Source organism: Dendropsophus ebraccatus, chromosome 1, assembly GCF_027789765.1.
Source record: "Dendropsophus ebraccatus isolate aDenEbr1 chromosome 1, aDenEbr1.pat, whole genome shotgun sequence".
Classification (NCBI taxonomy): domain Eukaryota; kingdom Metazoa; phylum Chordata; class Amphibia; order Anura; family Hylidae; genus Dendropsophus; species Dendropsophus ebraccatus.
The window spans coordinates 172,263,372-172,335,460 of record NC_091454.1 but is presented as its reverse complement, the minus strand read 5'-3'; the positions used below and the strand labels follow the sequence as shown (position 1 = coordinate 172,335,460).

At 42.2% G+C, this 72,089-nt stretch overlaps 2 protein-coding genes across 3 annotated transcripts; one reads left to right on the top strand and one right to left on the bottom strand.

Moving 5' to 3' along the window:
- Positions 1 to 24,023: 24,023 nt before the first annotated feature.
- Positions 24,024 to 30,922, bottom strand: MRPL46 (mitochondrial ribosomal protein L46). 2 transcript variants are annotated; one of them, XM_069956675.1, is made up of 4 exons: positions 30,524 to 30,922; positions 29,159 to 29,354; positions 25,765 to 25,938; positions 24,024 to 24,347 (listed from the first exon to the last, which is right to left on the bottom strand). In XM_069956675.1, the coding sequence occupies exons 1-4, from the start codon at positions 30,731 to 30,733 to the stop codon at positions 24,100 to 24,102; spliced, it is 828 nt and encodes a 275-aa protein (XP_069812776.1). In that variant the 5' UTR covers positions 30,734 to 30,922; the 3' UTR covers positions 24,024 to 24,099. The 2 variants fall into 2 exon arrangements, with proteins under 2 accessions (XP_069812776.1, XP_069812775.1); XM_069956674.1 differs by having other exon boundaries at positions 24,024 to 24,350; positions 30,524 to 30,917.
- Positions 30,923 to 31,205: 283 nt separating this feature from the next.
- Positions 31,206 to 63,373, top strand: MRPS11 (mitochondrial ribosomal protein S11). The gene is made up of 6 exons (XM_069956673.1): positions 31,206 to 31,322; positions 44,855 to 44,956; positions 48,954 to 49,052; positions 52,236 to 52,365; positions 60,863 to 60,928; positions 62,976 to 63,373. The coding sequence occupies exons 1-6, from the start codon at positions 31,258 to 31,260 to the stop codon at positions 63,081 to 63,083; spliced, it is 570 nt and encodes a 189-aa protein (XP_069812774.1). The 5' UTR covers positions 31,206 to 31,257; the 3' UTR covers positions 63,084 to 63,373.
- The last annotated feature ends 8,716 nt before the right edge of the window (positions 63,374 to 72,089 follow it).

Below are 72,089 nucleotides of genomic sequence, written 5' to 3'. Positions count from 1 at the left end.
TTAATATGCTCTGGTTCTGCATTGGGAGATCCCAGTACACTGCCATCCGCATTACCAAACTGGTTCTTCACATCACGAGATACAAAAAAAACACTTTAAAACTAGCTGAACAAACAGCCTGGATGTTGTTCTTGAAGAGATTGTGTTCTTCACATCTGCGGACCCAACCCACACTGTATATTAGTGTCCATAAAACTTGATTTATTAGAACCGGAGGAGCCCCTTTCATTCAGCCACCAGTTACCATTTTTCACGCTATTTGATCAACATAATGGATTATGCTACAATGTATCTCACTAGGATTAAGCAGGATGGATTGTGCAGCCATAGGCAGTAGACTGTTTTTGTAGGTTCATTTATAATTTTGTTAATTTATGCGCGGTAAATTTGCTACTTTATCACACATAATTAATTTCTAAGGAGATGAAGCATGGCTTTGTTTGTGTGTTTCAAGCCATATGCTGTAGCATTGTTTTGTTGGGGATATACCATAGATTGTTTACTATTACTGTGTTCACTTTTCACATGTGTACAGTATTCATAAGATTTTCAGGGTGAGTGGCCCTTGTGGGTGTCCATTCAAGAATTCATATAGGATGTATGTGCTCATCAAATTGCTGACCCATCTGCATTCTCTAGCTGTTCCTCCTGTTAGAGGCATCCACACGGTTGACCTATGAAATTTAAATCGGCACTATCAGCAGATTCTGCCGAGAGAACCTGCTGATATACCACAGAAGCCCTTTACCTTAGGAGTTGATTGATGTTAGAAATGCTCTTCTGTGCCTCTGCATTCTTCATAAATTCGCTAATTGCCCCAATGCAAATGTGGGGCTTAAGAGCATTTGGGGCGTTGCCTGGGTCCCGGACATTACTTTGTCCCACCCAGTCCATCCCCATCTGTCCCGCCCCCCCCCCCCCCTACCATCCAGCTCGCCCAGCCAGCCTCCACCCGTCCCGCTCAGCGTGCCCTCTCCCATGCCGCTGGTATGACACAGCCGATCAGGACTCCAGGACAGTATGCTGCTCCCTGCCATAGTTTTCAGCTGGCAGGAGTGTGATCGGCGCTGGGAGCCTGGGTTGAGATGGATGGTAATGCTCAGCCCAGGCTCCCAGCACCAATCGCGTTCTTGCCATTTGCAAACTGTGGCAGTGAGCAGCATACTGTCCTAGGCTTCTGATCGGCATTCGAGCCCCAGAAGAGTGTACCCCACACTGTCCCGGGCTGGGTCCTGGTATGACACAATGGGAGCAGGCTGTCAGCTCAGTGGCATGGGAAAGGGGTGGGCTGAGCTGTTGGGACAGTGTGGGGGACACTCTTCTGGGGCTTGAATGCCGATCAGGAGCAGTTTGCAAATGGCACAGTTTGCAAATAGCAAGAATGCGATCGGTGCTGGGAGCCTGGGCTGAGCTTTACCATCGAGCTTAACCAAGGCTCCCAGCGCCAATCACACTCAGCTCACAGCTGCAAACTGTGTCAGGGAGCAGCATACTGTCCTGGGGTCCTGATCGACTGTAATACCAGCGGCATGGGAGAAGGCAGGCTGGGCGGGACGGGAGGAGGCTGGCTGGGCGAGCTGGACAGGAGGGGAGGGGAGTAGGCGGGACAGATGGGGTGGGGTGGGGTGGACTGGGCTGGACAAAGTAATGCTCCAGGACCAAGGCGACGCACCAAATGCTCTTAAGCCCCACATTTGCATAGGGGCAATTAGCAAATTTATGAAGAATGAAGAGGCGCAGAGGAGCATTTCTAACATCAATCAACTCCTAAGGTAAAGAGCTTCTGTGGCATTTCAGCAGGTTCTCTTGGCAGAACCTGCTGATAGTGCCGCTTTAAATTTCCTAGACCCCAGTGACATAGCTACCATGAAGGCAGATGCCACTGCTAGGGAGCCTGTACACTAAGGGGGCCCGCAGCCAAGGACTGGCATCTGGCCCTTTAATTGTAAGCATTCCTGATTAAAGGGGTAGTGCGGCGGTAAACAATTATTCACAGAACAACACACATTACAAAGGTATTCAACTTTGTAATGTATGTTATGTCTGTGAATGGCCCCCTTCCCCGTGTCCCACCACCCCCACCCGTGTACCCGGAAGTGTGGTGCGCTATACATACCTGTCATGTGCCGACTCGTCTCCGATCTTCAGTCTGCGATGTTGTCTTCAAACGGCCCGGCCGAATCCCTCCGAGCATCCTGAGTGCCGGCCGCCCTCTTCAGCGTCATCAGATGCTCAGCCGCGATTGGCTGAGCACAGTTTGGCTCAGCCAATCGCGGCTGAGCAGTTGATGACGCGGCCGCGTCATCGGCTCCTCAGCCGCGATTGGCTGAGCACAGTTATGCTCAGCCAATCGCGGCTGAGCAGCCGATGACGCAGCAGAGGGCGGCCGGCACTCAGGACGCTCGGAGGGATTCGGTCGAAGACGACATCGCTGACTGAAGATCGGAGACGAGTCGGCACGTGACAGGTATGTATAGCGCACCACACTTCCGGGTACACGGGTGGGGGTGGTGGGACACGGGGAAGAGGGCCATTCACAGACATAACATACATTACAAAGTTGTATAACTTTGTAATGTGTGTTATTCTGTGAATAATTGTTTACCGCCGCACTACCCCTTTAAGGCTCACAGTTAAATGCTGCAGGGCTCTGACTGATAGAGCAAGAAGCCATTGGCTTTGCACCTTCGGCCACAAGAGGCCACTCTCTGTCCCAGCTCCCCAGCACTTCACAGCTAGGAGAAAAAAGGAACACCGGGGGACTGTGGCAGGCCAGGTGAGTATCTGTATGGGGGGGGGGGTCATGGGGCCCCATAGCAAAAACAGTATGGGGGACGGGACAGTTTTTTGCTATGGGGCCCCATGAATCCTAGCTATGCCCCTGCTAAATTTCAATGTAAAATATGTAATAGACTTGAAAGGAACCACTACCTCTTAACTCCTTTTAGCTGGATCTCTGGCCTTGAAGGATGGTTAGCCAGATGTCATAGCCTAGAAAGGCCCCCTATTTATTTGAAGGTGGGATGCTGGTCCTTGACCTTTGCATGAAGGGTTCTACATCTTTTCTAGAGGGCTTGCAATAGACTATATCCAATATCCCTACGCACTTAATCTTTCACATGTCACACTTTTTATGTGCCACGCTTTCTGCTTTGTGAACACACAGAAGTATATGGAAGATGTATTTCAGCCATAATCATTGTGAATAATACAGTACACAACATTAGGCTCTATGATGTCTATAAAACCTCAGATGTGCTGCAAATCTGTAAAGATTGGAATTGTCACTTTTGCTGCATTAATGACAGGTTTAAAAGAAGCCTGCAGCGGAAAGCGGTCTTTCTTCCATGAAAAAGTTTACATTTGCAGAGCACGAATGGTGGACTATCTGTAGCTATAGTGGAAGATGCCAAATCTTTTATACTGATCCCCATGGGCAAATTGCTTTGAAATATGAATGTGGCATATGCTTCACATCCACAGGGAGTCTATTCATATAACCTAATGATGAAAAAAGAAACTGTACACATAGTGAAACAGAGACGTTCTCTCTCTTACGCTCCCATGGCCTTCTTTAGAAATGAGCTGATTTTTCCTGGCATTAATATTGGCTTTACTGGATGAGTTTAATTTGCAGTATTGTTTAAATACAAATGATAAGTAAAGATATGCAACCATGGCAACTATATATCACAGAAAATAGTTATATTAGATTTTACTTTATGCTTCTTGGGTATGATGGTTAAGGTATTAAAGTCAACCTCTGCTTTTAAAGGAGAATTTTTATTAAAGTATTGTACTGCCCCCCAAAAGTTATACAAATCACCAATATACACTTATTACGGGAAATGCTTATAAAGTGCTTTTGTGACTCCCAGAGCTGTGCGGGCTGTGGCTGCTGGAGAGGATGATGGCAGAGGGCTGCTCAGTGTCCTTCCAGTGCCCTGTGTCCCTCTGCCATCATCCTCTCCAGCAGCCACAGCCTGCACAGCCCTAGGAGTCGGGTCGTGACATCACCATGTTATCCAGGAAGTGAAGCCTTGGTGCAGTAGTAAGTGCAGGGAAAAAAGCACTTTATAGCATTTCCTGTAATAAGTGTATATTGGTGATTTGTATAACTTTTGGGGGGCGATACAATACTTTAATATAAATTTTCACCAGACTTAATAAATGGACTGTCAACATGCATTTTTAGGACCCTATTCCATGGGACGATAATCGTTAAAAAAATTGTCAGATCGTTCGTAATTGAACGGTAATCGTTTCGTGTAATAGCAGACAACGATTAAAAGCGCGATTAAATCGCTTGATAAAATTTGGACCTATTTTAATCGTTAATCAGTCACATTGTTCGGTGTTCGGACGTTCCCTGGTCATTACTTAAATAAAGAGGGAGTGTTCAACAATGATCTGTTGCGATCGGTTAGTGTAATAGCTCTGAAATGAACGCAGTAGCGATGACAGGACGACCACACAAACAAACAAGTAACTATCATCGTTCTGTGTAATTAGGTGAACGATTTCAGGTCGTTCACCATTGCAGTCGTTTGAGATCGTTCATCGTTAGTCATCGAAAAATCACTTTGTGGAATAGGACCCTTACTCTGTTATCTATTTAAAGGGGTATTCCCAGTATTAGAAAATGATGGTATATCGTAGATCATCTCTTTTAATTGGAGGTCTAATTGATCAGTGGGTCCCCTGTACATCAACATGAGATAATAGAATGTAGAAAAAAAAGATATATGGCCCATGTTAAAAATTAATTCAACATCTGCTATGATCAGTCATAGGGTTCCCCCAAAATTTGTTACCTTATGTGGAAGTTTCCATTGAGTGGCATTACTAAATATAGGCTAATGCTACTAGACAGGACAAGGTAGGATCTTTAATGCTCATCACTACTGCTTTACTGCAGCTGACATAGCATTCTATTTGATTTTTGTTACAGTGAGAAGGCGAGGAGTCACTGCAGCAGAAGAGCTATATATTTGCTCCGCAGTGTGGACTTCTAAATATTGTCTGTATAAAGCAAACTATACTATGTGTAAGTACCAAGTAAATTTTCTTTTTATAAAGATATAGCTCTAATGATATTTCTGCAAGCCTATACCAAAGAATGGAACAAATACAAGTAAATGGCAAAGAGAAGGCATAAGAAATTAGCTGCATGTTTATGTATTATTTGGAGCTTGCAGACACAATTGCTTATTGCTGAGATCATTGTGTGCCATCTAGTGGTCAATATATTTATGACAGCTTTTTGGTTCATTTATTCATTCTAGAATCTGCAAGACACAGTGATCCTGAAATATCAGTCAGATTTTTTTTTTCTCAGACGAATAGCAACCAATTACAGCTCATTCTGAGAAACAGAGACAGATTGATAAATATGGGCCATTAAGTGTTCACATCATATAAGACCATATACATTAATTGCTCATTAAATTTCCATCTCATGACACATTTAGGCATGACACTTTGGATAGTAAAATGCCCCAAAATAACACGCCTTCTGATGGTATTGTTCTATTTAATTATAACATGGAAACCAGACAGCGTCACTGTCAAAAACCCAATGCTATGGGAGAAAGGGAACAGAGACGTGATCTGTGTTATTACCAAAAGCTTCATTCACAATTATGGAGCTAAAATCTCTCAATACTTTTTGCAGGGTCAGTATCCCCACTGAAAATTACCCAATGGTTATTTGCATTCTGAGTATAGAATTTCCACCAGCCATACAGTAATCTGACACTCCCGCTATATAGTAGGAGCTCAGCTATATTTCCACTGTTTTTAATAGTATTCAGCAGATTTATAGATGCAGCTCTAGAATATGATCCAGTGCAAAGAGAACATTGTAATTACTGTAAAAGGTTTCTCAATATCTATGTAGATCATATATATCTGTATAGGTCTATATATAAATTGTAAAATGGTGTTCAAGAGTTAAAATGGCCATTACCAAACTTGATTACTCCTTGTTTTTTTTTTTCTAGAATAACACTTCAAACTTTTAAATATCAGAAAAGTTCAAAAAAATTCTTCTAAAAATTATAGTCAAATAATTTTGAATTTCAAGATGTATTACTTACGTAATGCTGTTAAACTGCATTCCACAAGTGATAAAGGGGGTGTCCGACCATTAAAGGGGCATTCCCGTTTGGGACCTTTATGACATATTCAGGGCATATGCAATAAATGTCTGATAGATAAGCAAGTTTGCAATATACATGCAGATATATGCATTTTTTTTTGTTATCATACAAAACACGGCACTTTCTGTTTTCTGACTCTTTTTTTTCTCAAAGAGTCAGAAAACAGGAAGTCCTGTGTATCCGAGGCCATCTGAGCGCTCACAGAGAAGGCAGTTATGTGATTGATGGATACATTGAGCCATGACTCTTTGTACTGGCTTGAATTCCTGTGTTTAGTTTTTTTCAACCAGTACATGTCAAAAAATCTGCCTTCAGGAGACTGGACCTGGATTTCTGGTAAGTTTAGCTTTGTTTGATTTTGATATATATATATATATATATATATATATATATATATATATACTGTATTAATTATAAAGAAGTTAATAAGTGACAAGCCGGAAATTTCTTTATGATTTCTCAATTTTCACACATTTTCTTTTTACAAAATTATTTTTTCATCAATTATCAGTAGTAGACACACGTGTCATGTGTATAAGAGGGCCATAGAGTCTTAACAGGGCCATAGAGTCTAAACATAGTTGTAGGGAACCAAAATTGACAGAGATGCTTATGGAGCACAGCTGATGAAGGCTATATGCCGAAACGTGTCCTCCTGTATTTTATGATGTTTTGCACATAATAAAACAAGCATAACTTCATTAGGTGAGTGCCGGGATTTCTTATCCAATGCCACAGAGACATGTCAAAAGTTTTGATCGGTCCAGGACTGAGTGCCCAAACCGTACCTATCGGGGGATTGAGCCGGGAGAAGACCACAACAGCAGTGCATCCACTGTCTGCTCTTTTTTTGTTGGCTGTTTTTTTTTTTAATTTAGAGCGGAGAGTGGACATGCTGCAGTGTATCTTCTCCCCACTCTATCTCCCGATCGGTACAGGTTTGAGCACTCAGACCCCGACCGATCAAAACTTTTGACATGTCTATGTTACAACAGGTACACTGTAAGCTAACTAAAAGTTGGTCTAAACAGACTAGATAGTCTAAGGGCCATTTCACACAGACAGATTATCACTAAAGAGCATTCCTAGCAACCCTCATTCACCCAATAATCAGCATGTATAAAAGTGTCAGGGATCAGCCAACGGGCGGGCAAACATAAGCTTGTCGTCTGTTTTGATCTTTTCTATAGCCGAGATGTGCAGCCGATAGCAATGTATTTCAATGGCCACTTGAACATGCAGCGACAATGCAGCCCGGCCATGTGACTTATACCTTTTAAAGGCACTGCACTTGTCGTGCCTTCGATCATCGGCATCTTGCTGATCAGCGCTCATTTGCGTTCTTACATGGCCAAATATTGGGCCATGTAAAAGGACCCTAAGAATGGGACAGATTTATCAAACAGCCTGAAACACCCTAGTAACTCTGGCACTCTGTCTAGTCTATTTCAGTAAGTCTGGGCCATAATTTTTTTTCTCAGACAATGAAGGTAGAAAACAAGTTTCTACAATATTTGTAAGTCAAAGGGGTAGTGAGAGCCCGTCATAAAGAGGTGTGGAGACTTACAGACCATTGCTGTTCCACTGAGAATTCTTGGAGGAAAGGATTTGCAAAATAGCTCTCACCCCTCTTCAGCAAAGAGATGTCCCTTCAAGTCAAGTCTCGCTTAGTCAAGGAGCCTTAGAACATTGACTGGGGATTTTATGCCAAGCCAAACAATCTTCTTTACAACATTTGTAGTAAAAGAACTGTGAAAGGGTCAGCCAAGCCCAAAGTAGATTTGAGGACAAGAGGGAACTGTCTGATATATGAAAAGGTTGGAGAACTTTGTTGGGGTTTAGGGACTGTATGTAATAATACATTGGAGGTGGTGTTATAGCAAAATAGGCCATTTTAAGCTCTTTCTTTTTTTTTAATATGTAAGGTTGAGAGATTATTTCAAATAGAATTTTGTAATACAGAAAAAAAGGCAAATTTGGTCAGCTCTCCTAAAACACCATTCACACTAGGCAGGAGCACGTTGCTATGGCTGAAGTCTAGGGATGGTCCGAAACCTGGTTCGGACGGGGTTCGGACGAACCCAAACCCTCCGCAATGATTACCGATGTCTGCCCGCTCCGTGTAGCGGGCAGATCCAGTGGGAGGAACACCTGGAAAACTGGGATACAGCCATAGCCATAGGCTGTATACCAGTTTTCCAGGTGGTCCTCCCGCTGTATCCGCCCGCTGCATGGAGCGGGAAGACAGCGGGAATCCGATGCCGAGCGTTCGGGTTCAGCCGAACCCGAACCTCGGCGGGTTCGGACCATCCCTGCTGAAGTTGCAAACATAAAAAAAGTTAAAAGCAGCCCCCCAACTGCCAAAAAAACTTCCACAAAAATAATGAGGCTCTTGGTTACCATTTGAAAATGGTGTAAACTACCTCACCACGTTACGGTGGCCTCATACACGGGGCAGACCTACATTGTACTATGGCCTCTCCATGGCATGAAATACGTCTATGCTCTGGGCATGCATGATCTGTCTTATACCAGCAAGAGTAATTACACCACCTGGGTGGGATACGTGGAGTGCACGACCAAGTAGAGGCAGCCACTCCCCCCATCTGGAACACAGAAAAAAAAAAAGACAAATTTGGTCAGCTCTCCTAGAACACCATTCACACTAGGCAGGAGCAGTTGCTATGGCTGAAGTTGCAAACACACAAAAACACAAAAAAATGCAACAGCTCACCGCAATGGCAAGATACAGACCCACTACAGACATGAAAATAGTTAAAAGCAGCCCCCCCCCCCAACTGCAAAAAAAAACTTCCACAAAAATAATGAGGCTCTTGGTTACCATTGCTGAGAGGAGAGGTTGAATTTCATCCATCCAGAAACAGACAAGCTATGGAAGTATAAAGGAACAGAAAGCCCTGACATAAATGGCTATGATCTTAAAGGCTGAGAAGGAAGTTTTGGGTTAATGCTGAATTCCTAAGGGCTGTATAGAGGGTGTGAAGGAAAGTTAACAGGGACAGTATCCCACTAAAAGACCAAGTTTGGTTGCAAAAGCCAGTACAAAAATTAAGTACACAAATCAGAAATTGGGCTGGACATCTTCAACAACGCAATGCTAAATGAAATACAATGCTATGCAATCGGCCACTAGATTTCTCACTTACTGGAAAACATTTGAGGTTCCGTCACTAAGTTTATTATGTCTTTAATAACAGCAAAAAAAAAAAAAAAAAAGACCAAATGTAGGAAGTGATGTCAGTTGTCCAGTGAAAATGAATTGATTGGCTAGCAGCCACACACGCCCCTCTCCACTGCTGCAAATGAGAACACTAACTGATGAAAAGGGACAACCCACCAGGTTCAGGCTCAGAGTGAAATGCAGAAGCATGAGCAGCATAATGGGGCACATTCACACATACCTAATTCACTGCATATTTAATGGTGAGGATTTGACAAATACAAATAAATAGCTGAAATCTGCACCATCAATGATATCCCCAGCAGATAAAGATTATTGTTTAACTGTTTTGAGTGTTTATTAAGGTAGTTTCCCACATACCTACCTTATCTTTCATTTCAGTGATAATAGGAGCTGTTTCAGAATAAGCGATTACGTAATAATAGTAATAGAAAAAAAAAATTATAAAGACAACGACAACATACAAAAACCAGCAGCATTTAGGTTTAGTGTCTGTAATGTATGATTTCTTAGCAGTAACTGAGTTTTTTCTGCATGCAAAGCCTGTGTATTCTAGCAATCTTTGCAAATATCCTACAGCTATGATCACAATGCCACCAGACTGTAGAATAATGTAATAAAAGAGCTCCCATACAGATTCCTTTATAACCCATCCCGGCATACAGAAAATGTTTCCATTTACAATGTGGCAATACTATTAGATGCAATCTGTTTAAATTCCTGTATACAATGTTTGTTGTTCCAGGGAACAAAGCAGCAACAAATTGAATGTGTCCTTAGACCTATCTGTGGTTGAAGGTGGCTATTGTGAGGGCCAACGTGTAAAATGGGGATGTTTTCTTGTCACATCGGGAAAAAAAAAAAAAATTATGTACTGTATGTAGTTACTACTGGAACATAATGATACAAGTGCACGATAATTCATGAGTTTAACCCAAGAGGATATCATTACAGAGCGCAAGCTATATCAGAGCAGGATCAGAAAATACAATGAAGGATTTTTTTTTTCCCTTATGTAATTTATACAGTAGCATCGAGTCAAGGACACCCAATATATCCAGCTGTGCATTCAGTAACAAGCTACAACCATAGACGTAAGTAGGAACTGATTAAACTTGAGGGGATTTCTTGTAGATATTCCACAACATTAACAACAGTAGCACTAAAGTGGGTTCTCAGCCCATGAGTTCCCACATCCCTCTATGTGATTTCATGAGTGGAGGGGGAGGGAAACAATCCTAATGAAACAAGCATAGAGCTGAGGCTGTCAACCTGGTGTGACAACCGTAAATATTTAATTTTTTTGCAAAATGAGCCTCAAAGGGGGAGATTTATCAAGCTTAAAAGTGTCAATTTTTGTTGTAAAATGGGCTGTTGCAAATAAATTTATTTATTTATTTTTTGCGAATAAAATTTTCACATCGGCCCAGTTTACGACGGTTGCGCAAGGGGGACGGGGAGGGGGTGTTGAGGGGGCGTAATGGGGGGATGCAGACTCTGGGTCCGCTAAACTGATAATTTTTCCATCGGAAAACCGATGCGAACAGAATTTATGCAATGAGCCTCTACATGGCCTGCATGGAAAAGGGGGCCCATTATAGGATTTAGGTAACATATCCCTGATCCCTGAACAAGCACAGATTTGAACTGTCCATCAGTCACTAAGATGCAATGGGAGCTCATAGAGAATAAGCTGTGGGGAATGATGGGAGAGGTGAGTGATTTTTTTCATGGTTCATATACTATGTAAGGGCGGTATGGTGTTCTAAACAATATGCTGTTAGTGCGGGGACCTAATATACTGGGGCAAAATGGGGGCCTTAGGCAATGCGGGTGCAGTATGGAGTCTTAATACTATATGGGGGCAGTATGAGGTCCTAATACTAAATTGAGGCCTAATACTATATAGGAGCCTAATACTACATGGGCGCAATATGGTGAACTAACAGTCTATGGAGGCAGTATAAAGATTTGTATAAAGATTTGTATAAGCCTAAAATGTTTGTCTGGCAAATTCTGTGAAGACAAGTCTTGCCCAGAAATTGTCTTCATTACGGCCTGGGCTGGGCGGAGAAGAAAAGGGAAAATGATCAGAGAAGACATCACCTGAAAATAACTAGATGTAACTGTACTGTAGTTAACTATATGGTTCTCAGAATGCTCCCTTACAGCTGACAAATGAAAGTGTTAGGAGATATTAATATGATATTATGAAAAAATTCCAAGTTAAATAGGAAGATGGTAACAGTGGATGATAAAAATATTAGGGCCAGCTTGAGACTTATAGGATCTTTTGAAGGAATAGAAGAAAAGACTGTACTGCATGTATGCAAAAATAGATCTTACATAATATTGGCAAAGAGACTGTCTCATCTGTTCTGTATTGCACAAGCATTTCAGATGCCATCAAGACGCCAAATTTCGAGAGAATTCCCACGTACCAGCATTGCAAAGCTGTTTAAGAACAAGAAACTGATGACAGGGGAAAATGAGAACAAAGCCCCTTTAGAAATTAGCAAGTCTAAAGTCTTACATTTCTCTATTCGGTGGCAAAGTAAGAGAATCATACTCAACTCAGATACTCGGTTAAAGGAAAGTTCACGGGGCTAATATTAAATATTCAGTAATCTGTCCAGCAAAGATCGACCAACTGCAAATGATTTTTCAGTCACCAAGGGATTGATTCTAGAAGAATTCTATTATAGCAGAAGGGAGGTTTTTGTTTTTTTGTTCAGCCCCTTCATGTTTTCTCTTTCTTATATTCTTCCATTTCTGTGCTCACTTTGACATCTGTTCCAAAAGTTGAATTGATATTTAACTTGCTATATTGTGACATATAGTGACATATGGCAACCAACTGAATAAATGTATGTGCTAATATGTTGGTGAAGGTGGGAGGAGTCCAGCTGTGGACATAGGAGGTGTGGTTGATGTTATTTGTATATATTTTTTCTTTTTTACCATCTCCTTTTCTTTTTCTGTTCATTATGAAGGAGACATTATTTAAAGCGACTCTGTACCCACAATCTGACCTCCCCAAACCACTTGTACCTTAGGATAGCTGCTTTTATTCCAAGATCTGTCCTGGGGTCCGTTCAGCAGGTGATGCAGTTATTGTCCTAAAAAACAACTTTTAAACTTTCACAGTAGTACCGGGGTAGCAGTCACAAGCGAAAACTGCAGGGGGCAGGAACAACGAGCAGGAATAACGGGCAGGAACAATGGAGAGCTGGGATCACAGGGGCAGCAGAGGAGAACGCTGAACAGCCGCGGACAGGGGTGACAGCCCGGCCACGGCGGGAGGTGAGAGGGTACCAGGGGCCAGTAGCTACAGCATGGCTGCAGGCTTTTTGGGGTCAGAACCACACAGAACCTGTGTTCAGAAGGCGACTTGGAGCATCTGTGCCACAGCTGTGGGGGACAGTAGGAGGTGAGTATAACTTGTTTATTATTTTTACACTTTTTCAGCCATGGAGCATATTCATCTTTTTCCCAGACAATGGGAATGATGTAGAAGCCTGAACAATTAGCCCACGAGAAACTAACTGCTGATCCTAAATATTATGGGGATTTTATTATTATACCAATAATTAATAAAAATGAGTTTATTTACAATCGAAAATGTGTCAAGTTTTTAACTCGCTAAGAAAAAACAAGGAGGTTTAGCTGTACCTGATATATTTCTCTGTGTTCTTGCAGTGCATTTGTCACAGCTGGTAAAATGAAAGGTAAATGGCGTTCTGGAAGAAGTTCTTTAAAAGCAAGGAGGTGTGGGAATTGCGTTTGAGTTGTTAGAACTTGCCTTCTGATATAGCGAAGAAAATACTTTTGCTGGGGCCATTAATGCTTGGGGTGTTAAAGGAGGTTAGGAAGCTGGTGGAGGAGGAAAGTTCCTTTCATTTTAACCCAATATTTTCTAACTTTTGCTGGGGTAAATGGGGAAAAATCCAAATACTATACTGCGACTAAAAAACTTCAGTAAAGAGTCATACTTTTTTGAGGAGGACCATGGAGATTTATGAGATTTTACATCAATAGATTTCGAGATGTCTACAAATGAAAAGTGCCTTTGTGGAGTTTATGGTACATGAGTTAAATACTGCTGCACAGATTATGGATATCTCTGTGAACACGAAGGGAACATTGCCTCTTTTTTATTGAATTGTGATGCTTGAAATTAATAAAACAAAGATTAGTACTAAAAAAAACATGTTCCCGTATCTGGATCTAATCAGTAAAAACAAGTCCTGGCGATACATTCCCCTAAAGAGGGTTGGGCTCATATAATATTAGTGCTTTTATGTCCATGCTTAAACAACATCCCTTTACCAGATGAACAGAAATGGAGCGGGATGCCTAAAGTTTGCATCAGACTAGTCAAGTGTTTGGATATTCATCAGGTAATTTAATGTACGGGCATAGACGTACTTGACATACACTTGTTCATTACCGACTCTGAAACAAAAATTTATGGTGAAACTCATTCCATTTCTAGAGCTGATTTTGATAAATTCCCATAGACTTAATGCACCGATCTATGAAATTGTAGCAGGTGCCAGATGTTCTGCATTAACATTAATGTGATTCTTCTGCTGGGGATTTTCAGCCTTATAGACAGAAATGATTTGGATAGGTGAATAATTTTTCTTTATAACTGTATGTAGCGGTTGAAAACACTAAAGCATTACTTAAATATAGAAAGAAATCCGCTTTGTCTTCTACTAGATGCATCACGCAATGGAATGTTTGGAGTTCTCAATGGCACAGGCAGTCTCAACTCACCAACTCTGCCATAAAGCAAACGACAAATAAATGATGGTAATTGCGCAAATCTTGCTTCGGCTGCACTTTATACTCAGAATATGCCTCATTGCGTGCCAGAAAAAATTAAATAAGGGAGGCGGTAAAATAATTGATGAGTATGGGTTTTGTGTAGAAGTTACTTCCATAGAGCAAGGATGTAATAAAGGGCAGATTTACTACACAAAATGTGCCAGAATTCTAGAACAGGTTGCACCAACAAACTAGCGTACGTGCCTTGCATCTAATTTATGTGTTTTCCATACTTTTTATGCCCTGCTTATCGAGGTGGCTTTACTTAGAAGCAAGGGGTTGTGGCTTAGAGGGAAGATCATGACTGAAACACCAAGGGGGAGATTTATGAAGACCGGCTTATTCTTAGAAAAGGCCCCGCCCCCTTTTCTCTGGCCAGATTCATTAAGAGGCGCATGCCTCTTAGTGAATCCAGGCGACCGGGTGTCCGAACATGCGCCCAACTTACCAAATCTACACCCGCTTCCAGCAGGTGTAGATTTGGATCATGATTTATGCCTGTAAAAGAGGCATAAATCATAATAAATGTAGCGTGTGAGGAGGCCCTGCCTCCTTCCTGCTTTGCCCCCCCCCAGATCCCCTGCCCGCCCATTGAGCGAGCAGGGCATAGAGCAGGATCCTTCTCCCTGGCATACGCCCCCTCAATGTATTACATTTTCAGTGTATGTACATGGGGAGCAGCACATTTTCAGTGTATGTACATGGGGAGCAGCACATTTTCAGTGTATGTACATGGGGAGCAGCACTATATGTGCCCATTATTTATCCTAAGTATAGTATGGCATATTTCTGGTCTCCACAACGTCTTCGGCATATGTGTGTTCACAGACACTCCCCCTCCCATCTCTCTCCTCCCTCTCTAAAGACTTGCATTGCTTGTAATCTGATCCCTTAGCTGGCTACAAAATTAGGAAAGTTTAGAAAAGCTGAGCTATAAGCTTTAGAAGTTTATGCAAATTAGGAGATCGATCCCACAGGACGTTCCTCTGGGCCGCAGGAAGCCCAGCAAAATTCAGCCCCATCTCTGTTAAATACCACTTCTACGACTGCATGTAAACACCCATTCTACGAACGGTGCCGGGCTTCTGCAGTCCAAGGGAACACACTGTGGACTTTATCTCTCAATTGGCAAAAAAAATTCTAAAGCTCTGAAATGAAATACAGTATCGAAGTAAGAGTTATATATTCAGATTCAGGGTAGGGTCAAAGAGATACTAGTTCTCCCCAAGAAGAGTCTGTCATAAAGATGGGTGGAGACATAAAGGTTGTTCCTGCTCCACTGGGAATTCTGGGAAGAAAGGATATGCAAAAAGCTATCACACCACTTAGGAAAAGTGATGTCCCTTCAAGTCAGTGATTCACTCCATCTAGGAGTCATAGAAAATAGACTGGGGATGTACGCAAAGCCACATAATCTCTCCAAAAGGAAAGACTGCAGGCAGCTGTTTAGGGGTTTGTTGCCCCTCTTCAGTGCAGAGCAGGGTGTTGGCTGGCCAGTCAGGGGCTTATCGATATGGGTCTAAGCTATACTAGTTCTCCATAAGAAGAGTCCGTCATAAAGACATGGGGAAACGTTAAGACCGTTCCTGCCACAATGGGAGCTGATTTAGGGTAAGAACACCTATTGTACACTGACTTTACTTTAGTCTTATAATTCACAAGAGGCAGGAGTAAGGGGAATACTTGGAGGTGGGGAGGATCTGCTAATGACAATTATCTACTTTGTGATTCCAGGCTTTATGTCTTGACTAAACTTTGTTGGTGCTTGTGAATGGCTTGTAGATCACTATTCTATTTAGCCATTCCAATGTAGTTCCAATGAATATTGGTTCTGCTGCAGCAGCACAGTGTACTTCTTATTAAGGCTATTAATTGTATTACTGAAGGTATCAATCATTTATATATGTGTACATTTGCTATGCCTAGATGATTCCTTCTCTCTCTCTCTTAATCCTATTACTATATCTATCATATATACAGTAAAATCAAAATCAAAGCTAACAACATCTGTACAGGAAATATATACATCTTAAATCTAAATCTTATCTAGTTCTGGTGATTACTCTTCCAATTTTGTACAGATGTACTCCATGTCCTTATCTTACATACAATCACAATAATATAAAACAGGACTCATAAAATCTATTTTTTTCTTGGCTAAAAAATTGAATCTGAAAGTCAGATCCTGAGCTTACGGGTCAGTCTGAAACTTTACTGAAATTCTTAATTATTTGAGGGATGGCAACAGATGAATTGCAGATGATGCAAGAACCATGTACTTTCCTTTCCCATTTCCTTTCCCTTGCTCACCCTGCATTAGTTTATCTAAAGAATTATTGATTAAGGAATTAATTTGCAGAAACTCGCACAATGTCAATAGGTGAATGTCACCAACATCTAAATGAAATAAAATAATATGTCCCTATAAATACATAAAATGAATCCAAAAACCTTTTTATGCTGCACAAATTCCACTCAATGTACATTAAGAAGATTGTGATGAGAAAATCAGGAAGGAACCACCTTTGATGGGTAATTTTAGTGCAATGTAAAGGCTATAGAACGTTGTTATTGCCTGTGCCGCACATTAACAGAAAAATGTGGGAAGAGGGTTACTTTGACAGGATACATAGGAAAGAGTGGAGGTCTCACCAATAATAGACTTATAGAAACATATAGTAGCAGTAGCAATAATTACAGAAACAACATAGGAAATGATCACAATATTACTTTAGAAGCTGTTAGAAAAAATAAAATAAGCAATGATTTGCAGAAACAAAGTTCTTAAGGGGTACCCTGGGTAAGGGCCTTTTTTGAGATATGTTCGGTAATGTGTTGTTTGAAAATAAAAAAGCAGACTTACCTCCCTGGCTCCCATGCTGCTGCCAGTATCTCCATCCCACAGTGCGGACGCTTTCGGGTTCTAGGGCTGTGACTTTGTTTAATCTGTCATCCACTCATCGAGCTGCCAGCCTTTCAGTGCTGCTCCGCTCCCTGCCGCTCCACCCTGGGTGCCAGGAAAAGCTGGACACAGCACTCCCTGTGATTTTTTTTTTCCAAAGAGTCTAAAAACAGGAAGTCATGTGTTTTTTAGGTCTACGTACTCACAGAGACGGCAGTCATTTGACTGATGGATGCATTGTGTATTTAGTCTCTTTTTTTTTAACCAGCACAACACTAAAAAGCTGTGTTCAGGAGACTGGACCAGAATTTCTGGTAAGTTCTGCTTTGTTTTACAGAATGAGAACAAAAAAGAAATAAGGAATGTATATTGCAAACTTGCTTTGGGTGGAAAGGGAATTGCAGCTCACAGATTCCCTTTAAGATAGTATTAATATCTATCTATTTCAGTGTTCACAGAGCTGGTGCAAAGATGCTGCCTCTAATACTCCTAATAAATTCCTATTGGATGGCCATTACAATAGTAAAAATTGTTTGTTGCCATGTACAAGAGGACTGAGATAGTCTGACTGCACTACTGAGCATGTGTGGCCACGGTCACTGGATACATTAGGAGGACATTCAGAGAAGCAATCAAAAGAACACAAGGGACAACATAAAAAGTACATAACATCATTTCACAGAGAAGCATTTTTAATTATTCCATTGTAAAAACAGTTGGATTACGCCTTTAAAAGGGTTATCCAGCGCTACAAAACATGGCCACTTTCTGCCAAAGACAGCACCACTCTTGTGTCCAGTTTGAGTGGGTTTTGTAGTTCCATTGAAGTGAATGGAGCTTTATTGCAAACCACAACTGAACTGGAGAAAAGAGTGTGCTGTGTCGGGAAGAAATCGGCCATGTTTTTGTAGCACTGGATAACCCCCTTTAATATAGGCTTTACACAAGCATATGAAAAACCTAAAGAGAACAATGAACAGGAACTATTGTCCCCTTTTCACAAAGCTAACAGAAGTAATTAGCTCGTGTGAAGGAGACCTGGATTGTTCCATGTACACGTGTCTTCCTTGTTGTAACCTTTCTCCTATCTGTTCAGTATAAAATGATAATTTGCTTTAGAATACATTCCATCTTGTAACAATTGTAACAAATGCGTTCCTGAGTGAGCGAGCGACCAAGTTCTACTGTCACAATGCCAATTAGATGCGATGCATTATTGATACTTCTATCCTGCTGCTGCATAACACAAGTTTTATTCTATTACCCTGTCAGGGAGAAGAAAAAGATGACAATTCAATTGCTTATTAAAGCCATAATGTAATGTATGATACAATCAGTATGCACATTAGAACTTCTAATTGTTTAATTTTGGAAGGATATGAGTTTTTCTTTTTTTTCCAGCACACCAGCATATTTGACTAATGCATGTATTATTTATCAGGAATCTACATGACTCCCACCAATGCCTGAGATGTACTTAACAATAAAAGGGAGACAAACAAATCATTATCATCGTGCTGCAGCCAATCCCAAGGCATTGTCAAACCGACATCTTTATACCTATGGCCCTCCAATAATGTCGGGGCAGAAGGATCAGGCATCTTAGATTTTAATGGCCAATCCTGTTTTCCTATAAGCAGCCGCCAAATAATCTGGCAGTGGTTTTCTCTCCTTTACCCATTGAAAATGCATGAATGCTCAGCTGATCTCGGTATATTTGTGTATGGGGAGATTGAAATAGCTGCCTCAGATGTGTATGACCACAACACAAGAGTGCACCACACAAACCTGACAAGCCCAATTCCTATTAAAGAGAAGCACCATATTGGTGCCACTTCTGATAATGCATTAAAAGAATTTTCTGCGGTTCCAAAATAACCATTCCAGACACTAGGAAGGCAGTTTGGGTAAGGGTACAAGCACACACACACCGTATATGCAGCAGATACGCAGCAGATTTGATCGTGCAGATTTGATGCTGTGTTCAGTTATTTAGATCTAATCTGCTGCGTATTTGCTGCGTATACGGTGTGTGTTTATACCCTAAGAAAGAGTTCAAATGACTACTAGTGCTACCCCGTCTCTCTGAAAATGTGTATAAATTTTTGCTCCAAAAGATGCACTAGGTCTTATTTTCAGGGGATGTCTTAATTTTTCATGAAGAAGAGTTCACATTTACTGTTGAAAAAAAAAAGAACATTTATTATATAGTCTGGAGACTGTTACAATCTCCCACAGCAGTTCCTGGACCACTTGTACAGCAGGAACGGTCTTGCATCTTCAGGCCACCAAGGAGAGCTCATCACAGCACACTCGTACAGCACAGCAGGGACAGTGTACTGTATGGCAGCAGGCAATGGGATAACGGCAGACTGTGCAGCTCTACATATAGCAGTAGGGGACAATGGGGGGGTGGCTGGCAACAGGCCTCTTGATGCCTTGCCTGCACATTTTTAAGTGACGGCCGCGAAAGGGAACTTCGGGGTTGGCGGCAGGTGACTGTCTTCATATCCTGCATGAAACTGCTCTGCAATGGACGGTGAAGGTAGAGGACAACGGTGGAGGGCTAAGAAGAATCCCAGCTGCACATCCTGGTGCTCTGTTCGGCAGGCATAGTTCCAAACAAAAACTTTGCTACGTCTTACTTTCGGGGGCAGGCCTTATATTTAGCAATTCAGCAAAACCTCTACTAGGTCTTATTTTTGGGGAAACCGGGTATTTCTGGCAACTGTTTGATTAGTTGAACTAGTAAAAAGGCTCCTATAATCCATATCAGCACACTGACATCCTTCCTCCATCAAGAGAATAGACAAGATGTAAACTTAAATCTAAACTCAAATTTATTAAGACCCGCCCCAACACACTTGTCTTAAAGGACAACTCCCGCGGGACCCCCCCCCCCCCCCAAAAAAAAAAAAAACACAGACACCATACTCACCATCCCTCCGGTGACGATCGCCACTCCATTCGCCCGCCATCCGCCTCATCGTCACCGCAGTCCAGCGATGTCTCTGACTTCCGGGTCCTGGGGATGGATAAGGCTGCCAGTGCGCTTGCGCACCGGCAGCCTTTTCATTGGCTGGAGCGCATCACATGGCTTCCAGTAACCTCAGCCAATGAGGGCTGAGCAAGCTGGAAGCCATGTGATGCGCTCCAGCCAATGAAAAGGCTGCTGGTGCGCATGTGCACCAGCAGCCTTTTCCGTTCCATTCACTCTCTATGAAGACGCAGAGGAGGAAGAAGACCCGGACCGCCCCCCGGCTCTGACGTCCTTTAAAGGGGTTGTCCAGGTTTACAAAAACATTGCTTTTTTTCTCCCAGAAAAGAATCACTATTGTCCTTTGTTTGAGTGTGGTTTTGCAGCTCAGTTTCATTGAAGTAGATGGAACCTGTGGACAGGGGTGATGCTGTGCATGCAAGAAAGTAGTTGTGTTTTTCTAATCCTGAATAACGTAAATTCTGCTGGTGCAAGATGCACTAGATCATAGGTGTCAAAATTAACAACTCCAATTCCCATCATGCCTGGACAGCCAAAGCTTTGGCTATCCAGGCTTGGTGGGAGTTGTAGTTTTGCAACAGCTGGAGGGCTACCAGTTTGACACCCTGCACTAGATGTATTAGGAAGCACAAGCCTCTTAACCCTTTGAGCCACCATGACATACCTGATGTGCCATTTATGGCTGGCTCAGAGCTATTGCAATTGCCAGCTATTATATGCCACTGTCAAGGCTGGAAGGTAGTTAAAAAGTAACAGTGTGCATGGGGATATAAAGTGGCAGATTGGTTGTCAAATCTATAGAAGGCAATTGATTCAATTTGCTATGGTAGTCGAGGCCTGTAAAAGGCCTCCAAAACTGCAATTGATTTAACTATATAGTGCTGCGTTTAGTGCTGCGTGAAAATTCGCCTAATCAATCGTTTAGCGATTCTGAAGCAACGATTTGGTTTTTATAACGATCAGCGTTTACACGATTAAATGGTTAGAAAATTTTTTAGAAAATTTGTAAGAAAAATCATTATTGCAATTGTTTTAAGACTGCTTAATCCCATCTTTTACATAGGGGGAATCTTTGACTGTTACACAAAGCGATCTGCGATATTTTAGCGAACGACTATTTGAGAACATGTTGAACGATCAAAATAAAAATTTTTTGCTCGTCGCTTAATCGTTTGCTGTGTCGCTCAAATTCGAACGATAATCGTTGTGTAAACGCAGCATAAGCCATCAAATTATTGCTGACAAATCCCCTAGGGGGACCAAAAAAGTTGACAGTTTTTAAAAAATATTTGGGAAAAAAAATTCACTCTTAATCCATCAGGTGTGCCGCTAATTTTTCTGAAAAATAGCAAAGGTAGTATCAAACTTCTTTCCTAATGGGGCTTGCCAAAAAAAAAATAGAATACTTTTAGGGAACACTAAAACCCAAAGCATATACTTGATATTAGGGCTAGTTCACACAAAGCAAAAGCAGCTAAATTTCTGCGCTGAAATTTCAGCCGTTAAAATAGGTGCAGAGCTAATTTCCATTGTGTTGAATGGAAATTTTGCTCTGCAGTTCACATGGGGGAAATTCCCGCACTGAACTAATCCGCTTTCCGCCAGAAGAATGAACATATTCATTCTTCCGCTAGCGGAAGCCTATACAAACCAATAGGGCTCTGATTTACTGTTTCAGCGCTGAATACAAGCAGAAATTACGCGCTGAATCAGTGCGGAAATGGGGAAAATAGGGGGGAGGAGGATTCTAGTATATAGTCTGGTATAGTCTAGTTTACTCGCCAAATACTCGCTGAATTTCAGCGCTGAATGCATGCGGATTCAGCACGGATTCCTCGAGTATTCCGCGCTGAATTTGTCAAGAGCTGATTACGAGCTAAACACTTTCCTAGCGGAATACGCAGGGATTCTGCTTACATTCTGCTTATATTCTGCTCGGAATTCAGCGTCAGTTGATATCAGGTGGAAATATTTCCTCGCGTAATCCGCCCCTTTTGCTCTGTGTGAACGTAGCCTAAGCAGGGGAAGCGCTCTCCTAGCACACTTTTTTACCTGCAGCAGTAGGCTTCCCACTAGGTAAAAACAAATCACCACTTTTCCTGGACAGCCATCATTTCACGGCAAATAACAGCCTTTATTGGCCATTAAATTTGCCATTTTGACAGTCTGTGAAAATACCCTATAGATGATGGGTGGGGTCCACTGAAGCTGTAGTTGCTGTCTCCTCTGGCTAACTAGGAAGGTTCTGAGCTTGAGATGCTTTCTACAATATTTAGTAACTTTATGTTACTATGTGGCAGTAGCAGCAGTAGATAAGATTTTAACCATATTTGAGTATTCTAATCAAGAGATTGCAAGTTCTAGCAGTGAATGGTCGTTCATTAGTATTTGGGAAATTTGCTAGAAATGTTGATGTAACAACAAAACAACAAAGTGTCAACATGAGTTGCAAGCTTATTTATTGTGGCCAAAACGACAACCAATATCTCATGTTCAACCTTTTTGCGTGAAATAGCCTGGCATGTAATATTGGAGATTAAATGTTAGCACTGCTGCCTACACTGGCTTTAAATCTCACCAAGGACAACATGTACAATTATTCCAGTTTCCTATTTTAGGGTGCGTGCAGACTACGAAAAACAGTAATTGCTGAACTCAAGGAGATCAGTGAAAAAAGCCCAATGAAGTACTCAAGAGTCTCCACTGATGCCCCCAAAAATTTCAATATGCAAAACAAGAGTCCAGGGGGCCTCGGTTGCAAGTCTCAAAACACGGGATAGCCAGATATCTCTAGCCTGTTGCCACGGGGTGCCTCCATGATGGGGAGAGCACCACACCACTGTGATAGATAGCCCCTTAAGTCCCACTCGGTTGCGAGTATTGGAACATAAATAGGGAAACAACAGGGTGGCCCCTTTTTGTCAACGTCTAACTCAAGGTGCGAGTATTGCGATCATGACAAGGGATTCCCAAGGCAGGCATTCATCCACAGGCAGCCGTTTCGGTGTATTTGCCCCTCGTCAGTGTGGAGCAGGATCCTGGCTAGTTGGGGCAATGACAAATCAACCAACAAAGCACAGTAATCACTGAACTCAAGGAGATCAGTGAAAAAATTCTAATAAAGTACTCAATCAAGAGTCTCCACTGATGCCCCCATTTCCCCAAATTTAAATATGCACACTACGGAAGGTTGACTGGTTTATTCTTTGGACGGATGAAGGAATCCGCCAGTGCATAGAATGTCTATGACACGGGCAGAGACACGTACGCCGCATCAGTCTGCCGGCGGGTGCGAGCTGCTGAATGCGTGACGGGTTTTCCATTGCCATTCCGTAGGGTGCATGGACTTAAACGCCAAAAATACATAGTTGAATTTGTGGCTCACAATTTAGTTTCTAATGGGGACAAGGACAAATATGAGTTATGTACAATGCTGTGGAACATGTTTGCACTATATAAGTTATTGTTATTAGAAGGTACTGGTCAGCCTGCCTGTGTTGGAAGCTTCACTGGAGGCCTCCACTGTCTAAAAGACCAGCCCAAAAAGAAAGAAAAAGAAAAAAGCAGAACGTTGTATAATCCAGTCAAATACGATGGACACCATGGCAGAAACCTAGTGGACCTCTTAAAAGTCGATGGGGTTTGTTTGTCACTTTCTGTTGTGCAGCAAGATTACAGTGTCTGATCTTTATTTGTCCTTCTGCTCCAATGTGAGAGCAGATAAACGGTGCAAACACCACAGATTTGAACTTAGCCTAAGCCCTCATACAGCTCTGTCAATGTAATAAAAAGGAAACAAAAAAAAAAATTAAAAATAAAATAAAAAGACATCGCTCTTGGAAGGAAAAGGAGTAAACAGAACATATGCATAAAGATTTCAGACTGCTACAGTCAATAAGACTAAGAAAAAAATAACAGCTGAGAAAGAAAAGATAAATCACTTGCTGTATTTTTCACAGTCATACAAAAAGTTTTAATTAGTATATTTACACAATAGTACACATTATATTTCTATGAAAAACTTATCCACTTCAGATAGATAAGCTGGCTTTAAATAGTCCTTTAGTTCATCTTTGCTAACCCAAACGTAGTCTCCTTTTTTCTTATTTGTGAGCAATGATTTACTTTTGAGCAAAGCTTTGAAAAAGAACACCTTGGCCCCCATCATATCTTCACTCCGCACCGTTTTGGGAAACTTGTACTTGTAAAAGCCGCAAGGAGCATTTCCTAGGAAGTGAGCCTCTATGCGATCTTCTGTGAAGAAGAAAAGGTTTATTAGTAGAGATGAGCGAACCGGGTTCGGGTTCGAGTCCATCCGAAGCCGAACGATCGGCATTTGATTAGCTGGGGCTGCTGAACGTGGATAAAGCTCTAAGGTTGTCTGGAAAACATAGATATAGTCAATGACTATATCCATGCTTTCCACATAGCCTTAGGGATTTATCCAACTTCAGCAGCCACCGCTAATCAAATGTCGAACAATCGGGTTCGGATCGACTCGAGCATGCTCGAGGTTTGCTCATCTCTAATTATTAGCAACTCCACTAGATAGAAAGAAACCAGCCTTTCCATAGATGTGTATAGCCATACAGTTACACCTGGCTATACACAACAGGTAAGGAACATTTGGACAATAGCCTGCTATAAGAAATCTTTAGATCTGTGACGGCGTTCATCTGCCAGGTAAATGATCTGGAGGCTGAAGTCAAACATGTCTGTTCCTTTTTTTGTCCGATGGCAGAAAGTGTGCTGGGTCCAAGCACAGTACATTATTATTGAGATCTGCCAACAGTTGTCGGAACTAGACTCCGAACCATTAGGATGCCAACCAGTGTGAGGCGAGTGAGCCCTGGGGTCGACCTTCACACTGCTGATCTCCTAAGTATTGTCTTAACTTATTTATCGAAGACTTTGGTGCATCCTCTGATAATTCTCAGACTCCTAGCCCAATATCCTCTGTAATCTGAGTATTTGTATACTTATTTGTATACTGAGTATTTGTATGTTTAAACATGGAAAAAAGCCCTTTATAAACGATATTTCTGTCCCTAGGGAGGAAATCGGACAATACTTGTACAGTGTTTTAAATAGTCATCAGTGTACGATCTTATCTATAAAGGGCCACACACACATAACAGCACCACAAGGTCACCCTAGATAGCTTCTTAAATATGCAGGACTTTCATGTCCCAACATTTACAGATGCCACATGTAGAAAAAAAAAATACTGCAGCAGCAAAACATCTGTAGGAAAGAGATAAAAAATGCTCCACTGAGCTAAAATGCAGCATTCTGTCTGTCAAGCATTATTACTGACAAAACACTGCATTTCTGCTTGGAGAGAATAAAGCTTTTTGTACAAAGAATGTGATGCTCCTAAAAAACGTCCCCCCCCTTTTTCCCCCCCTCTGCTTATGAGGGTACAATCATATATGCCTGGGTCTAAGGTACAAGGCCTAGGAACAGAGCTAAACATTGTTCTAGAACAGGGGTGTCAAACTCAGGCCCGCCAACTGTTACAAAGCTATAATTCTCATCATGACTGGTAAGGCATGATGGGAATTGTAGTTTTAAAAGCTGGAAGGTCTTAGTTTGACACATATGTTCTAGAATGACAATCAGTAAAATACAAAATCTGGATTTGCATAGACTCATTTTATGAAAATACCTGACAAGTTAGAAAGGGCGCGTTCGGCTGTCTGCCTCATTGTTTCTCCAGTCTGCCATTCAACCTGAGGGAACATCCAGACATCTTCATTGCCAATCTTATGTTTTACCAGCAGGACCAAGCTGTTTTCAAGTTTCCTGTTGAGCGACGTTCGATCATTTTTTTCATCGGCCTCTGTAACAAATATAGAGCAATTATGCGCTGACTGCCCCACATTATAAACAGAAAACCATTACCAGACTGCTCTGCTAATAGTTTATTTACCAAGAAAACAAAGCATTGAACAAGCTGAAACAAACATGCTGGATCCACCTTGTTCTCCAACATCTGCTGTTTTACTGTAATAAAAGTACATGTCTGTGTGTTTTCATTGCGCTTGCATTGCAGTATGACCCACTAGTTTGTTTCTCTTTGCGTGGTTGTGCTTTCTTTGTTTTTATAATGTAGATATACATGGATATACTGCATGTATATATATATATATATATATATATATATACACACACACACACACAATCGTTCAGTGATCATTCTAGTAATCCAAATCACTCTTAGACCAAAGCAAATCTTCCCATAGGAAATCATTGAAATGTAGACAAATGGTTCCCCCCCCCCCCTAAAATAATGGTAATTTTTTTATTCTGAATTACATGTAAAACAAAAAGAAAGCTACATACATCATATTTAGAGATGAGCGAAACTTTCGGCATTTGATTAGCGGTGGCTGCTGAACTTGGATAAAGCCTTAAGGCTATGTGGAAAACATGGATATAGTCATTGGCTGTATCCATGTTTTCCAGACAACCTTAGAGCTTTATCAAAGTTCAGCAGCCCCCGCTAATCAAATCCCGAACGTTCGGGTTCGGATCAATTTGAACCCGAACCTGGTTCGCTCATCTCTAATCATATTAGAAGTTACTGTACAATATAGCCAAGCAGCATGTGGAGTATCATGTATAGTAAGTGCATAAGAATGAAAAAACAGCAGCAGTTTGTAGATACAGGATGGAACTGCAGATCCCTATAATGCAGTAGCGTAGTACAAAATGCTAGAATACAGAAGCAGGGCTGCTGTCAGAGGTCTGTGTGGTCACATGACAGCAATGGGGAAGGGCATGTGCTCAGCATGGACCAATCAGGAAGGGAGAATCACAGAGCTGTGCAGGAGGACAGTGAGAGAAACCGCTCTATACAGCGGTGTGAATGGTCAAAGTACAGTGCTGTAGACACACTATGCAGACCATGCCCCTTCCCCACTCCCCCTCCCACCCAGTACCAGGAGCTTTTAAACCAAGTTACAATTTTGAAAGACTGAGCTCTTGCAAAACGCTCTGAATCCAAGTTACTCATAAACCAATGTACCACTGTGTTTTGGTTTAAGAGCTCAGTTTTTCAAAATTGTGACATGGTTTAAGAGCTCCCTGTACTGGGTGGGAGGGCGAGTTGGGGAGGGGCATGGTCTGCATAGCGGGATCTACAGCACTGTACTCTGACCCAGGAAGTCTGCCCCACCTTCCAAATCATAGCAGATCCACTTCAGGCTGGGGCTTACATCAGGGGACAGGACTGTGGGGTAATCTCTCCATAACTGTCACCCCCCCTCTCTCCCTGAACAGAGAGTGCTGCATGTATGTGCGCACATCTGTCCTGCTCATTCCTTCATGCCCCCTGCAGTCTCTGTCCGCCCCTTGTGTTTCCCATCCTCTCTATTACTGTACAGTAACTTATAATATCACATATTCTGCTGTTTCTCATTGTTTGTTTCATTTGTTTTGCATGTTATTCAGAATAATAAATTATTATTTTTGGGGTGTGGAACCAATTGTCTGCATTTCCATAATTTCTTATGGGAACATTTGCTTTGGTTTAAGAGTGGATTTGGATTACAAGCACGGTCCCGGAACCTATTATGCTCGTAATCCAAGGCACCACTGTATAATATATATATATATATATATATATATATATATTATATACACACACACACATATATACATATACGTACACATACTTTATTTTATTTATTTTTTTCTTCTCAAAGAAAAGCTGCACATCCAGATTCAAAAATGAAGGTGCTTGCAGTAAAATTCTCTTGGTCAGGATCTTCAAGTCTGCAGCACATCACCTTTTGGTGAAAAAAAAAAAAGATGATTTATTCCTTTCAAAAGCTGCTTCGTGACAAGATCTGACCAGAGCAGTGGAGTTGTTTTATATGGATCTTCTACTGCTCTGGACAGTTCCTGACATGGAAAGAGGTGGCAGCAGAGAGCACTGTGTCAGACTGGGAAAAAAAACACCACTTCCTGTAGAGCATACAGCAGCTGATAAGTATTGGAAGACTTGAGATTCTTAAATAGTACTAATTTACAAATCTGTATAAACTTTCTGACGCTAGCTGTTTAAAAGAAATCTTTTCCCGTTGGAGTTCCCCTTTAAGACCAGTTGCTATGCATGTACATGACTAAATTTGGATTATGATGCACCACTGCAATAGTCCAAAATCTACAGCATGCTTCTTTCAGAAAATTCCCACCACCTTGGTTGTCCAAAGATCATAGACAAGGCCTAAAAGGCACAGCATGACATTGCTTAACCTATAAGATACATATTGTATCTTGCGATACGATTGTGAATACAAGGGACTGGTCCAGACAATGTGGGAAACATTAAGGGGGTAGTGCGGCGCTCAGAAATTATTCACAGAATAACACACATTACAAAGTTATACAACTTTGTAATGTATGTTATGTCTATGAATCACCCCCTTCCCCGTGTCCCACCACCCCCACCCGTGTACCCGGAAGTGTGGTGCATTATACATTACCTGATCCGTTTCGAGGGCCGTCCGCCATCTTGTGCCAAACATCATCTTCGGACGGACGGCCGAGTCGCTGACGCCGCCCCCCCTCCGGCGCGTCACAACTGTGCTCAGCCGCGATTGGCTGAGCACAGTTATGCTCAGCCAATCGCGGCTGCGCATCGGATGGCGCTGCAGAGGGCGGCCGGCATTCAGAACAGTCGGAGCTGTTCGCCGTCCGCCCGAAGAAGACGTCGCTGAATGAAGATAGAAGACTGGTGTCGGCACGTGACAGGTATGTATAGCGCACCACACTTCCGGGTACACGGGTGGGGGTGGTGGGACACGGGGAAGGGGGCCATTCACAGACATAACATACATTACAAAGTTGTATAACTTTGTAATGTGTGTTATTCTGTGAATAATTTCTGAGCGCCGCACTACCCCTTTAACTAACTTGCAGAATATCCGGTCTCTTGCAGTGTCTTTACAAGGCAGGATAAATTGGGCATTGGGGCCACACATACAATTGCTGTTCCTTCGTGTGCCCATTACATTCAACTCCTTTAACATCAATGTTCCGCTTGGTGGTAATACCTGTTACTCTTGGAGCAAGTTTCATTTGTTTCCATTTTTGTTCCCAGGTATCCTCCAGATCCTGCGCCATCACTATGTCCTGATCGTCGTCTTCATCATCAGAGTCATACGTGTTAGACTGCTTCCTCCGCAGACGCTCGGCATCTTTCATAAGTTGAAGCTCATGGACTGAATACAAACTTTTCTCTAACTCTATCTGAAAGACATAAGAAGGCATCAGATGAAAGGGGATAATGGAAACATAGGGAGAGATTTATCAAGCATGGAGTAAAGTGAAACTGGCTCAGTTGCCCCTAGCAACCAATCAGATTCCACCTTTCATTCCTCACAGACTCTTTGGAAAATGAAAGGTGGAATCTGATTGGTTGCTAGGGGCAACTGAGGCAGTTTCACTTTACACCCTGTTTGATAAATCTCCATTGATTTATAAGACTAGAGGCCCTAAGCCAAAAACAACTGAAATGGTCAAAGAGCGCTACCAGTGTTCTGTGTCACCTGCAAAAAAAAAAACTGGACGGGATCTGCATATTTTTGGTGCCCATGTTAAAAGGGAAGTTGACCCCAATTTTTTTTCTTTCAAATCAACTGGTCTTAGCAAGTGCCAGAGATTTCTACTTTTATTAAAAAAAAGCTCAAGTTTTCCAGTACTTATCAGCTGCTGTATGTGCTACAGGAAGTGGTGTATTCTTTCTAGTCCGACACAGTGCTCTCTGCTGCCAAATGTAAATTACAAATCTTTGCCACTTGCTGGGACCAGTTGATTTGAAAGAAATCTATTTTAAGTGAACAACCCCTTTAATGCAATGCTCCAGCCTCCAAACAGTAAGACAGGAGGTGTGTCCCAGACTACCTGTAGGCACTGCAGATAAATTAGATCCTAATGGATCAGAGCTAAGAAGCAGCCAAGAAGAAAGATGTAGAGAAAATAGACGGCAAATCATTGGTATCATGGAATTTACAACCTTCGTGCATTAAAGCGGTACTCCAATGGTGTTATTTTCTCTCCAAGGCAGCAACATATTAAACGGTTTTTTTAAGTGGAATACCCCTTTAAAAGGGCATTACCATCTTAGCAGGTCATCTCCTCTCCACAGCACAGGTGATCAGCTGACCATAGGGGTCTGACCACTGGTGCCCCCACTGACCCTGACAATGAAGGGTCACCGCCCCCTGAATGAATGGAGCACACTACTCCTGAGAGGACAGCACTCCATTCATTCTCTATGAGGCGTCCCTGTGGTCAGACCTCCACCACTCAGCTGGCTATTCTCTACTATACGGATAGGAGAGAAGTGTTGGGGATGGAAATGCCCTTTAAGTGTCTATAAACCTGCACAGTGCATGGAGGGGCTGCGAGTCCTGTACCTGCTGCAGCAGCTCCGCCACCTCCTGCTGCATAGGAGTCCTGCTCTGAGACACCACCGCCAGCCTCTTCAGACACACAGCTCCGTGCAGCCTCCATGGAGAGCTCCCCGGTGCAGAGGCCAGCCCCCTGCAGCCCGCCACCGAGGCCTGCCACACCCGTGCCCGACATGACAGCACACCGGTCAGCAGCCTGCTCACGGGCGCAGCCATGTTGGGAACACGTGACTTCTCCGGACTCCTAACAGCGCTATACCACCGAACTCTAAGGGAGGGGGGGGGGAGATTTTCATGGTTTTACACTACTCAGCCTTTGAACCTTTTCTTATGAGGAAGTTACTTTAAGAAATCTAATAATCAAATAAGAAGGTATTTCCGACGCAGTCTTTTCATTTCATAAAACGGTTTTGCTTTCTCTACTCCCCTGTAGTTTTGAGTAAAATGGTTTAGTCCAGAGGTTGGCGCTCCTTATTTTCCTATTGGGGGTGGTCATTATTGTACCTATCGTAGTTAGTTTAATATATCACATTGGAAAAGATAAATGAAGTGATGTAAGTGTAATCTTTAGGAGTGTAATCCATTAGGAGATAACTATAAAATCTTCCTCGAGTAGCTGAAATAGACAGTACGCATCTGAAGTGTTAACGCGCCCCCCTCAGCACTTGGCGATATGGTATATCCCAGTGACCTTGCTGTCTCTGCTCCTTGTAGACAAACGTGATGCTAGACCGGGAGACATGAACCTGGCAATGAGGCGGGTAGTGCCCGGGCTGCTCCCGGGGGTGATGCGGCAGGCGTGCGGGTGAGTTATCATTACACAACGTAATACACGTAGTGTCACATACAGGAAATGTCTCCTCACAGCAGAGACAGCGCCGGAGCAGCCAATCACATCACTGCTTACAATGCCTGTCTGACCCTGAAAATGAGAGCTGCAACCTGATTGGCTGCCGAGGGATCTCAGCATGGGAGGACCACAGTGTCTTCTTTTCTAATCCCAATCCAGTAACTGGCCTCTCTGCCTGTCAATCATCCCCTCAGAGCGCTGACAGGCAGAGAGCGGTGACTAGATACAGACGGGGAGCCGCCCAGATGCCTGTCACCCGCCTGTCACTGCTTTTTTCAGTTATACAGCTCCTGCTGCAGCCGCGGTCGGTATATTTAAAGTGGCCCTATTGTGACTCTTATAGCCCTTTTTTTATTCTCACCTAAGGGGTCGTATGGGGCATCATTTTTTTTTTTTACGCCATGATCTCTAGTTTTTATTAGTAACATTTTTTTTTCTAGATCAGACGTATTAATCCCTTTTTTTAAAAAATTTTTAATACATAAAATAATTTTATGTGTTTTATGTATAAAATGGGAAGGGGGTGATTTTCACTTTTATGGGGGAAGGGGCTTTGGGACATTTTCTAAAACTTTTATTGATTTTTTTTTTTTTTCCCTACGCTTTTTAAGACTCTTAGGGGGCTTTTACATTACCACCAGGCCCAGGCTGAAGCACTGGAGGCGGGCCGACCCACCCTTAGTGGAAGGAAACTCTAGCCCCTCTATGATAGGGTTCTATTGATTCTAATGGAGTCACGTCATGCTCATACTATGAGCAGGTGATGGGAGTAGTAGTTCAGTGTATATAGTCCAGTGTGACGGCAGGCGGGTGATGGACATCGGCCCTGGTACTACACCCCCATCATCTGCTCATACTATGAGCAGATGATGAGGGGAGTAGTACTGTGTATATGTGGCTGGGAGGGAGGGGGGAGCTAGATGCACAGGCACCTCTCTCCCTTCCTGCTCGGTGCCCTTCTAATGTACTGACTGAATACATTTATGGAATACTTTGGGGAGCAAGGACACTTCCCCATAGTATTCCATAGATCTATTCAATCAATTAAACACAGTGTCCACTACATTACTTTACATAGACATCCATAGAAACAATAAAGTCCCATAGACTTCTACATATAGAGCACCCCCTGCTGGACACTCCATAGGAATTACACCCTGGGTCGTGACGTCACTGTATCTGAGAGAATTCTAACACTCCATGATCTACTAAATTAAGGGAAATAGCCCTATATGTGCATCTCCCATAATTAATGTACATTAGAAATTTGTAAAACTTTCCATAAGTAATAAAATATCAAAAAATATTTTTGGCTGGACTTCTCCTTTTATACATTAGATTTTATACATTGATCACTGCTATGCCAAAGCATAGCAGGGATCAGTGTAATCTGTGATCTTCTGACTCAGAAGAGTGAGGACCTGACTGCACAAAGGAAGGTAAGAGACCTCCGGCAGTCAGGCCATGTGATCAGGACCCCTGCAGACACACTGCGCGTGTCCTGATCGGTAAGTGACTGTCATTCACACTTAAGGGCCGCAACGAGATCACAATGTTTTAAGGGGTTAATGAGGGTGAGGGCCTGGCTGCAGATAGCAGTCGGTCCTCCCCCACTATGGAGCAAGCGGAGCGCTCCACAGCCCGGTGCCCCGGCAGGGCGTACATTTACGACCTCCTGCGTTAAGGCCCAGGCAGCGGGGTCGTAAATGTACGCCCTCAGTGTTTTTTTTTTTTTTTTTACAAGTCGGTAGATTTCTCCCACTATCCACCCGTACAGTTTACTAAAATTTACAGATTGAGCATATTTTATGTGCTGTTGTGCATCAGTATTTCTGTAAATCCTTTTTTTTTTTTTTTTTTTTTTTTTTTTCAACATGTCAATTATAACTTATCTGTATTTTTTTATGGAAATACGGAAGCCAAACCGGTTACAATCTGTAAAAAATAGAGGATCCCATTGTAATCTACTGATCCTGTGAATAGCCCAATAGGAATAAATGTGCACTTACTCAAATACAGAAATACAGATCCGTAGATTATAGGACGTGTTAATAAAGCCTTAGGGTCAGTTCACACTGCGAATAGGCAGCGAATTTTAAGCAGCGTTTGCATCGCAGACAGCACTTAAAATTCTGTCCCATTGATTCAATAGGATTCCTCATACGCAATCTGCCATCCGACATGTCAGTTCTTTTGTGGATCGCGCATGAGAAACCCTATTGAATCAAAGGGAGACAGCTCCTTGTGGTGTGGTCTGTGGCCCCGTTCTTACAAGAGAGAATGACATTGACAGAGGAGCAAATTGCTCATCGCTACTTTGTCTGTCAGGGTCAGTCTTTTAAGTTGATTAAGAGCACAGAGGGGCCCCCTATGAGTCATGGGCTCCCAGGCAGTCGCCTATCCTGCCCAATGGGAAAGACTGTTCTGCTCCCCGCATGCAGCGCACATCATTCATGTAGTCATGCTTCCTCCCCTTCTCAGTGGCTTTTTTTTTTTTAATTTGTGCACAAAATCTGACAAATCCTGTAGATGGCAACAGACATCACCAGGTCACCCGCTCATTGGCTGGCAATAGATATTTCTGCTGCCCAGTACCCATTTATGCATAGAAATAAAACCTATAGAGGCACACACACTACACACTGTTTCTGCTGCTGTGTTAGCTCGCCACCTCCCCAGTCCATATCCCCTGCACTCTGCAGTCTTGTGCCTTGCAGAGCAGAGCTGAGCACTGAGGAACTCGGCTCTGCAGTGGGCTGGGTTATAACTTCCAACCCGGAACACTTCAGAGTTGTATGACATCGAGCCACGTCTCTAAGGGTAGGGACTTCAGAATATCACCCAGGAAAAAAAAAACAGAAAGAAGAAGCCATCCCATTTTATTCACTGTAGGCGGTTATAGGCACGGCCCACTGGCCAACCCACATGTGTGATGTTAGTGGATCATGTGTCTTCCTTCTCCTCTATTTGTTACTTGTGTAGTGTATTGGTGGTGACTGCATATCACACATAGAAAATTGTATTATAGATTTTTGCCCTTTTTTTTTTTGTGCTATATAGAACCTTATAAAATGTTAGCGGGGAAGTGTAAAACATATACCTCGAGGCTTGTGTCCCTGAGTTTATATGACCCTATCAATGCCGCTGGTCCATACAATAAACTGGGTAGTTAATCATATGTCTGCATAGCGGGTTGAGATAACATAAGAGCATTGGAGGTGCAGGGGGCTCCATCTCTTTCCTCCGCAGTCCTGTACAGTAGTCCTTACACTACTACCCAGTAGTGATGTCACGATACCAGAATTTTGAGTTCGATACCAACTTTTTTTTTTCAATGCTCGATACCAATTCGATACTGAATAAATTACATAAAAAACCCCACAAGAATAGAAATTGAAGTCATGTAACACTAGCTAGCTGGGGATGATGGGGGCTGTAGTCATGTAACACACACACTTCAGCTACCAGGAGGATGGTGGGGGCTGTAGTCATGTAACACACACTTCAGCTACCAGGGGGATGATGGGGGCTGTAGTCATGTAACACACACAGTTCAGCTACCAGGGGGATGGTGGGGGCTGTAGTCATGTAACACACACACTTCAGCTACCAGGGGGATGGTGGGGGCTGTAGTCATGTAACACACACACACTTCAGCTACCAGGAGGATGGTGGTGGCTGTAGTCATGTAACACACACACTTCAGCTACCAGGGGGATGGTGGGGGGTGTAGTCATGTAACACACACTTCAGCTACCCGGAGGATGGTGGGGGGGTGTAGTCATGTAACACACACACTTCAGCTACCCGGAGGATGGTGGGGGGGTGTAGTCATGTAACACACACACTTCAGCTACCAGGGGGATGGTGGGGAGTGTAGTCATGTAGCACACACACTTCAGCTACCCGGGGGATGGTGGGGGCTGTAGTCATGTAACACACACAGTTCAGTTATTGGGATGATGAGGGCTGTAGTTGCACACTTTTTCTCCTTTCAGGGCATGGTGAGCAGGATTTGGGCGGCAGAGTAATCTGCAGGTTACAGCACCCCTCCCCCGTCAGAGCACGGCTGACCTCCTGGTCATCCCCCACTGATGTCTGCCCGGGAGTTATCTGAGGGCCCCGGCCGCTCCTCCTCACAGTGCAGCCAGATGTAGTGGCCGCATCTCCTCCTGACCTCCAGCCTTCTCCTCCATCCTCCTCTCCCCGACCCCCGCTCTCCTTCCTCAGTCTCCTTACCTCCAGCCTTCTCCTCCGTCCTCCCGCTCTCCCTCCTCACCTCCAGCCTTCTCTGTCCTCCTCTCCCTGACCCCCGCTCTCCGTCTTCAGCCTCCTCACCTCCAGCCTTCTCTGTCCTCCTCTCCCGGACCTCCCGCTCTCCTCTGTGCAGCTTCACATGCCACATAAATCATCTCTCTGATAACAGAGTGTGGCTGAGCCGGACCCTATTATCAGACAGACACTGGCAGCGGGGGTCTGTTACACAGAGTAGCCGACCCCTGCTGCATACGGAGCGGCTACATAGCCGGCACTAGCAATTGCTATGTGCCGGCTATTTGAAATTGGCGCCGCCGGGAGCGAAGGGAGAGAGAGCGCGGAGGAAGTGACAGGTGGGAGCAGGGGTGGCATACAGAGAACACGGTCGGCGCTCAGCTAGCCGCTGGCCGTGTTCTCTGTATTATACTTTATGTTAAACTGCGCTATTATGCAAATTAACATAAAGTATCGATACCAGGAAATCCTGGTATCGAACCGTTTTTCTGCCCGAAATATCGATAGTAGTATCGATATTTCGGTGCATCGTGCATCCCTACTACCCAGTCCTAATTATCCTAGTCCTAGTTATTGATCACAGCGGGTCTCTTCCTTTAGCCGGGGCGAGAGCGCAGCGGCAGTGTGATCCAGTCCCCAGCCACCAATTCTGGGATTGTAGCCTCGTAGACTTACATTATTATCGCAATTGGTTATTATTCTTTAAACTCGTAGGACTTGTCAGGTTAAAGGGGTAATCCACTCAAACATACCTGTTCATTTGTTGCTGCCCATGGTGAGACTAACAATTCATTTTATAATTATTATCTATTCTGTCTCCCCCCCCCCCCCCCCCCCCAGTTCTGAGCTGCTGCTTTCTGCTGAAAAATATCTGATTTCTCTGTCTCTGATGTAAACAAGTCCCTGGCAGGCTTTATCTGCAACATTGTATCTTCTTTGTAATGCCGGGAGGGTTAATTACAGTGAGTTCATCAACAACTTGACCTCAGATTAACCCTCCTATCATTACAAAGAAGCTACAATGTTGCAGATAAAGCCTGCCAGCGACTTGTTTGCATCAGCTGTCTCAGAAAGGAGGAGACAGAGAAAAGCTCATACACAAAGCAGAAGCTCAGAACTGGGGGAAGAAGACTGAGTAGATAATAACCAGTATGGAATAAATTGTTAGTCTCACCAGGGGCAGCAACATATCAAAAGTTATGTTTGAGCAGAACACCCCTTTTAAATATTTTTGCATGCACATTCATTTACCAAACTTGCTTCCTTCTGATATGCCTCTTCCTTCCTTCCCATTGTTGACAGCTCGTTGTCTAGGTTACCAACCACAGCTTCGCTGTAAAAGCACTGTATAATTGGTCTCTTAGAGCAAGTCAGTAAAAACAGCTAGGTGCAAGTGAAGTGTGTGATAAGCAGGGGTCTGAAATCCACACCTCCACCGCTCCAAATTTTTTGACATGTCTCTATCAGAAAAGTACAGTGCTCATTTAAGTTACCAACATAAAGTAAGTTTTACTCCAGTTCACATGGAGTGAAACTGGCAGAATTCATACTGGCTGTCTATGGGAGGGCTCACACACCTCCTCTCTGCGCCTCTCCACTCGGAAGAAAAAATTATCGTTATCTATGAAAAAGTAGACCAGAACATTAATATTTATTAATATTTTTATTGTCAAAAGCAAAACAAATCTTGTAAATCTGTGCTGATCCATCCAGTATACTAATTCCATGCAGATCAGATATTCTGTATCAACAACTTTCCTTACATCCAGCATTCTTTTATATAGTCTCCCCCGATCGCAGCCCCACAGCCTCGAGCATACATCACCTGTTCGGGCCCGAACAGGTGATGTATGCTCGGGGCCTGGACTGTGATCGGGCGTGCAGGCCGGGGCGGCGATCAGACGTGCAGGGGCCGGGGCAGCGATCAGGGGCGCGGGGGGCCGGGGCGGCAATCGGGCGTGCGGGGGGGGTACAGCGATCGGGCGTGCCAGGGTTTAAAGGGGCCGGGTAAGGTCTGGTATCGCCAATAGGTGCGTGAAGATGGGGCGTCTTCAGGTTTAGTGCCTAGGGCAGCAGCAGCTGTTAATACAGCCCTGTATGTCATAGACGTGGTAGATCTTATATCCGGCCCCCTCCACCTCTAAATATTTGGGCAGTGCTTTGAATTTTCCCATTGCCCAGGACAGTACTAACATTGTGCCGTCTTGAGCCTGAGGGAATCCATTTACCTGTAAGTATAAAGTGTGTTATATGCCTATGACTTGCAGCGCAGATGTTATACTCACCGCTAGCTGCTGGGTCGATCCACTGGCTTCTTATTTTTTTCTCCAGTCAGTTGTCTTAAAAGTAAAGAGGGTTGTCATCCATTTAGGGGTCCCTGCTGAATTCTTGACATCTGATCTTCTGATCCTGTCTTGATGATTTTCTGGGGACATTAATCTGGTGTCCTAAGAGAAGAAAAATAAGATCCGGCCTCCTCCACCTCTTAATAGCTGGCCAACTAGCACCTTTTTCCTAATCCCTATGACAGGGAGGAAATACTACCAGTAATATGATCATAGGTATGTCATAGATTTTATATATGTATTTCCACAAGGCCCAGGACAGCATAAAGCTGGTGCCATCTTGCGCTTGGGGAATTCCATTAACCGGTCAGAATGAGATGTTATACACATGCCTAAGACTTGTAGTGCAGATATTACAGTGCTTATACTTACCGCCAGCTGCTGGGTGGATCTGCTTGTGTCTTCTCTTGTTTTCGTTTGGTTTCTGGGGTTCTTATCCATATAGGGGTCCCTCCTGGTGTATATGGACTTCTCGTGAATGTTTTCTGGAGAGGAGACATTCATCTGGTGCCCTAAGAAGTGAAAAAAAAAAGATCCGGCCTCCTCCACCCCTTAATAGCCGGCCAACTCGCTCCTTTTTCCTGATCCCCATAACAAGGTTGTCTCAAGGATTAGGAAATATTACCGGTAATATCATTATAGGTATGTCATAGATGTTATATATGTATTTCCACAATGCCCAGGACAGCATAAAGCTGGTGCCTTCTTGAGCTTGGAGAATTCCATTAACCCGTCAGAATAAAAATGTCTTATACATGCCTCTGACTTGTAGTACAGATATTACAGCGCTGGGATCTGCTGGTGTCTTCTCTTGTTTTTATCTGGTTTCTGTGGGTTTTCATCCATATAGGGGTCCCTCTATTGTGGACATCTGGAGGGGGGGGGAAGACCCGGCCTCCTCCACCCCTTAATAGCCGGCCAACTCACACCTTTTTCCTGATTCCCATGACAGGATTGTCATAAGGATGAGGAAATCTTACTGGTAATATGTCATAGGCATGTCATAGATGTTATATCCTCCACCCCTAATAGCCGGGCACTACTTTGTATTTCCACAATGCCCAGGACAGTACAAAGCTTGTGCTTGTGCCGTATATGCCCATAACTTAGCGAAGATGGTACAGCACTTATACTTACCGCCAGCTGCTGGTGGATCTGCTGGCATCGCCTTTGATCTTACCTTGGCGTCTTCATCCATGCAGGGGTCCTCTCGGAAATGCTGGTCTTCTGCTCTTCAGGTCGCTTCGTTCTTGCTCGCTCTTCTGGAGGTTCAGGTACACAGCTTGCTCCAATCACTCTTGAGCTGGTGTCTTGTTTAGGGTTTCCCAGTTGGAGAATGAAAACCCTGTGAACTTGGCCTGGGCGGCTGGTGTTATTGATGACGTGGCCTCTGCAGCTTCGATCTTGTCTAGCTTGAAAGGTCGGAAGTGAGGAGTAATCTCAGTTGACTAAAAGTAAAAGGAGCATGATATAACATAATGATCAGGAATCCACTCCCCCTCTTTCTAAAGAATAACCTTGCACATCTTAGGAGCTGCTTTGGAGCTTTCCTTATGTAGGTGCACTGGAGCTATGTGATATATATTAATTCCCTTACTTCAGGGATGAATGGTGGAGTCCATTTCAGATGTTTTCTCTACATCTGCTACCATAGTGTTATCTAGTTATTATTAAAGGGAACCTGTCACCCCCCGTGCCGGGGTGACAGGATCCCGACCCCCGTTAGAGACCCCTATACTTACCTCATCCCGCCGGGTCCCGCTTCTGGATTCGGTCGGGTCCCGGAGATCTCAGCCGCTGCAGCCCGGCGCGCGCGCTGACAGATGAGTCCAACGCTCATAGAGAATGACGGAGCGCTGGACTCTCCTGTCATTCTCTATGGGTGTTGGACTCATCTCTCAGCGCGCGCGCCGGGCTGCAGCGGCTGAGATCTCCGGGACCCGACCGAATCCAGAAGCGGGACCCGGCGGGATGAGGTAAGTATAGGGGTCTCTAACGGGGGGTCGGGAGCCTGTCACCCCGGTACGGGGGGTGACAGGTTCCCTTTAACACTGTGTAACCCCTAATACTAGACCAGTACAGCAGGAAGACACTTACTGGTTGAATGATGTTCTTGGCGCCGGAGGAAGTTTCATCAAAGAACGTTTGGTCGAATTCACGTTCACTGGTCAACATCTCGTTTAAGATGACACCAAACGAGTACCAGTCGACTTTGGCGCTGTATTTCTTCTGGGCCAGCGTCTCAGGAGCCATGTAGTCCAACATTCCAGCGCAGCTGGTGGCTGTTCGGTCTCATGCATGTTGAGAGACCAAAATCTGTGATCTTAACATGGCCCGTATCAGCCACCAGGATGTTGTCGGGCTTCAGGTCTCTGTGAGAGATATAAAAACATGGATAAGACCTTAGTGCTCATCCTATAACTATTTATGGTGCATCAGTGACTTAGGCTTTATTCGCACACTGTCTAAATGACAACCATCCAACAAAACGGCCTTTATTTTAATGGTGTGTGTCTCATAAATTGAACCCTGTATGTATGGGAACTGACCACGACATGCCCAGCTTCTCTGACCACTAGCTATCCGCTGTCCTCACCATGACATGCCACTTCTGCCCTCAGGGGAAATCTAGGCACCACATGGCAGCCATTCGATGCATGGCTAGACTGGGCCTTATAGAGAGGTCGCTCTTACAGACATTCATATACCCTAATAGGACATATAAACAAGTGTTGTGTTTTAAAGGTATGTCCCATACCTGTCCCATAGCATGCAAGTCAAATTATCCCATATAGTCCATATCACAGGTGTCAAACTTAGGCCCTCCAACGGTTATAAAACTACATACACTTCCCATCATGCCTGAAGAGCAAGAGCTAAAGCTTTGGCTGTCCAGGTTTGATGGGAATTATAGTGTTGCAACAGCTGGAGGACCTGCACCTGGAGAGGTAATGTATGAAACAAGGGCTGCAAGGACATCGGTAACGATGTCCCTGCAGCCCTCGCTAACGATTGTCGGGCCGTGGAATAGGCGCAGTAAGTGATCACCAATCTAGCAGATCTGCGCTCGTTTACATTACAGCATCTGGGTATTCTTTAAAGTGTCGTTAAAATTTTTATTGCAGAAATCAATAGTACAGGCAATTTTAAGAAACTTTGTAAGTGGGTTTATTAGCCGAAAAATGAATTTTTATCATGAAAAAGCAGTTTGAAGCTCTCCCCTCTGTCTTTATAGTTTACCGATGGAGAGAGAGAGTAAAGGCAGCAACACAGGACAACAAAGAGTTAATTTACATTCACATCATGGGCTCTCTCCTCTGCAGTCACCACTGACCTCTGACCTCTCAATAGCTCCCCGCTGAGCAATCCTTTGTTCTCGGCTCTCAGCTGCCCGCTAATCTCGCTCCTCCCCCTCCCCTCTTCATAGACCAGACAGATCCGACTGATAAAAAAACAGTCGAGATTTCCTGATTCTGAAACAGAAAGGAGAGGAGGAGGGGGGACCTGAGAAAAGGCTTTTTACATGCAGATAATGGCATATTTGTCAAATAAACCCAATTACAAAGTTTCTTAAAATCACCTGGACTATTGATTTCTGCCAAAAAAATTTTTTTGACTCTTTAACCTTTGTTAGGTATCCAGGCACATTCTACTGTACATTATCAGGCATGCTTGATAAAGACCCTATGAAGTCGAAATTAGCATGTACCTGGATTCCTGGGAAAGGTTGAAGATTCTTAGTAGGGATGGTGCTTGGCTGTCTTTTGTCTTCATTCAGGGCTGTATTTACCTTATGTTTGATTTAACATTCTATTTTATCATTAAAGAGTCATGTCATTAGATCAGTACTGAGACCCGCTGTGATTAGGAGGTATAGCCGGGGAGAGAGTGCGGCAGTCATGCCATCCACTCTACAGCTGTATCTCTATAACAGCCAGTTTATGCTGCTGTCGTGCTCTTTTTCACTGCTATATCTCCCGATCACAGTGGGTCTCAGCAGTGAGACCCGGTGGGATCAATAACTTTTGATGTGTCAAAAAGTTATTTTTAGTTACAGGTTCTATTTAAACCCAATCTTACTTTTTTTTTTACTAGGAGATTGTCAAAACCTATTTCCACTACCTGAAATTACCTTCTGGTCCTAAGAAGGGATTTACTAAGACCAGCGTTTTGTATGCTGATCTTAATGTGTTATACCTTTCTATGACACTTATGCCAGGTGTACACCTGCCTGTAAATCTGACAGGTGTAGGAGGTGGAGAGCCCTTTATGCTGTGTAGCACCCACTTTTTGACCCCCCCCCCCCCCCCAATCAGTCTTCAAGGGGGGGGGGGTGTTAGATTATCATGCAAAAAAATCGCTATATCGTTTATATTTTAACAATAATCTTTCCGTGTGTATGCAGGAAACAATTGAAAAACTGTTAGTGTGTCATTGATAGCATCTTTTAAGCTGACCATAAAATAATCTTTAATCTTTTGGTGTATGTATACATCATTCGTTCATTATAACGATTATTCGTATACTAGAGTGTACAAACGATCGTAACTATTGCGATGGTAAATGACGACTATCATTCTGTGTGTTATGGTGAACGGTTTCAGGTTGTTCCCAAAAATGCTTGTTTGCTATTGTCTATCATCAGCAAAAACAAAAATCACTTAGTCTAATAGGACCCTAACACTTTACCTGGCGTCCGTGATGTCAAGCGCCCCCCTCAGCTGTAGAAGTTGGTTAAAGTCCCCGCAGGTCATGTATTGCAGCCCAAGTACAATATGCATTTGTATCATAGAACAGTTGTTAAACAATTGCGTACAAATACAGTATATACACAGTATACACAATACAGTTTTGTAATAACACTTACCAGAGGACATGTGAGCAGGGTCTCTGCCTATCTATTATTTTAATCTCTGAGCACCCACTTGGGCAGACCACCACTAGTTACCACGTAATAGTATACTGTACCATTACATTCACACTTGGAATGCGTTCTGCACACAGTCAAAACTGCCCTTATGTTGGTAACCAATAGCTGGGTGATGTTGCTGAGAATCCCAGTGACATTGTGCTGCTTTGGGGGAGGAAATGGCAATGCAGAAGAAAACATGGAAATGCAACCTTAGGCTGGGTTCACACTACGTATATTTCAGTCAGTATTGCAACCAAAACCAGGAGTGGATTGAAAACACAGAAAGGATCTGATCACACAATGTTGAAATTGAGTGGATGGCCGCCATTTAATGGCAAATATTTGCTGTTATTTTAGAACAACGGCTGTTATATTGAAATAATGGCCGTTATTTACTGTTATATGGCGGCCATCCACTCAATTTCAACATTGTGTGAACAGATCCTTTCTGTGTTTTTAATCCACTCCTGGTTTTGGTTGCAATATTAGGACCACAATACTGACTGAAATATACGTAGTGTGAACCCAGCCTTAAAGGGGATCTGTCAGCAGCTAGAACCGACTGATAAATCACAAATCCTTACACAGTGATATAGAAAAGTGTATAATCTTTATTGATCACAGACAACTGAACAAAACCCCTTTATAAATGTATAACATTGTAATGTTTTTTTTTATATAAATTCATCAAGTGGGAGAAGGTACAGTAACAGCTACATAAGTCTTTACAAAAGAATTGATCCAGTGTATAACAATATTATAATACAGTAACAATACTATAATACAGTAATATAAAGGTCAACCAAATGTATATAAGATAGTACACAGGTAATGGTAAATACAAACAGCTATCAGGGTACAAGATCAACATACACAATGCTATTGTAGGCTATGTTCACACATAGTATTTCTGTCAGTTAACCGAATACAGAAACTGTGCAAATCTTTCCAATATAATTTTGTCCTGTCAGTTCCACTCCTGATTGTGATTAAAAAAAATACTGACCAAAAGACTGATGGAAATACTATCTGTGAACATAGCTGTAGTAAGTAGATACACGTATAATAAACTATAGCTGTATAACCAGCAGCAAGTACTGCCTGCCAGCATAGAAGATGGAAAAACCCCACACTAGAGCACAGTAGACAGAACAAATCTGTTCAGTCCTATATTATTCATCTAGTGATTTTCTGTACGTGTAGGAAGCTAAAGCGAGCCAATCACTAGCAATTTGCTTCTAAAGATACTACCGTAGCAGCATCCGATAGATGGGGTAAACCACTGCCTTACCATGTGTTCAATGCGGTGTGTGGTTCCTTTATCTGCAGAAATTCGGTCCTCTATTCTAGTGCACGTGGCAGGGGAGAGACAGGAACTAGTCATCTGGTCCGTGACTAGTCACGTCTCTCTGCCTGACAGCGCACTCTGCGGAGGTGATTGACAGGAAAGGAGGCTTCTCACTGGTCTCTCTTCCTGTCAATCACCTCCACAGAGTGCGCTGTCAGGCAGAGAGACGTGACTGGTCATTGCCCTGATGACTAGTTCCAGTCTCTCCTGCCGTGTGCGCCGTATTTCGTATTTCTGCAGATAAAGGAACCACAGGCCGCAATGAACACATGGTAAGGCAGCGGTTTATCCCATCTATCAGATGCTGCTACAGTAGTAGCTTTAGAACCAAATTCCTAGTGATTGGCTCGCTTTAGCTTCCTATATGTACAGAAAATCACTACAATAAATAATATTATAGGACTGAACAAATTTGTTCTTAGCCTACTGCTTTGATTGGTATTGTAGGGATACTTGGCGAACCAAACAAGAAAAGACTTAACAGGTTTAGCCTATGTCTGAAGGTGGATCATATTCTCTGTACTTCTAAACATGAATTGGGAAGATGTCACATATGCCACATTATGACTACTTTTCAATATAGATATATTTTCTTTTTTTTAATCTCCAGAGCATTGAAATCTTGGTGGTGCCGGCCCTTGTGTGTGAATGCACAGCTAACCCAGAGCTCTACAGGCAGTGCCATAAGTGACCAAAGCTCTAAAGACCTGGGGTAAGTCTCCGTTCCCACACCAATGTTTCCTTACTTCATAGGGCTGCCTCTCCTCGAGGAGACCAAAAGAAATCAGCCCAGTGTCTGCTCTACCAGGACCTTCTAGTCAGGCATATCCTCACCCTAACCAACTAAGGCTATGTGCTGGCAGTCTTGTGGTCTTGTGTTCATGTGACATCATCAGACTCATAGTGAGTGAATGGAGCAGTAGTGGGAACTTATGGCCACCACTTATTTTAAATGAGGCATGCAAGACCTCATTGTCCTGACCGTGAGGGTACCAATGGTCAGACACCAAGCGCTTCTACATTCCTCATTTATCCTGTGGATAGGGGATAAAAGTTGCATGTGGAACCATCTTGTTAGTGTACCGTATACTGATTATGAGGATTGTCCTTAACATTTCTGTTAATCGGCATGGAGATGTTTTTTTTTTTTTTTCTTTTAAGCTTTTTTTTAAATTAAAAATAAATAAAGGCAATTAAAATTGAGAATCCTCCAAGTTTTTAGAGATTTTAGTTTTAGGCCAAAATTGATCAACCCTTTCTGTACCATATCAAATATAAGTCAATGGGAATAGTGCTGTATTCTGAAAATTTGTTACTACATACAGTACGCTTCATATTCATCCGTTACCATCAGCGCACTGATACAGCAGACTGCTGACTGAACGCAGTAAACATCACACTAAATATTTTAGGCTGCATATTGTATAGTCCTTTTTTAGTTCAAAATTGCCTGTTACTTTAATTAAAGAGGTTGTTCAGCAAAAGATTTTATTTTTTTCAAATCAACTTATATCAGAAAGGTCCAGAGATTTATAATTTACTTCGATTTAAAAATCTCAAGTCATCCAGTACTTATCAGCTGCTTTATATCCTGCAGGAAGTGGTGTTTTTTCCAGTCTGATACAGTGCTCTTTGGTGTCACCTCTGTCCATGTCAGGAACTGTTTAGAGCAGCAGCAAATCCTGATAGAAAACATCTCCTGCTCTCCAGACTGGAAAGATTACCAGATCCTGCAGAACATACAGCAGCTGAAAATTACTGGAAGATATGAGATTGTTTTAATAGCAGTAACTTAAAAATCTCTGGCACCAATTTATTTGAAACATTTTTTTGCCTAACTACCCCTTTAACTTTATAGTAAATACCTATATATTGCTACATGTATACTATGTACACTTAAGGCCCTATTCCACGGAACGATTATCGGCCGATATAACATGTTGAAGAACAAGCGACTGATATAGCAGCGATCTGCTGCCGTCGCTCCGTTGAATAGGAGCGACGGCAGCAGACGCTGCTATATCTTATGGGCTGCCCGGACGATCAGCGATCACCCGGGCAGCCCCCCCCCCCCCCCCCCCCCCGCAGCTCCCCGCTGCCCCCTCCCGCACTCACCCGCTCGCTGCAGCCACGTTGAATAGCGGCGGCAGCGAGCGGGGAACGAGGAGCAAAGGAGCGCTGAGAGCGCTCGTTTGCTCCTCTAAAAGACCCGTATAATAGGCCCTTTAGGGTGCGTTCACACCTACAGGATCTGCAGCAGATTTGATGCTGCAGATTTGATGCAGTGTTCAGTTATTTAAATGAAATCAGCTGCAGATCTGCAGCGGATCCGCAGCAGAAAATCGGCTGCGGATCCGGTAAGTGTGAACATACCCTTAAAGTGGATTTGTGGCCTCTCCTGACCAGCCAGTGTATTCTCCACAAAGTAACTATTCTAGAATATGTTTGCTATTTTTATTTTTCATTTTACTAAAGTCAACTAGGTTTCTAGGTTTCACTCTGACACTCTGTGTCAGAGTGAAAAGAATACACCACTTCATGCAGGACATACAGCAGCTGATAAGTACTGGAAGACTTGAGGTTTTAAACAGAAGTAACTTACAAAGCTGTAAAACTTTTGGACACCAGTTGATTTGAAAACATTTTTTTTCCTCTGGAGCGGCTCTTTAAGGTCTGTATAGGACATCTTATCCACTATGTGATTATTTTATATTTATGTTTTAGTGATTTAGCCTTAAAAAAGGAATAGCAACAAAGAAACAGCCGTATAAAATTGTCGCATCCATAACTTATTTCTATTTAGAAGTTTTAGTTTTGCTTTTGCGTCATTGATCACACAGAATTCTCTTGATTGATTTTTCCTTTTTTTTATTTCAGCCTCCATTTTGTTTCCTTATTATACAGTGAACTCACACTTTATTGATTATTGCTGTTGCTGTACTTGGTGGTAGCTCCATTATTGCCATTGAAAATGACAACTGGGCGTAATACCACAGGCTGTGCGCCCCAGATTTATAAGGCAGGTTCTAGTAGGGACGCTTATGTGTTAAGAAGCACATCAATATTATAGAAATAAAAAAAGCTGAATTTACTGTGCGGAAATGAATGTGAATCACAGTTCTTCATTTCTTTACATGTAATATGTGACTAGTGCCTTATTTTAAGGTAAAATTATTTACCAAAAGACCTAACACTGGATTAGACCTACTCAGCACTGCTTAAAATACTCCATCTTACTAAATATTAGTAAAAGTAGTCTTTAGTAATTGGAACTATATTGGGTTTCTGTTGGTCTATACATGTGGTTAAAGCAGCACTATCAGCAGGTTCTTCCCAGAGAACCTGCTGATATGCCGCAGTAGCTGGGTCCCCCAGAAGCAGATTGCTGATAATTAGGTTTCTCTGCTCCCCCGCATTGTTTAGTAAATTGGTAATTGCTCTTATGCAAATTCCTTGCTTAACAGCATTTGGGGCGTTGCTGGCAGGCTCCGAGCACCGCCATGTCCCGCCCAGTCTCCTTCCCTCCCGCCCACTATGCATATTCATGTATGCGTAGTGGGTTCTATGTACACCGCAGGGAAGCTGTCCTGCCCGCCCCCTCCATTGATGCTCACTATGCTTATTCATAGTAGGAAGTTCTGAGCAACCCCCTCCGCCTGCCCAGCACGCCCCCTCCCTTACCCCTCAGCTGACAGACGATCAGGAGCCCAGGAAAGTATGATGTTCATTGTCACAGTTTGCAGATAGCAGGAGTGTGGTCAGCGCCAGGAGCCTGGGCTGAGCTTTACGATCCTCCATAACCCAGGCTCCCAGCACCGATCACACTCCTGCTATCTGCAAACTGTGACAATGAGCAGCATACTTTCCTGGGCTCCTGATTGGCTGTCAGCTGAGCGGCGATGGAGGGGGCGGGCAGAGGGGGTTGCTCAGAGCCGCTCCCACTATGAATAAGCAGAGTGAGCGGCTATGGAGGGGGCGGGCTGGGTGGGTGGGACAGCTTCCTTGCTTCCCTGCGGCGGCGCCGCCACACGTAGTGCCCACTATGCATATATGAATATGCATAGTGGGCGGGAGGGAAGGGGCTGGGCTGGGTGGGACGTGGTGGTGTTCGGAGCCTGCCAGCAACGCCCCAAATGCTGTTAAGCAAGGAATTTGCATAAAAGCAATTACCAATTTACTAAACACTGCGGGGGAGCAGAGAAACCTAATTATCAGCAATCCACTTCTGGGGGCCACACAGCTACTGCGGCATATCAGCAGGTTCTCTGGAAAGAACCTGCTGATAGTGCCGCTTTAAGCCCCGTAAATATTTAAAGGGACTGTCCCACCATCACGATGGCGGTAAATGTACAATCAGTGGGGGCATTGCGCCCCCTCCTATTTCTCCTGACTATAGCGCCACAGGGAGGATGAGTAGAAAAGACACTAGGAACCATTGTCAAGTTATTCAGTATTTTAGCAACGAGAAGCAGAAACAAGAGAGTACATTTCTATGCATGTAAAACACTGATTTTTAGGTTTCTTAGAACAGAGAGATCCCTGTTGAATGAGCTCAGTTCACGGAGTTCATCCACTATGTAATAACACACTGTCTTTATGCTGTATGTGCATGACACTGGTAACCTAAGATCAGTATTCTTTCTCTGCCAATACATATGCAAAATACTATTTTTTTTTAAACAGATTAATATTGTATGATCCTCCCACAGACTGTTTCCACCTATGCCTGGGGAGCAAAGTGCATTACGATGGAGAGGACTGAAGTATGAAGATGTGCCAATCGTTCATATTAAGGCCACGTATAACAAGTGAGTCATTTATTAATACAAATCTGTTAATTGAATTAGTGTTGACCCATAATGCCACAAGAGGCCTTCATGTGATCATAATCCATCAGGCTGTCCTTTTTTTTTTTTTTTTTTTTTTTTACATAATAGTTTCTTGAAGCAATGTGTTATAACACCTGTGTGGTGCAGTCGATGCTTATTAGCATCTGTCTGCTCTGGCTAATAGACAAGAAGTCTTAAGAAAAAGACCTCCCTCTATAATATTTATTTGTAATAACAATATATATGGGCAAAGGTTATGTAGATAATTCAATTCCTTTAAAAGGGTATTCCACAAAAAATTAACTTTTTACTATGTTGCTGCACTTGGTGAGAACATAAACAGCCTATTATTACCTTCGTACTCCCCCAGTGTCGTCCTGCATCATCTTCAGGTCCCGGCAGAGCGATCCCACCTACACTTCCAAGATGGACATTTCTGGAAGTGACAGCCTGGTCAGGCAATCGCTGACCTGGACGGGGGATCGCTGCGGCCAGCGTTTGGCTGAGCGGGCTGTCACTACTGAGACAAGTCCATCTCGGAAGTGGAGGCAGGATCACCTAGCTGAGACCTGAACATGACGCAGGAGGACATCGGGTAAGTGCCGAAAGATAAGAATAGACTGTTTAAGTCCTCACCAAGGGCAGCAACATGTTAACATTTTGAGCGGAATACAGAGATAGATATACTATACATGTTTTAAGGCAGCCAGAGGTGGTCAGCAAGCAGAAAATGTTTTTTATTTATTTATTTTTGGACCTGTCACCTCCAAAGACACTTGGCTTGTTGTTGTTGAAACGTGTCAAAAGTTTTGATCGGTCAATGTCTCGGCATTAGAACAAGCCAGGAGAACTACTCTCACCGGATCACTGTGTTCCCCCTCATGCTCTTCTCCTGCTGCAAAACGTCAGAAGCCCCCCCGAATATCAGGAACACTTTAATCATTTTGCATAAGTGCCCCTGACTTTAATGGGAGTTGTATAACCTGTATAACACAGTGGGGTATGTCGCTTACACAACTCCTATAAATGTCAATGGGAGTTAAGCAACATGCTTATACCAGCAGGTTCAGCTGCTTTTTAGCTTCCCAACCACACAGGTCAGAGGGCTCTCACCCTTTGGATAGGAGGGGGTTCAAGAGAATATGCCATAAATGTCAAGATAGGAATAACCCTTTGATTTCTGATATATCTGCTGCCCATATCTCTTCCTATGTTGATACTGATTTTGCAGGGCTGAAGCATATCACAGTTTCCCTCAGTGAGACTGAAAGCAGTATAGCCTTACTACATCAGTTACCAAGAATAGTATCATATAGAGAATCCTACATGTGAGAGGAATAATTCCAGATTCTTTCTGGTATTGATAGAAGTGGAACCACTCCATGCTTATGACTGATACCTTTATATAGAGACTTTTGAAGTTTTTTAGGGAGGGGAAATATCTTCATGTGATATGTCACATTGTCAGGATGATGGGAGATGGTGGTGTCATACATACTCATGGCTGCCATCTCAGTTATCAGCCTCAAGCTGCGCTCTCGGATTCATCCTTCTGGACCAGTGCACTGAGCGGCAGTTAAGTGAAAGCTACCTAATGAACAGCAATCAATACTGTTAGAATTGCAAGTGGCTGTAATACATTTGTCTTGCCATGTCCTGCTATGTAATCCTGCCTGCCCTGCCGGAAAGAAATAGGGAACGGACTGCCTCCCTGCGTGCAGCACAGTATGACTTGTCTGCTGGAATAACTAAGTGTTTAATTGAAGTGTACGACAAAACAAAAAAAAGACTCTACCGAGAAAATCCTGAGCCGCTGCTTTATTTTGTTACAATCAGGCCTATGTAGATATGCTACTGAAAAACAGAGAGTTAGGAACTTGATAGGATTTTATTCTTCATCCATCAGAATAGATCTTGTACGTGATGTCCAGAGTAAAATCTCCAGATTAAAGAGTAACTGTCATTTGTAAAAATTTCTGGCATGTCAAAGTGACATGTCAGAAGTGTGCATCGGTGGGGTTCCGCGTGCTAAGACCCCCACTATCTATAGAATGAAAGAGCAGAAGCATTCAGCAGCACTCGCTCTGCTCCTTCACCTCTGCTGTAACTGCAGTCTACTGAATTATATTGGCGACTATGAAACTTCCAGCCGGAAGCAGTCTACGGACCTTATCTCCCCTCAGCGGAGCAGAGCGTGCGCTGTTGATTGCTTCTGCCCCTTCTTATCAGTGCATTATCAGCCAAAGTCGTCTTTATTACAGAGGAGCAAAGTAAAGATGGGTTTGCTGTGTCCTTAATAACCTATGAAGGGGGAAGGGGCTGAGGGGGATGAGTGAGCAGGAAGAGGACAGAGCCAGCCCTGCTGTTTGTAGACTGTCTGGGCACGCAAAACACTGGACTCAGAGGTCAGAAACGTCAGTGATTACCTGGGAGCTTGGTGAGAGAAGACTGCAGGATGTGGTGTTTTGCAGTCCTTCCTTTTCTCCTCTCTGTGATCACTCATCCCCCTAGACCCCTTCCCCCTCTCCATAGACGATAATGGACACAGAAATCCTGCTTCTGAAGTGAGGGGGGATGTAGGAAAACAGATTTTTGAGTACAGAAGGAAACTCTTGTTTAATAAAACCTATTACAGAGTTTCTTAAAAATGCTTGTACTGTTGGTATTTATTGATGTATAAAAAGTGGCATTTAAATGACAGTTACGCTCTCTGACATCCAGTGAGTGTCATGTATGAGGGTCCTACTCTAACTACCAGAAGCAGAAAAGCGTGAGTTAAGCCCCTTACATGTTGTGGTCAAATTGTGACTGTGACATGTACTGAGTTTGAAGCGCTCCGTCATGACCTCGCCAATTAGGCAACATGATTATAGGGTTTCTATAGCAGCAGGGCTAGGGGATTAATGACAGCTATAATACACTGCGCCATTGCACTACAGTAGTAATGCAGTGTATTACACCAACAATCAGGAGATCACTTGTCAAAGTCTCCTTGTGTGACTGGTTAAAAAGGTCTTGGATTTGGAAAACCCCTTTAATGGACTGAATTAATGATTGCTAGAGTCATGTGCCACACAGATTGAGAAATCTGGGCAAATATGTTGTTTTTTTTTTGGTCCAAACTTCTGGTTTGCAAGTATCTTATAAATTTCTTTGTTTCAGCACACACATCCAGGTCACACATCCCGACAATAGGTTTATAACCCGCACGTCCTGCGGCACGGAGGGCTTTAGAAATGCCAAGAAGAGCTCTTCTGTAGCTGCACAGACAGCTGGGATCTCTGCTGCCACTGTAAGTAAGCAAGAATTCTTTAAGGAAATTTTATATACTGAAGATGTATGAAAAATGTCTAGGAAAACACAGTCTTTGTTGCCTATAGCATTCAACAGTACCGGAGCTTTTATATTTCAAAAGGACTATAATGAGAAAAAAAAAAAAAAAAAAACAACTGCACTATGATTGGTTGCTGTGTACAAGCAAGACCGTTTTTTTTACTATGGACAGTCTTCATAAATCTGTCCTCCCGTATGTATGGCTTCATGTATATGTTTGTTTTTATCATTCTAACCTTTTTCTGAAATTTGATGTAATACTACATTGAAATGTTTGTAAATGAGTATGGAGCAGACACAGGAGCTGAGACGGCTCTATGCCTGGTAGATGCCAGCTGCGATCTGCAGCTACCACCCACTGTCAGTCCATTGCTGGTTGTTTAACTCCCTGGAAGGGGTGGTCAGTTCAGATTGTAGGCAGGAGTTTGATAGTTGGCGGTTCTGTCCTGGTTCTGGTAGGCACCCTGTGACGAGAAGTATTAGGTTTTTAAAATAAATGTTAAATGCATGATTTTTATTATTTTTATTACCTTTCACAAAACATCAAATGACAACTACAGCTTTCTTAAAAAAAAAAACAAGAAACAAACCTGCACATAGCTTCATAGATGCAAACAATAAAGTTATAGGGGTCAGAATATGAGGATGCAAAGCAATTGTTTTGATTGTACTGACCCACAAAATAATGTTAACATAACATTTCTGCCATATGGGGGAAGAAATAAAAGCGTCTTTGGAAATTGTGGTGTTCTTTTTTTCTTATACAGTATATTGTAAAATGAAGAGTGCAACTAGAAAGTACAACCTGTGCCACAAAAACAGAACAAGTCTTCATAAAACTGTTTGTGGTGAAAATATAAAATGGCATGGGTCTTAGGAGTAAGAGGAAAACTTTACAGAGTTGGGAAGGGGTTGATGCATGTTTTCAGGGAAAAAATGTGTTGTATATCTTTTAGCTTGTATTATCTTTTTGTGGCTGGATATCTTTAACATGAGTGGTTACCTCAATGTGCCTATATATTATGTACTATACAGAAGTACACTGTTTAAAGTGACCCTGTACCCACAATCTGACCCCCCCCCCCCCCAAACCACTTGTACCTTCAGATAGCTGCTTTTAATCCAAGATCTGTCCTGGGGTCCGTTCGGCAGGTGATGCAGTTATTGTTTTAAAAATGACTTTTAATCCGGCAGCGCTGTGTCTAACGGCCTGGGCTTACATTAGTATATGCATTAGGCTGGCACACCCTCTCTGTCCTTCCTCCCCACCCTCCTCAGCATTAGGAATGCGCTGCCGGATTAAAAGTTTACTCAGTGTAACCATACCCTAAAAGGGAACTAACCTACTGATCTATAATTATGCAAGTCTTATTTATTGATTCAAAGGGAATGTTTCATCAGAAAATTACCTATTGTAAAATCGATAGAATACTCAAAAACTGCTGGGGTAACTGGGGCACAGAAACGCAAGGAGTGGGTCCAGTTGGAATAGGTAACTGGACCTTGGAAGTTAACATACTTGGCCCCCGGTGGTTATATTTGATTTTAATGTTTCTAATTCCTGAGTAGAGATTTGTTATGTTATATATCGATGTAATAATAAATATATATGGTTGGTGTGCCAGCTCTTTTTGTAATATCCCCCCCCCCCCCCCAATTATGTTTGGACTGTGCAACCAGAATTATTAGGTAGTACATTAGCAAAGATAGGGTACGCACTATTTCTTAGACCAGTATATAGAAAAGACAGTAGCAGTTCAGCCACCCCATTCCTGTAGCGTGAACTATGCAGAGCTCACAGAGCATGCTTACAAATGTGTCCCATACATAGAAAAGGGTCTGGAGATGTTTATTAGGTCAGATTTATCATCTGTGCCCCTGCCATTCACCATGGAACAGGTGCAGATTTTGCGCAGGTAGTGCAGCGAGCGATGAGTCCTGCGCCTCGTAGTAAAACTGTTGTTCTGCATGGGGGGGGGGGGGCAATGGTGGTCTTGCCATAAAGCATATTACTAAATGCTGTTTGTAAAATAGCTCCGTAAAGATTGTTGCTCCAATAATAATGTACAAATAAAATTAAATAGCAACACTTATTATTTTTTACTTATTTTTCCCCCCCCCATTGTACTATACTAACCCTAGAAATAATATAATATTATCATTACTCTACATTAAATGGGTTAAATTTACACCCCCCCCCCAAAAAAAAATAAATATATATATATATATATATATATATATATATATATATATATATATATATATATAATAAATAAATAAATAAATATAAAAAAAAATTGGCAAAATTTGCATTTCCTCCACAAAGATAATCAATTAATTATGTGAACCCAAATGCTGGTGCCATTTAAAAGCATATCACTTACTGTTGTTCATAATAATGTACATAAAGTAAAATTAAAATCTGAAAATAGAAGAAAAAAAGACAACGTTTCAGTATCTGGCTCCAATCAGGAAAATACAATCTAGGTGACATATTCACTTTAAATGCATTTCACAAGACTAAAGCCTTGGGTATATCATTTAGATGGGGGCCAAATGCTGAATGTGCTAATAGAAAATATAGGAAATTGCAATAGTTATTGTCAGCATTTTTTTTCTTACTGTTTTATGCTTTTATAGTTTGTGATTTTGGAGGCGACCAGTGCCGCAACGTCCACTAGGTGGCAGCCCCCATCCAAAGTTGCCAGATGCGAGCTCCTAGTATTGGCTAGATTGTGTTTTCTTTCTTCCTGCCGCGATTTCCCAGCGTGATTAGCCACACAGACAGGTCACAATGTTTCACTTCACAACATAAAACTAATTAGGACAAGCCTGTGAAATGATAAACCCATCAGAGTTTGTTGTGCACGGTTACATAAAAGGCCTACATGACCTGCATGCTCATTGTTACTTAAATTATTTTTTCATGGTGCCCATGGAACAGCCTCAGAAAGTTTCCCCACAGTAGTTATCTGAAGCCGCTTCACATACTAAAAAAATAAGGCAATATCATGATGAGATTTGCACGGACTGAGAACAAGAAATAGTGTTTTTGTATGCAGGGTGTGCATACTGTATAAGTGTATTTATAGCTAGATATTTATTGCTAGGAATGACTACTCTACAGGGACATTATACAAGATTACCAACCAGCGTGTATGGGAAAAAAAAGAAGACCTGACAAAGCTGTATTTTTCCATCCTGATGCATAAAGTAAATATTAAGTATTCATGGGTTAATGAATATGGATGCAGGGGTATTGCTGTGTTTGAGCCAACCAGACTTACGGACATTGAGATTGTGCACACAAAGTACTGACTGGAGAGAGGTTCCATAATGGTAAAACTTTTCTAAAAATTAGTAAAATAAATAAATGTAATAAAGACTTACTGCAAGGACCATACAGGAAACAGATGACTGATCTCAGGGAGACCTGACAAACATAATACTGTCGGCTGCCAGCTAAAGCACTCAATGCAGTGAAAACCTAGGTGCATTGCTCCCTGGGAAATACGAATATGCAAAAGAAGAGCCAGTGGAGCCTCATTTAAGACTCTCAAAACACAGGACTAGCCTGTGTCCTCCTGGAAGGACCCCCTTGGCTGAACCCTTCCCGGACAGATTTCTGGCTAGTCCTGTGTTTTGAGACTCTTAAATGAGGCTCCAGGGACTACTTTTTTTTTTTTTTACTGCAAGGACAGAAGCTTTTACTTATGGGGGCTATAAAGTCTAAGGCCGTTGTTTCACATAATGTATTGAACAAATCATTGCATTATGACAACGTCCTTTGTCATAAAAAAAACAGTGTGAACATAGCCTTAAAGGGTTCATGTTCATGCTGCCTTAAAGCGACTCCGTACCCACAATCTGACCCCCCCAAACCACTTGTACCTTCAGATAGCTGCTTTTAATCCAAGATCTGTCCTGGGGTCCGTTCGGCAGGGGATGCAGTTATTGTCATAAAAACAACTTTTAATCCGGCAGCGCTGTGTCTAACGGCCGGGGGTTACATTTGTATATGCATTAGGCTGGCACAACCTCTCTGTCCTTCCTCCCCACCCTCCTCATCATTAGGAATACTCCAGACAGATTGCTTCCTATTCCCCACCTGTGGCAGCCCGGCACATGGGCTGGATCGTTAATACGCCTGTGCAAAGCTCAAACAGCAGTAAATGTTCCTGGATCATTCCTAATAATGAGGAGGGTGGGGAGGAAGGACAGAGAGGTGTGCCAGCCTAATGCATATACAAATGTAAGCCCCAGCCGTTAGACGCAGCGCTGTAGGATTAAAAGTTGTTTTTAGGAGAATAACTGCATCACCTGCCGAACGGACCCCAGGACAGGTCTTGGATTAAAAGCAGCTATCCGAAGGTACAAGTGGTTTGGGGGGGACAGATTGTGGGTACAGAGTCACTTTAACAAACAGTTCTTCAGGTGGGTTCTCCCAACCCTGCTAGATATTACCCTATACCCAATTAGGGTGATCTGTTAAGTAAGGCTGGTGGAGTGGACGTTGCTGGGGAATGTCGCAAAGACTCATGGTTCAAGCAGTATGATGACAAGTTCCCTTTAACCCCTTAAGGACAGAGCCAATTTCGATTTTTGCATTTTCGTTTTTTCCTCCTTGTGCTTAAAAGGCCATAGCACTTGCATTTTTCCACCTAGAAACCCACATGAGCCCTTATTTTTTGCGTCACTAATTGTACTTTGCAATGACAGGCTGAATTTTTGCATAAAGTACACTGTGAATCCAGTAAAAAAATAAATGTATGGTGAAATTGAAAAATTTTGTTTATTTGGGGGAAATGTGTTTTTACGCTATTCGCCCTGGGGTAGAACTGACTTGTTATATATGTTCCTCAAGTCGTTACGATTAAAACGATATGTAACATGTATATTGTACATGTAACATATATTGTATCTGATGGCCTGTAAAAAATTCAAACCATTGTCAACAAATAAACGTCACTTAAAACCGCTCCATTCCCAGGCTTATAGCGCTTTTATCCTTTGGTCTATGGGGCTGTGTGAGGTGTCATTTTTTGCGCCATGATGTGATCTTTCTATCGCTCCCTTGATTCCGCATATACGACTTTTTGATTGCTTTTTATTACAATTTTTCTGGATTTGATGCGACCAAAAATGCGCAATTTTGCACTTTGGGATTTTTTTGCGCTGACGCCATTTACCGCGCGAGATCAGGAATGTGATTAATTAATAGTTCGGGTGATTACGCACGCGGCGATAGCAAACATGTTTGTTTATTTATGTATTTATTTACTTTTATTTATAACCTGGGAAAAGGGGGTGATTCAGACTTTTATTAGGGGAGGGGGATTTTTACTATTAACAACACTTTTTTTTTTACTTTTACACTTATACTAGAAGCCCCCCTGGGGGACTTCTAGTATAAGTGCTTTGATCTCTCATAGAGATCTCTGCAGCATAGATATGCTGCAGAGATCCATGAGATAGGCACTCGTTTACTTCCGGCTTCTGCAGCCGGAAGTAAACGAGTGCCGAGCCGGGGACGCCGCCATCTTGGAGCGGTCCCCGGCCGGCTTCAGAAATGGAGATCGCTCCTCCGGGATAACATCCCGGAGGAGCGATCTCCTCCACTAGACACCAGGGAAGTGCTGCGTCTGGTAATCGGATGCAGCTGTCATGTTTGACAGCTGCACCTGATTACTGTATTAGCGGGCACGGCGATCGGACCGTGCTCGCTAATACCGGCGGTCCCGGGCTATAAGCTGCACCCGGGACTGCCGCGGTTCAGAGCGGGGTCGCCGCGCGGCCCCGCTCTGAACGTCCTTAACGGCATCAGGGCGTAAATATACGCCCTATGTCGTTAAGGGGTTAAAGGCGTTATCCAGGATTAGAAACATAGCTGCACCACTCCTGTCTATTTTGGGTGCGGCATTGCAGCTCAGTTTCACTGAAGTGAATGGAGCCAAACTGTAATACCACACACAGCCTGAGGACAGATGTGGCACTATTTATGGGGGAATCCACTATGTTTTTCTAGTCCAGGATAACCTGTTTAGGTCCTGAAATATGAGGGAAAAAAAGTTTAGTCAGGAAATAGACAGTACATAGTCATTAGTAGACTACATTTGGTCTATTAACGTGGAAGTGCCTGCTGCAAGTAAATACATTGCAACACCAGATGTATTGCTAAATGGCGGGGGGGGGGGGCTTCTCCCTAATGTCCTACATGATCCTGGGGCAATTTCTGAGGGAATGAGGAGAGATATAGAGCAGCTTCTCCTGTGTGTGTGCAGTGGATGCAGCCAGTCTCCAGCCTCCATGTCTTAAACTACTCACAACTAGACTAGAATGAGCAGGTGGTCTTTTCTGCTGACAATCTTCTATGTTTATGTTTCTAACTAAATATTTACCATACAGAAACAGAAAGACTGCTAACAATGTCAGATACCTGTAATATAGAGGTCAGACATAGTGATATAAAGAGGTTACTATGGGTGTGGGGGCACACCATAGCACACACAGCCTGCCGCAGCCATAGCACACACACACACAGCCTGCTGCAGCCATAGCACACACACAGCCTGCTGCAGCCATAGCACACACACAGCCTGCTGCAGCCATAGCATACACACACAGCCTGCTCTGAGCCATAGCACACATACACACTGCCTGCTGCAGCCATAGCACACACACACGGCTGCAGCCATAGCACACACACACACAGCCTGCTGCAGCCATAGCATACACACACAGCCTGCTCTGAGCCATAGCACACATACACACAGCCTGCTGCAGCCATAGCACACACACACGGCTGCAGCCATAGAACGTTGAAGAAAAACACCACATTGAGGACAGAGGTTACTGCTGCACTACTTATGTCTTCTCCTCCTCCTCCTCTATATTACACAGGATATCTCCATATTACACTGCTGCTCATATATAGTCATCCAGCATCCAGGAAGAGAACAGCACAGGCGTCCCCCACACAATGGACTCTTCCAACACAGAAACAAACTGCCAGATAGTGACCTAAAACTTTTCCCTGACCACCCTCATCTAATAGGGCCAGTGTCCTATTAGAATGTTGCTCAAAATATATATTGATGAGCAAAACTTTTATACCAAATTTATTTATATTTATTTATTTATTTATACCAAAACTCAATTCTAAATTGTTCTAAGATTTTTTTTTTTTTAAAGCTGGAGTCGGAGTCGGTACATTTTTTTCTGACTCCAGCCAAAACTAGGTCCGACTCCACGACTCCGACTCCAAAGCCCTGCTTATTTATTGCCCTGCATAATACTGGCTGCTATAAATGAAGTTGTCACCTCTTAGCCAAGAAAATAGAGGGATTAGAAGCTGTATGTGGATACTGTATATAAATGCTCTTACAGGTCAGGGGCCTGATTGATAAAAGAAAAATACTGCATTAGGAAATGATCATATTAAGTATTTCCCTAATGGCCCTATGACACGACCCTTGGAGGGTGCTGCCATGGGCTCATAGAAAAACCATTATCGGTAAGGAATTAACGTTTTCCCATTCCTGAATATAGTTACGTTGTCCACAGATGCTCCAGGACATATGAACCAGTGGGGAGGCCCTTGTCACTATGGACATGATTGAGTTTTTCACCGCTCTGGCACATCCTGGAAATGGCTTGTCCATTTCTTCACATTTCAACACTTTCTAAAAGCAGAAACAGTGAACTGCCTGACAGTTCTGCTTTCTGATACCTCCCATAGTCTCTTATCTCCACAGGAGCTGACATCTAGTCAGTCTACTAAGGTTTCTGGGCTACAGCAGGTGTTCATGTTTCTACATCCCATCCAGGGCTGACCGCCATTCATGTCTTCTGAGGCTTCTGCATTACATGGCAGGAAAAGCCCAGACTGAATGATTGGGGGTGAGGTTTTACCTGCACGTTAAACAAAGTATTTGCATCCAGCAACAAACAAAAAGAGCATCTCCTCTTCAAAAATGGAAGGCCCTCTTCACGAGCCCCAAACAATTAATCTTTCCATGTGGTGGTCAGTAGGTGTTCTGCTAAAAAGCCTTTTCTGCTTCTAGATTAGTAGCTGACTGTTCAATTTCTACAAGCGGATGCTCCTGCGGCTTAATTCATAAGCCATTTTTTCCCTTACCAATTTTCTCCCTGTTTGCCACTTTATATTTGTTGTTGAATTGTTTATTGCTGGGTAGATCAGTGCGGGTGTTACCTGACTGCACGAAGACAAATTTATTTACATTTTCCCCCTTTTTTTGTGTGTGTGTTTTTGCTTTCCCTTAGATAGATCGACTATATGAGAGCACACGTAGAGATTCTGCAAGCGTTCATTTAGCCAGGGCTCTAGTGTCAATTTGGATGCATTGGATTTCCATAACACCTCACATTAGTACTTGTTATTGCCTGCTGTGTCTTTAATTTATCTTGGTGTGTTTTTTTTTTGTTTTCCTTTTCAGAAAGCAGTCGATAAAGGAGTTCTACATGTCAGAGTGGTGGTAAAAGGCATGGGACCTGGAAGACCGGTAAGAGAGAGTCTGGTTCCCTTCTGTCTTAGCGGAATATGTCATTTCATTATTTAAATCAAGTTTTTATGTTAAGCATGCTTCTAAAGGGGTTATCCAGCATTAGAAAACATGGTCACTTTCTTCCAGAGACAGCACCACTCATGTCTCCAGTTAAGGTGTGGTTGCAATTAAGCTCTATTCATTTTAATGGAACTGAGTTGCAAAACCTGCACCCAAACTGGAGACGAGTGGTGCTGTGTCTGGAAGAAAGTGCCCATGTTTTCTAATGCTTTATAAACCCTTTTAACAGTGTTTGTAGTGTTGACTCTGACCACTGAGCTTGACAATAGTCTGACACTTCCTGTTCTATAGATAGAGATCACATCGTCCCACACAGTCATTACAAGGGGACACCAGTGTATAGATAACACCAGTTTAAACCATTGACAATAGGCAATAGTCATAGTTCATCTCTCCCGATAGTAACAGATTACGATGGGTATAATGCAAATGTCTGTGTTAGGCAGGGAAGTTAATGTGACAGCTCCATTAGGACCAAACTTGATGTCATGCCTGCACGTAACCTTTCAAGGCTTGTATTTTACCTATGAAGCATGTATGCCAAGTGCTTCATTTGACATTCACTGATGAGCGGAGACCTACAATAAGGTTAAGGTCAGCTGCTTTTTTTTGCATCCAATCATAGACTACATGTCATATCAAGGGTCAATGAGGCATCTGCATGGCCTGAAACCACCAATGTACCACCAGCACATAGTAGCTAGTCCTGATGTCCCCTTTAGAGGAATATCTTTGTGTGACACTGATCACTTCTCTTGGTTAGAAAGTAAAACAAGTTCATTCATTCATAGGTCTAGGTATAAAACATTCCTTTGATAAAGCTCTTAACCCCTTTGACATCAGCAATGTGTTTGTATGCGTTGCAACTGCTGATGTCCTGTACAGTTGCAAAGTCTATAAACGGGGTTTTAATGTGTGAGATCAGTGTGAGCAGCAGCACCACATACAATGTACCAGTAGGCAGTATGACAGACAGCAGCTATCACACTGCTATCTGGCATTAACCCTTTAAATGCTGTGATCTATAGCAATACCAACATTAAGGGGTGTCGATGACAAGAGTAGTACCTGTCATTGACTGACCAATTAGTTTCCCTGACAGATGGAGGAATAATACTTGCCTAGGCCCTGCCGGATCGGCGATCTGTATCTAGAGTCTGACTGTAGAGAGAGACTCTACATGCAGATTGCTGATCAATGCTATGCAATGGCATAGCAGTGATTAATATAAGCAATCTAATGTCTCTAAAGTCCCCTATGTCCCCTGTGTAAAAAAAAAAATTAAAAAAAAATATTTTTGAAAATATTATAGCCCCTCCCCCAGTAAAGGTTGAAATCACCCCATTTTTTTATTATACAATAATGGAAATAAACAAACATTTGGTATTGTAATGTTTGTGAAAAAATAAGTGTTATGGCTTTTAGAAGATGAGGAGGAACGCTGCTTGAGTGCGACCTGAACATCTGTGAAACAGTGACCTTTGGTCATTTAATAGCATAAAGCAGTGTTCCTCAACCTGCGGCTACAGCTGTTGCAAAACTACAAATCTCTTCATACCCAGCAGTCTTAGGCTGTCCGGGGCTGATGGAGCCGCAGACTGGGGAACAATGGGCTAAAACCTATATCTACACATAAAGTAAATAAGCTCTAACTTTTGATATGTATATTACAGAATTAATTACACTAGGGCTATGTTCACATCACGTTTAGAGTCTGTTGGGTGAATGGAACTCCATGGATACATTTGGTGTATATTCCAAAAGAGTGCCATTTTGACCTCTGTTGGGCAGATATACATCGGACCCCTTTGTAATATGAGCCTATTTGCCACATACCCTACATACATTGGTATGTGTAGCAGTCTTCCGTCTGAGCTATATACAGGAAACCCTCCCACCCAGGTTCTAGATGTGATGTGAACAGAGCTTTAACGTGTTATACTGCAAGTGGAATTTAAAATTTTCTTTTTTTTTTTTTTTACAGCATGCCATTAAAGGGTTAACCATGGGAGGACTAGATGTTATATCCATTACAGACAACACCCCTGTCCCTCACAATGGTTGCCGTCCACGTAAAGCACGCAGATTGTAAACAGGATCGCAGTGGAGTAGATGATAAAAACCATATACTATATTGATTCCAACAGGACACTTTGTAAAGAAGTAACAGCAATTCGCAGGGTTTTTCCTGACGGGCTGCACAATGTTGTGTCAAGATATCGTTTGTAAGAACAAGAATTCTTACTCTGGGTATATACAGACCGCTTTTTTTTTTTCAAGACATGGTTAACGTAAAAAGGAGGAGTTTTTTGTCAGTGTGTGTTTTTTTTCCCCTGCTTTTAAGATGGCTGTAATAAAATATCAGTAAAATGTTTGAGCTCACCTTTTGTGTAGCCTGAGCCTTGTGCATTTCTTTTCTTCTGTGTCCTTGAAAATTACACGAGAATTTGTATTCTCTTCAAAAATTACAAGTAATATAAATCACCACCTAGAAAATTGCTTTTACAAACAATAGGTTATTCCCCAAACAAGATTCTGCAGAAAAAGCTATTGTACACTGGAACCTAAAAAATAAAATTTAAACTCAAGCATTTAAAGAAAAAAAAAAACATCTTCAGTGAATTTTGAATTGACATTTTTACCTATTTGAATAGCTTATATATTATATTATGGACTATACCAAAAACACCCCTGATAAATAATGTGAAAGAGGCTTCAGTGTGGCGGCTTCTGCACCACAATTGATATTGATGTTTTTGTAATTTGATGGAAAAAGCCTTTGTCACACTTTTTTTTTTTTTTTTTACCAGTGGCTAGTTTTTTGAACCAAGTCTTTCTTTGTTGTTGTTTTTTCTTTCTTTTTCTACTGAAAACATTATGAATAGAGATGAGCGAATCTTGAGCGCGTTCTGGTCCGTCCGAACCTGAGTGTGCTGCATTTGGTTACTGGTAGCTGCAGAAGTTGGATGCAGCGCTAGGAAGTCCTAGAAAAATAAAACCTTGAACTACCCCTTCAATGAAGGCTAGCCATACACTACAGTGGTCTATGGTTACAATATTTTCAACATATAATTATCCTTTCTGGACCATCATAATTTAAGGCCAGACTCCACATACAATGCTACAGACAGTCAGGGTCTGATGCACATGTGACTACTGTAGATGATCAACCAATGAAACTGACCAATTTACTGGTAAAACCCCAGTATTACTAAAGTGCATGCACTGATGGAGCACTGTATCGTGTGATACTACATGTCCTGTACTGTTCCTTACCTCTGGCAGGATGAGTTGCTGCTTTGGGCATCAGGTGAGGGTGGTTTCATTTTATTTTTTGGGACCCTGACGGAACTGTACAGGACCCTGAAAATGCTCCGGTCTTATACATAGAAAGTAATTTACAGCTTCCAGTCGCTCTTTCTGACAGTTGTATGCAAGGACTTGCTTTACCCATATTAGTTATCTGCATATTTTCCTTTTAAATTTTCTTTTCCCCCTTATTTTGGGTATTCAGAAGCAATTACCAGTTTTCCATAGAGTTTTGGTCTTAACATACAACTGTTTTAACATACAATGATCATCCTAGAACCAATAAAAGGACAACTCCGGCGCTAGAAAAGAAAAAAGGCTGACATACCATCCCTCCTGAGTTGATCGCCATTCAGTCAGCCCCTGCCCCTGTCTTTGGTTCTTCCTCACTTCTGGGTTTCTCTGTAATGAATGGGAGAGAAAAGGCTACTGGCAGCCTTCTTATTGGCTGGATCACATCACATGGCTTCCAACTTGCTCAGCCAATCGGGGGAGGGGGGAGGCTATGACTGTATCCATGTTTTCCTTTCCTGGCAGCCTTAGGGCTACATCTAGCTTCTGCAACCACCAATAATCCCACACGCTCGGGTTCAGACGTACCCAACCATGCTCGAGATTTGCTCATCTCGAAAGATGAATGATAGTTTTATATTGTGTAACTGATATTAACACATTTTACATCCACTTGGCAGCTTTACCATATATCTACAGCACTCCCCCCCCTTATAGAGATGCGTTCAAGACACTGATCTCTGGCCTTCAAAAGCACAAGAGAATCAAGGGGGTCAGAAGAAATGTGCCATCAGCGGGATCTGAATGGTGGCAAAGCTACCACTGGGAGGCACCTCCTTGGCAACAGGCGTTCCTTCTCTGGAGGGATATCTTTTTATTTCCGTGTTTTGAGACTCCATGGACGCTTTTTTGCATATTATCCCAAACATACAGATCTGAACAAATAATAGTTGGTTAATGAAAAGGAAGTGATGGAAGAGGAAAATATGTTGTCTAGCTATTCCATGTTCTGAGCCTATAGTGGACGTTTCTTTAAATCTAATACAAATGTGGAAACAACATTCCAAGAGTTATAGTTACTTTATTTTAATTAAAAAACTACTTTTGTTCTTTCAGTGTCAATCAGTAATTCACTTTCTAATCGCGCAATTAGATACATAAATTCAGAAACACGTACGTGCCCACACAGCACAATGGCAAAAAAAACAAACCAGCCTCTTGGAGAACAATCGTCGCTAGCAGCATACATCCATAGCCCACGTTTATTACAAAACACCAAGAAATGACCTGTAGGAATTCCTTGAGGACTTGGTTAGCAAACACTTCCATGAATTCATATGTTGTTGGATAATCTCTGCATACTTTAGCTGCAATTTACAGATGACTCGATGTCACCCTAGTAGACCATTACATGGCAAGTACCGAATATTGTCTCATCATATGTAAGCACATGATTCAGCAGTAGATATTGTCTTAGTCTGGGCCCAATGCACTGTCTGCATACTACACATCTAACATAATGAGGATTGAACAGAGTATTGTGAATAGCTTCTAGCACTAGTCGCTGTGATATGGTGGGGGTTGGTGTAGACAAAGAACTACATGAGCCCAGCTCACTGAAAAATACAGTCAGCAGGGACTACACTAGTGCAAAATCTGCAACTCTGACATTCAAGCTTATTGTGGGCGTACATAACATCCCAAGTTTAGTTACTAGATGTATGTATGCATATATATATTATTCACTATATGAACCTGAAGGGAAATTCTAATCAAATTTCTGTCTTTATCATAGACTACTGAGGATAAACAAAACAATAGATTTTTTTACAGTAATTTTCCTGGATACAAACCATATCTGTAAGGACCAGCTATTAGTAGGAATTTTTATATATCAATCTATTGAAAAGGATTTTAGTTTATGTATATTTACATGGTGTTTTAAATTACTGTTAGTGCAGCCTAACGTTTTTCCTATTGGGTAATGGATCTGTCCATATTAATTGAAAGGATAAGCAAAGAAAACTGATGAGCAGACTGATGCAAACTGATTGCAAATTGTTCAGCCTTAGGGGTATACTTACAAGCGGCAAATTTTTTGCAGACATCTCTGTGATTTTAAAATCAGCTAAATATGCAAAAATCCACTGTGTGTGCCTATACTTCAATACCTCCAATGAAGGCTAGCCATACACTATTCAGCCCTTGGCGTTAATGTAGAGCTTTTTTCTTACATCTTTGAGGAGTCTACAATGTTTTTATCAGATTAACTTGTTAACACAGCACAAGCATAAATCACCCATCTTTTCCTATTTTTCAAATACCAATAAATAATCATTTGGCTTTGCAATTGCCTGAGAAGTCAGCACTACAGCGGGTTATGTAAATCAAAGGTACATGCTGGGCTAGGGTGCTGTTGCATGGGTGCTTGGCAAAGCACCTATGCTCATCTATCAAATCACATTTTTTTCACTAAAATATAAAGAACCACCACAAAACACTCTCAATGCACCTCAGGGCTGTACCCATAAACGGTTACCGCAGACTGGGAAAAAACACTGTTTGTTAAAAAGCTTTTTAACCAACAAAACACAGTAATCACTGAACTCAAGGATATCAGTGAAAAAACTCCAATGAAGTACTCAATCAAGAGTCTCCACTGATGCCCCCAAAAATTTAAATATGCAACACAAGAGTCCGTGGAGCCTCGGTTGCGAGTCTCAAAACACGGGATAGCCAGATATCTCTAGCCTGTTGCAACGGGGTACCTCCATGATGGGGACAGCACCACACCACCCTGACAGGTAACCCCTAAAGTCCCACTCTGTTGCGAGTATTGGAACATAAATAGGGAAATAACAGGGTGGCCGCTTTTTGTCAATGTCTAACTCAAGGTGCGAGTATTGCGATCATGACAAGGGCTTGCCAAGGCAGGCTTCCATCCACAGACAGCCGTTTCAGGGTATTTGCCCCTCGTCAGTGTGGAGTAGGATTCTGGCTAGTTGGGGCAATGACAAATCAACCAACAAAACACAGTAATCACTGAACTCAAGGAGATCAGTGAAAAAAATCCAATGAAGTACTCAATCAAGAGTCTCCACTGATGCCCCCAAAAATTTAAATAGGCAAAACAAGAGTCTGTGGATCCTCGGTTGCGAGTCTGAAAACACGGGATAGCCAGATATCTCTAGCTTGTTGCCAACGGGGTGCCTATCAGGGTGGTGTGGTGCTCTCCCCATCTGGAGGCACCTTGTGGCAACAGGCTAGAGATATCTGGCTATCCCGTGTTTTGAGACTCGCAACTGAGGCTCCACGGACTCTTGTTTTGCGTATTTAAAAAGCATTTTAGCATTATACTGATGCCTTCCTGAGTGTTGACCTAATAAAGGTGTTTCTCCAACGTACTCAATAAGCAGTTGAGTTCCAAGTTTGCCATGACTGTATACACTGCTCAGGGGTCTATTGAGTGGATTGGTGGCTCTTCTGTTTACTTGGAGAAGACAGAATGTGACCTTTAAGGCACAATAAACTATCTAATATTCTCTATTACCGCACTATTCATTCACAAACACTATATTTGCATAATAAACCGGTCAGCAACTCTGGGACCCTGACCCAAAAAGTAAAAGAAGCGGTACAGACTCTAAGGATTGTAAGTGATTAGATATTTCTATTTTCTTCCATTTATTAGGTAACTTGTTTTGTCACCTTATTGTTTCTTCTTGAAAAACAACGTTCAGTCTCTGTATGCTCTAACAAATTCAAACCCTTTTTTGGAGTGTTTTAGGCCCTTTGATTGCCTGAGAGATGGGGAGTGTAACTATATTAACCCATTGCAGTATAACTCAGATCACATTTGACAGAAGGAATTAAATCGCCTGTACTACAAAAACCATCAATGCATGACCTGCAGGATTTCTTGAGGTCTGAATTGGGAAACACTGGTTTACGGTATTAGCCCTCATTCAGTTGGTTGTAACAAGGCAATTTTAGTATCTGTATTATGGCCTCATGTCCGGACCTGACCACAGAGCTTATAGGATAAAGATCTATGACACTCTTAGTTCATATCAATAAACCAACAGTCAAGCCAGGACTTGCAGCTCTAATACACATACTAAAATGTGAGTGCATTACAGCCATCTGAATGAAGCCTTATGATAATTCTATAGCCAGCTCATCTTTCCTTTTGTGGACAGGATCCATACAGCACAAGGAATTACATAGTTATGACCTTAAGTGCTCGGTAAGATATGAAGTATAAGATAGAAAGTTCTACTAAATGGTTTATATACTGATATTTCTTTGACATGGTCTACGAGATAGTATTCTCCAAGTAACTCTACATACCGTATTCTCGAAGTAACTACATACTCTAAGCATATATTAGGTGCTTGCCTTGGCTGTCCATGTGCCACACATTAAAATCTACAACATCTAGGAGCTGCGGGAGTTTCAGATACAATTTACACTAGTTCTCCTATGCAAAGTACAGTATATCTGTTGGGCATTGGGGCACCATGCCCCCTCCAGCCCCTCCCCCTTCTTTTTTTTTTTTTACGTTTATGTGACCAAACATATTGCTCCACATAGTGGTACTTAAAATTGGTACTTGTGTTTATGGGTTTTTTTTTTCTTTTTTTTCTTTAGCTGAGACATTAAAGCTATGAACACCTTTGAAAAGCACTTTTTTTTTTTTTTTTTTTTTTTTTTTTTTTAATCTTGCTTTGGACTTACGGCACAAAAACACTCTCCATAAGGACTGATTAAATAAGGCAAAATATGGCCATTTTTAAGTACCACTATGTGCAGCAATATGTTTGGTCACATAAACGTAAAAAAAAAAAAAAGAAGGGGGGGGGCGACTGTACAGCTCTCTGTCTATGTAAGTTGCAAAATTAAAAAAATGTGAAAACTAAATGTTACTTTAAACAAATTGTTAAAATTCAAAAAGATAAAACAAAAATAATTTATTTTCCTATACTGGTTACAGTCATTTTTACCTTCTTAAAGGTAGGGTAAAAAAAAAAAAAGATAAGTCCTCCAAGCACAATGTGCATTGAACTGTCATGAACCCCTTAAAGTTTAATGGGCAAAAAATATTTCATCAAAACTAACAGTAGCCAAAAAAAAAAATCAGTTTTACTTAAATGCTATGTTCACACAACGTTTATTCATCTTCGTTTAAAATGACGTCTGTCATTTTGAGTCTAAAATAACGGACGTTATTTAGCTGCCTGACCTCCCCTTAGTGCACTGACGGGTGCACATTATTCTAGTTTGGTTACTAAACGGCCGTTCGATGAAGCTTAATTGAAAAGTCCATTGAATTTAATAGCAAAAACAGAGACAGAACAGTGACAAAAGGAAAACTGTGAACTACAAATAAAAAACGTCCGCTGTTTGCAAAAGAAGTCCGAAAATAATGTTCATGTTCATTATTTTGACGTCCGCGGCAAAAACGTCCGTTTTTTTAATGCATTGTGTGCATTGGACGTCCGTCTTCCCATTGACTCCAATGCAATGGCATTGCAGTCAGTTAAATTTAGGCAAAAACGGACGTTATTTTAAATATGAAAATCGGCCGCCTTTTTCATATTTTTGACATTGTGTGAACATAGCCAAATGCAGTACAAAAAATGACCAATGTGTTTTTCAGCTGAAAATGTCAAAGTTTTATATATAAATAGGCTTTTCCTCACTTTCGAAGTCTTGTTCTACTTATAGCTAGAATATGAGGAGAAAATACTTTAATACAAAACAAAACTGACGTGATTTTTGAAAATATTACTTTAACCACTTACATGATTCACCATTTATGGCTTTGCCCTTTCACCGTTCAGTAGAATGACCCTTAACCCGCTTTCCTGACAAAAATATACAGCACTTTCAGAAAATAAATGGAAAATTCTTTAAGCGATCGCACCTAAGTGGAGAAAAAATACAGAAAATACCTAGGTAATGGCTTGGGGTTTTTTCAGTCAAGAGCTGTAGTTAAGCACGTGGCCCTAAACCCAGACAATCGAGACTGTATGGCATACACTTTGTTTGCTCCTGAAAAAGGACGGAATAAAGGACTGAGATTGCTAACCTTTTTATAGGACTTGCTTTTTTGCCTTGATATTTTACCTCTAAGTACTATTATACTGTGATTGTAGATTAAGGTCCTTCATAAAGGTCGGACAGAATTGCAGATAAAAGCAAAAGCAGGTGAGTAAGCGTGCGCAACTGAAAAAAAGGGAAAAAAGCAAAAAGGAAATCCTTGGTGGATATAGTTTTTTTTTTTTTCTAAAAAGATCATGTAATTGTGAATTAAAAAAAAAGAAAAGGAAACAAAATTCAATACTAGCTTTAAGCATTTCTATATATAACTGAGGTTTAATAATGTATATTTATCCCTTTTATATTTATATTATATTTGTAAAAAAAAAAAAGTTATTTTTTCACCTATTGTGACCCTGAATTATATTCGGCATAGATAAAAGCAGGCTGTCATAAGGAACCGTTGGTACATGTGTTCTCAGCTGCATCTATAAGCCATTGTGAGCTTTGGCTTAGTCCAACGCACTGTTATTAATAATTACCTATTGGTGCTTTTCCTCTTTAAGAGAGAAAGAGATGGGCTGCCATGGTAACCACTTTGGATTTAACTCACTCAAGGCCTCATTATAGGCATCAATGCGGTAGGATTTTTTATTTTTTTTTTGTTTATGTATGAGGCGCGTACTGCTGTTAAGCTTGTAGGGATTTCAAGAGTGGCTATTAGGCCACGAGTGGAAGCCCTTACAGATCATAAAAATAAATATGACCAGCGTGCTAATGAAATCTCACAGTGTGCTATAGGAGTCATTTAGTTAGTAATGGAAACTTTAGGCAAAAAGTTGAATAACCTGTTTTATCCATTTACCTATAACAATTCAAACCCAACGCTTCTTGTAGATCCACCTTAAACAAACACTGGAAAGAGGTACTTTTTTGTCATGAAAAATATGGATAGAGTTCAAAAACATTTATGAGGGAAAACATTTATAAATCTTCCCTTATTTATTCTTCAAAGTTCTTGTTTTGTTTTTATTGACAAAAATTGAAGATAATCCATTCATCAAGAAGTTCTTATCCACAGATTGAAGGATAACATGCTGATTGTGAGTTCTGACCACTGGTAACCCCAAAGATCCCGAAAATAGATAAAAACTTTCCTAGAAATAAGTAGAGCACATTATGGATGTGCAGCCAGCACTCCATTCCAGGGGATGTTTTACTTCCTTTGTCAGAATAAGTAGGGGTCCCAGTGGTTAGCCCCCCTTCCCCAATCAGCTGGTTTGCAATATCTTGTGGTTAGGGCATAACTTCTTGAAATGGGAATATCTCATTTTTTGGTCAGTATTGTAGGTCAAAGCTTTAAAATAAATAAATAAATAAAACAAGATTCTATTGCTGGTTTTGAATGACAAAAAAGTATCTAAATATCAGACCAGGGCCAACCCATATCAAAGTTGCCGTAGAATATTTTTAACTCTCATACCATGTTACAAATGTAAAAATAATTTGAAGACTTCTATAACAAAAAATACACGATAGAGGGTTACAATTAATTATTTTTATAGAACAGGGACATTTCCCGTTAAGGTCATACATTCTCTAAGCTGTGAAAATCTAAGAAATTTGTGAGTTCAAATAAAATTTTCAGCTATTCCAAAATATTTAACTTTGATAGAGATCAGCCTCGCTGGCGTACTTATATTAGATTCTGACAATCATCTGCGACAGTTTCTTT

Excerpts from the sequence above, each read along its gene's own strand:
- MRPL46 (XM_069956674.1), bottom strand. The coding sequence starts at position 30,733 with ATGGCTGCGCCCGTGAGCAGGCTGCTGACCGGTGTGCTGTCATGTCGG. Across the intron at positions 29,355-30,523 it reads TGGCGGAGCTGCTGCAGCAG|ATAGAGTTAGAGAAAAGTTT; the intron begins GTACAGGACTCG and ends TATGTCTTTCAG. Across the intron at positions 25,939-29,158 it reads ACTTGCTCCAAGAGTAACAG|AGGCCGATGAAAAAAATGAT; the intron begins GTATTACCACCA and ends TATTTGTTACAG.
- MRPS11 (XM_069956673.1), top strand. The coding sequence starts at position 31,258 with ATGAACCTGGCAATGAGGCGGGTAGTGCCCGGGCTGCTCCCGGGGGTG. Across the intron at positions 44,957-48,953 it reads CAAAGCTCTAAAGACCTGGG|ACTGTTTCCACCTATGCCTG; the intron begins GTAAGTCTCCGT and ends ATCCTCCCACAG. Across the intron at positions 49,053-52,235 it reads ATTAAGGCCACGTATAACAA|CACACACATCCAGGTCACAC; the intron begins GTGAGTCATTTA and ends TCTTTGTTTCAG.